Genomic DNA, 66,972 nt, shown 5'->3' on the forward strand with positions numbered 1-66,972 from the left:
CTTTGCAAGTACCTTCATGGGTTGTGTCTGAATGTTTATACATACGTATAATGTGCAAGTCTGCATGTACTTTCCTATATATCAAGGTTTATACATCAATACTTAGTATGAAGGGAGGGTAAAGGGGAGAGGGCATTGCATCAAAACAGAATCTACTTACGGAATATCATGCCTGTATTAAAGAAATCAGAAAAAGGGATGCTTATAGATTCACAGGGATAGCTTTGGACTATTCAAATTGCAGAGTCAAGAACAGATTCTCTGCCCATTTTTAAAATCAGGTGGCTGTTGGCAAATTCTTAGGATACTTAGTTGGATGTATGATCTGTAAATATCTTCTGAAAATAGGTTACCCTTTCCTTTCGATGTTTCACTTTGCAGGTTGGGTTTGAGAGTTTTTAGTGCGTTTTGTTTTTGGAGTCACACCTGGTGATGCTCAGGGGTTACCCCTGACTCTGCACTTAGGAAATATTCCAAGTGGTACTTAGGGGACCACATGGGATGCTGGAGATTGAACCCATGTCTACCACATGCAAGGCCCGACTTCACAAGTTTTAATGTAATCTTATTTTTATTTATGCTTATGTTGCTATTGTTTTTTTTTTTCTCATGCAATCTTTTTAATGAAAATCTTAGTATATCATAGCCAGCAAAGAAAAAAAAGCCTAGGTATATTTTCACAAAACAGATAAAAAGGGTGAATTTGAAAATGAGCAACCATGAATCAATAAGTGACTTTCACTATCTCGATTATCTTTTATTCCTTATTTATGCTATTACATTTTTTGGTATTTTCTTAACTTACAGTAAATAATTTTTCTCATATTCTGAGATTCTATACCACCTTGCTTTTCACCCAAATGGAAAATATTATCAATCACTGGGAAACACTGTTTATGTTGATGCACTTTCTTAGATGCTGCTCTCCTTTTCCTAATGAATAGGAAAAACTCACATGAGATCTTCCATGTCCCAGGGAGCATCAGATCGTTCTGTCCATTGTTTTTTTTTTTTTTAATGTAGGAATACTGCTATTTATTCAAGCATTGATTAAGCTGGATTGTACTATTGGGGTTTGATACACAAAAACATTGGTAACAATGTGAAGAACCTTATCAAATATTTTTTCTCCTACTTAGTGTCTCCATTGTGAGACGTGTTACTGTTTTTGGCATATCGAACATGCCACAGGTAGCTTGCCGGGCTCTCAGAGAGGGATGGAAGAATCGAACTCAGGTCGGCCGCGTGCAACGCAAATGCGGAAGAATCGAGCTTGGGTCAGCCACATGCAAGGCAAACACCCTACCCACTGAACAAATCAATGAACAATGGGACGACAGTGCTATGACAGTGCTGTTTTTTTTAAGCCTCTAAAACTGTTTTGATGGGGCCGGAGAGATAGTAAAACAGGTAGGGTGCTTGCCTTCCATACCACTGACTTGGTTTCAATCCCTGACATCCCAGTCTAATCCCAGGACCATATGTGGTCCCCTGAACACCTCCAGAAGTGATTCCTGACTTACCTCCAGGAGTTAGCCCTATGCATTGCCAGGGGTGGCCCCCAAACAAAACCATAAACCTATTTTGGATTTTTGTACATGAGATAAGATAGTGACCAATTTTCCCAGCACTACTTTAAAAGACTACCCTTTTTTTACATATTTTTGGTTTCTATGCTGTAAATGTTTGTATTAGCTCCCCACCCTGTCCCACAGATGTTTTTATTCCTATACCACAATATTTTCATCTCTTTCCCTCTCGTTGAGATGCTCAACTCAACAAGATGCACACTCTCCCTAATGATGCTTGCTGAGTGTCACACACAGTTGCAGTGCTTGCAGTGGATAATGTGAGGCAGTTCTGAGGACTGAATGTGTGGCCACATACAGTTACCCGACCACTAAGCTACAACCCCCAAGCCCCACTGTTCAGATTACTATAACTTTGTAGTATCATTTAAAGTCACTACTTTTTCTTTTCAGAATTGCTTTGGTTACTGAGGGTCTTTGGTGGAACCATGCAAATTTTCAAGATTGAAAATGATTATGAGGCACTGCAATAGCAAAAACATGCATGGAGTAGGGGGCACTATTTGGGTTATTCATCATGTACCTCCCAATGAAAGTCTAAATTAAACTCATTGTACTCTAACCTAACAGAAGAGGGACTTTGTGACATCCAGGGGGGCTGGAGAATCTTTAAATGTCTTTGTGAAGCTCCAGCTTCTAGCTCATGTAGTTGTCAAAGGATAAGTCTCAAAGGGAAACATCTAACTATTTTGGATCCTTAGTAATACACTTTTTGAAGTGATGATACTAGTATCAATAAAGAATTAGATGCTTACAAACTTTAGAAGAATAAGAATTTGCTTCACATGTGTTGAGCACTGAGCAGCCTAGAAGTTTGGGGTCTGGACCAACTACAACCAAGTGTGTGCGGTCACACTGAAGTGTTGACCCTGGTGAGTACTGCAGCTAAAATGGGAGGACCTGGAGAAAAGTACAGACTTAAAGCACCTGTTTGCATGCAAATGCTCACAAGTTCATACCCCAGTGTTAGCACCTGGGCTAAGTACAATACGGGCAGCTCTGCTTCTGTGATCCTCAGCACCGTAAGCCGTTTTCCAGCTGCACACCACCAGCTGTGTTAGCCCACAGGATTGTGACCCAAGTGGGCACAACTGAAAAGATGTCACAGTGAGGAAGCAGGAACCACAGTGAGCACAAAAAAGTGCAAGCAACAACCACCAACTATGAACCCCACAACTGGCTGTACAATCACCACAGCGAGATGTGTGAATGTGTGACTCCCACTTCCCCACACCCTGGCCAGGTCACTGCTGCAAAAACAGAGGGGAGGGCAAGGGACAGAAGAATGGAAGCAACACAGCCTGGTGTATATTCCTTGGTGAGCCCTGCAACCAACTTGTGTGCAAGCATTACAGCTAAGGAGTGTGATCTTGGGGAAGCATGTGTGCAAGCACTATTAACTTTTTTGTGCATTGGGGGCTTCACAAGAAGTGCATGGGCCTAAGGATGCAGTGCCAGAGATACCTGGGGACACCCTGGCAGTGCTTGGGAGATACCTGGCCATGTTCGTGGGACTCTAAGTGCCAGGAATTGCACTGGGGTCTGCCACATGCAAGGCATTAACCTCTGCATTCTCTCTCTGATCCCAAAAGAGAATTTATAAGCCAAAAAAGTTAGAAATAGCTTTAATGGGGACGTTAAGAACATTCAGTCCGTAGGATAAAGGGGAAAAGAGGATGCCAGAGTGGCTGAAAACTACAGTTGACAATAAGACTGCCCTAAAATCAAGCACCTTGTTCTGCGGGACTATCTGAGAACTGATTTAAGGGTTAACTTCTTAAACTTTGTATTTCTTCCAGCTCAGATTCCAATTCACAGTGAACTTTTTTCAAAGTATGGGTTGAAAAGGGTTCCCAAAATGAAGAACTTAAGGATGGGTTCCCAAAAGTACTCATTTCATTCTGGCATGATTTCTTCATGTTGCCTTGTTCACTGCTGAGATGTGGACTCACAGGGCTTTTTTCCCCTTTGACCCAGGGTCCCCGCCAGTCACTCTCAGCCAATGGACCAGAGTCAGTGCACGGGGTCTGAGATGCAATGCTCAGCTCTGCAGTGTTGGATCTGCGTTTGAAACCGTGGCATTTAAAGTAGTAATGATAATTACTATCATCAGTGGTACCAGGGAGCTTCGGGGGCTGCAGCATGCAATGCTGCAGGACTGTGTGGCGCTGGGAATCAAAGCTAGCGTGCCTAGCATGCAACATAACTGCTGTACTATTTCCTGGCTCCTTTGCTTAGGGGCCCCATCTGGTGGTACGTTCGGGAATATGCAGTGATGGGAATCAGACCCAGGCCTACTTACAAAGCATGCACTCAGTCTTTCGCACGTTCTCTCAGATCTCGCACCAGTCCTCATACAAGAGGATAGGATTCTTCTAAGGCTGGGCTTCGGCAGACAGCACCAAGTCACACCTATTTCACTCTAAACTGCGCAGGGGGTGCAAAGGAGGACCTTTTTCCAGTGCCAGGGACCATACATCCTAAGAAAAATCATTTTACTGGAAATTTTAAGTGATGCTTTGAAAGAGTGGTATTTAAATAATAGTACCTTGCTTACCAGTCTGCCTTGGACTGGAGCAATAGCACAGTGGGTAGGGTGTTTGCCTTGCACGCGGCTGACCTGGGTTCGATTCCTCCATTCCTCTCAGCCCAGCAAGCTACCGAGAGTATCCCGCCCACACGGCAGAGCCTGGCAAGCTACCCGTGGCGTGTTCGATATGCCAAAAACAGTAACAAGTCTCACAATGGAGATGTTACTGGTGCCCGCTCGAGCAAATCGATGAACAAATCGATGAACGAGACAACAGTGCAGTGCTAAACTGCTTACCAGTCTGCCATTGATAGGGTGTGTTCAAAGTCAAAAGTTAATCCCTCTACCATTTTTTGAGCTGAACACTATTTCCACATTAAAAACTGAAAGGATGTGAATCAATCGGACTTGTGTTTAGCATCCAAGTTCAGTGTTCATTTAATGCAGGTATTCACTAGTGTAGGTTGTTGGACAAGTCAGAATTACGCAAAACATTACACTAAGCTTTAAACCTCAACTATAAAATTACAGTGTTTAAATACTGAAAGATCTTTTGTTTAAGGCATTTTATTGGATGGGGAAGCAATCACTGAATGAGGTGGGTATGGAGGCAGATGGGAAACCGCCAATAATTCCAGAGGTAAAATTAGAGGCGTTAAGAATCCTGAGGGGGCTGGAGAGATAGCACAGCGGGTAGGGCGTTTGCCTTGCACGCGGCCGACCCGGGTTCAAATCCCAGCATCCCATATGGTCCCCTGAGCATGGCCAGGGGTAATTCCTGAGTGCAGAGCCAGGAGTAACCCCTGTGCATCGCCAGGTGTGACCCAAAAAGCAAAAAAAAAAAAAAAAAAAGAATCCTGAGGAAGTGTTGGAGCGATAGCACAGCGGGTAGGGCGTTTGCCTTGCACGCGGCCGAACCGGGTTCAAATCCCAGCAACCCATGTGGTACCCTGAGCACTGCCAGTAGTAATTCCTGAGTGAATAGCCAGGAGTAACCCCTGTGCATGACCCAAAAAGCAAAAAAAAAAAAAAAAAGAATCCTGAGGAAATTCGTACCAAATGTTTGGTCTTCTAGATTTTAATGATGAAATCCCTTTAAGAAAAAAGGTGGATAAAAAGTGATAATAATTTATCTTAAAGAATTGATTTCAACTTGAAAAAAGCAGAAAGCAAATTATTCTACATCTCTGTGTGAATACAAAAGAATTTTACCCATTATTTAAAACAAACAAAACAGGCATTATAGTCCAAGGAAAATAAAGTTTGCTTTATTTCGAAACAGTAACTTCCTTATTGGAGCACTGGCCACGATCCAATACTTATACAAATCAAAATTTCTTGGAATGTCAGGAGAATTTTTTCAATTTTTTTAAAGGCAAAATTTTAAACCATATAAAACAATTAGAAACAGTACACATCAACACGTGTAATATAAGCCACGGGTGAAATTTAAACTGAACAACCAGCTCATGTAAATTATTTCAATTATTATTTGCTAGTATTTAGAACATTGCACATATTTTCAATAACTTAAAAGTGACTATCTACTCTTCCTACATCTGAATCCCCTTAGAAGGTACAACTTATTAAATTAGACTTAAATAATAAATCCAAATATTTACTCATGGTAGGAGATTCCGGTATTAGCTATCTCTGAGAATAACAGAAATACAGAAAAATCATGAAGACTTACAAGCATTCTAAAATTATCACTTCCAGTCAACTCCTCAGAAGCTCTAGATGACAAGGGCCATTCTCCACTTTGTAGCAACACAGTAGGCTCATGTTGTGTAATGTAATGTAAAATATGTCATTCTGACCAATAGTTAAACTTAAGTCCATTATGCTGACATTCCCAGAAGTATTAACTTAGCAACAAGTCATCTTTATGATGTTATTTATAAAAAGAAAATGGTGGCACCTTCCGGATTTTTTACTTTAAAAGATACCTAATTCAATAATTTGATTCCTTACTATTTGAAAATTACAATTCCTTGCTCAGTACTGGATGGCACTTGGGGGAAAATGGCTTTCTTGGGTTTTGTCTTCCCTTTAAAGTATAATTCTATACATTATAGAATCTCAGCAGTGAACATTTTCTGGTTCCTATTCAAATTCCATCTCCAAGAAAAAGAATCTCAGATAAATGTTCTGTTCAAGGCAAGAAAGATTCCAATCTCAAATACTTCACTCTAACAACTTGTGTTGTATCAAAGTTGTTCCAACACTGACAAAAGGATCACTGAAAATGAATGACAATAATAGTACTCTTATTGCCGTCATCTCTAAAATTTTCAAGTTGTTTTATATCCAAATACATGAAACATTTGTACAGATAAATTAGTGTTAAAAATCCATATCTATAAATGTCCTTTCTTTGTTCTGAATTCTGTATAATTGTTTTCAAGACTGGAAAGCTAAACACCCAGCTGCGACATTAAAAAACATGTGGCATATCAGACATTATGGAAACTTCAGAACTGACCTTTTCATAAAAGCAAGAACAAATGCAGACCACTTTTGTTCTTGCTTAATCCTCTAGCTAGATTTAAAGAGAGTACTGAATACTAAAGTCAGGCATTTACTAATAGTGTTGATTTCTACATAGACCTAACAAATCAATAGCTGAACAAAGAAAGTCTTTCTCAGCTTATTGTTGTCCGTTAGGAATTTGAAGCATTTTCAATTAAGGCCTTCATTTTCCCCGTAGGCTTCAACATGTGTGGTCCAAACTAGAAAAGAAACAAAAGGTAAATTAAGATACTGGCTCGTGTACCAGTGGCCTGCCCCCTCCCTGTGAGGGATCCATGTGCTGAGTACATTCGAGTCCTCAGAAACTGAATGAGACTGGTGTTGGGGGAAAAGCTGAAGGTGGGAGCAGATTTCACTGATTACAGAGGTGGAATACAGATATGAGAATCCTGAAGAAACTCAAAGCAAGCAATTGCAATAATAAAACAAATTAATAATAAATGAAACAATAATAAAACAAATCAACAAAAGACAAAGAGGTAATCAAATTAGTTCCTAGTACTATAATCATCTTAGCAAAAACCATTTAGTCCAATTTTACTTATGAACAAAACACAAATCTACTATCCTCTCATACCATGATGCTTTGAAATGGAAATTACAACAGAAATGGGGGCAGGAGGGCCTGGAGCCATAGCACAGCAGGTAGGGTATTTGCCTTGCACACGGCCAACCTGGATTCAATTCCCAGCATCCCATATAGTGCCCTGAGCACTGCCAGGAGTAACCCCCTATGCAACCCAAAAAGCAATGGGGGGCAAGGAGTGGCAGCGGTGATGTTGGATCATGATGGGGACTCAAAAATTTGGACATTAAAAAATAAGGATTTTCTGAATTTAAAAAAAGCATAGGGCTGGAGCAATAGTACAGCAAGGAGGGCATTTGCCTTGCACGCGGCTGACCCCGGTTCAATCCCTGGCGTCCCATATAGTCCCCCGAACACCACCAGGAGTAACCCCTGAGCATTGCTGGATGTAACCAAAAAAAAGCAAAAAAAAAGAAATGCACAAATTTTCTAAAATCTGGCAAAAAGCTCCAGAGGTGCTAAAATTTCTATAAGAAGTTAGGCACTTTTCTATTGTGACAAATAAGAACTGAACTCTTAAGAGCTTCTCTGATATCTCTGCTTGCTCTCCACTGGTGACCTAGCACACATCCTATACATCCAAGTCAATGCTTACCCTCTTCAGAAAGCTGTCATGGGTGTCCTAAGATAAAAAGCTTTCTTTAAATATTTAATCCTGGGAATGCTAAGTAAAATTAGGCTTCATTTAGTAAGTTTCCAATTTTCAAATGAACTACTGTGAACCAGTAACATTTTTTACTTTATCATTTTTAGGACTTGGATATACCTTGGAAAGTGCTCCATTTCTCAGTGCTCCATTCTATGGCTATATTCCTGGCTCTGTGCTTAAGGGACCAAATGCCATGTCAGGGATTAAACCTGGATAGGCTGCAAGCAAACCAAGTGCCTTATACTGTGCTCTTTCTCCAGACCCTAGGAAAATCTTATAGGGACTTCATTGGACTCTTAGAGAGGATACAGGTGCATGTTTATTTGTGTAACCTCAGTGCTCATAAGTCTGACTTAATACTCACCAACACTGTTTCTGAGGTGGCCTCTGATTCAGACTTTGGAATTCCTTTTTCAGTTTCACTGTGGCTGTCACTTCGATACCGATAAGCAAACTTCTTTTTCAGAGCCTCTGCTATAAGAGCAGCAGGATCAGTAGCGTCAACTGGTTTGGGCTTCGTATCTTGTTCTGACCTTAGGGAAATAAACAGAAACCAAAGAGAGTTTAAATATGCCAACAGGCCCTTAGGGACAGTGTGTTTACATGCCTGCAGTACTTCGAGCGTCACAGATTTTCAGTTAGTGTACTGGTAAGTAGGGACAGCATGAGATGGAAACCCTAGAGTTAAGCAGGGCTCAATAAAAGAGCACCAAAGTGCCTGATGAATAGCCACTCTGCTGAAAAGCCCGATCATGCTCCCCTTCAGGGCAATTTAGGCTCCACTCTTCTCCATCAGCCTAGTACCTGCCATGGTAGGTACACTGCACAAGAAAGAATGAATGGACAGTAGCAATAAAAACTACATGAAAGGCCATCTGAATGCAATGTAGGGGCAGGGAATGACTAGAGAAAAACCTGGAGATGTTTAGTTATTATTTTAGTTTAGCTATGCAGAGTAACTATTCATGGTATCCATGTTATTAAACATAGTTCTCATGAAGCAGAGCATAGTAGTTTACAATATATAAAAAGACAGTACAAGGGGCTGGAGTGATAGCACAGCAGGTACGGCATTTGCCTTGCACACGGCCAGCCTGGGTTCGGTTCCCAGCATCCCATGTGGTCCCCTGAGCACCACCAGGGGTAATTTCTAGGTGCAGAGCCAGGAGTGACCCCTGTGCATCGCTGGATGTGACACAAAAAGCAAAAAAAAACAAGACAGTACATATTTATCCTTACCTTTTTACTGACCGAAGCTTTACACTATTCATATCTTTGAGAATCTCTAACATATTTGGCATGTCATGTTTCTTTGGAGAGTTCTTAACCGAAGTCTTTTCAACATTGGCTCTCTTCTCTTTTCTCTCTTTAATCAGGTCAACAGCAGACTTACTTTGGTGGAGTCCAGAGGGAGGGGGAGGAGGAAGAGGCGGGGGAGGGGGCGGAGGGGGTGGTGGGGGAACTGGCGGGGCAGTAACAGATGCAGCAGAATCTAAATCACCAACAGAAATAAGAAAAATACTTAATTCTGATGGTGATGGCCAAAGACAGTATTTCTCAAAGTACAACGTTAAGGACTTTCATACACCTTAGTAAAATACAACCCTTAAAAGAATCTCAGTTATATAAATAAAGTTTCAGTTACTTGCTTAGACGCTATATACCTGAATTTCAATCACTGTATCATTTAACTCTAAGCTCTACAGATGAAAAAGTTTCATTTATTAATGGGGGTGTTTTTGTGATATCACATGTTCAAGTCTGAATATGACAGTTTAAAAGCATTTTTTAAGTGAAATATAAAGTACTCTATACTGCATAAATACCTACAACATTAGCTTAACAATTTAGTATTATAACTATTTGAAAGAACTATTTAATGTATAGTTCATTTTAAGTATATTTACGTATAAAGCTGATGCTACACATCTGAATAGTGTGCAGTGACTGACTAGAAAGGAATAGCTTTAAATGTACTGTTTAAAAAATTTTCTGAAAAAAAAAGTTAAAATGAATATAAAATAAGAACACAGAAATATATCAACTTGCATAACTACAGGCACAGTTGTTCACCGGAGGGACTTTACTGCCAGAAGATGAAAAAGTTTTGCTTAAGGAATTTTGGTCAGCAACAGAGTATCTGACACGAAACCTCAGTTTATCTCGCTAGTGCAATTTTCCTTGTCTTCCAGAAGAGGGAGGTAAAGCTAGAGAAATGCAATTTATACAGGCAGGGGTTTTGTTTTTGTTTGTTTGGGGGCCGTACACGGTGGTGCTCAGGGCTTGCTTCTGGCTCTGCACTTAGGGACCACTCCTGGTGGGCTCAGGGGACCATATGGGGTGCTGGGGATTAAAGCTGGGTCAGCTGCTCGCCACGCAAATCATGTCGAGCATGTGATGCTGGATGCATTCACCCTCTCCTCCCTGCCACACACGGGCAGGATGAGGTTTCCATGTTGGCTGCATCACTATCCAGCACAGGCAGAGCAGCGCGGCCCCGGAGTAAGTGCCCTTCTTCTTTAGAGAGAGCTGATTAACAGTCTACCCAGGACTCCGGAACAACACCGGGAAAAACAACTATTATTTGCCAACAGGCTAGGGTAGGATTTCAAGGTTAACAGACCTCTTCCAAAGGCACAGTGCCACACTAAGCAACAGGATTCAACCAGGAGTCAGGGGACCTGACCTCATTTCTGCCCTGGGCATGTGGGAGAGAAAATGATTATGAAGTGGTTTTAATGTACTAGCGGCATTTTATTTAATTTCCATATCTGCTCCCATATTAACTCTTAACATGTACTATATTCACTTCTTATGGCAGAGGAAAGTGCATATCAGACTTTGACCCCCTGGATCCATAAAAAGCCTCAGCACCTTCAGAACACACCGTAAGTACACAGCACTACACCCCTCAGGCTTTTCTGAGATGACCTAAAGTCAGACTCGACAGGTATCACAGACACTCATTAGAGAGAAACATGTTCACATGAGAAGTAATTCAAGTGGGAAGATCTGCGTGTTTTCCCAAGGGTCCTCACTCTCGGAGATCACACACATAAAGACTGCTTAGAGCTGTGTGGGTCCTGCATGGCCTGTGCTGAGGGCTGACTACTGGTTTTCTAAAAACCCTCCTGCTGTTAGAAATATTTTTAAATTAGTGCATTGTCCTCTAATTTCCAGTTTGCTGGTTAAAACAAACATAGACTTCGCAAACCTGCTGTGAGATTCTTGTGCTCCTGCTGGGTCACGATTTTGGCAATCTGCGCTCTGAGAGCAGCAAGTTCATTTTCAAGGGCACTGATCTTCTGCAGTGCTTCCTCATTCGCTAGAGTTGAAGTCTTGGATTGAGGCTCCTCTGAAGACAGGTTTGGTAAGGAAATATACCTGCTGGGAGGCTTCTCAAAGACCGGAAGTTCATCCTGAAGGGAGGGCTGCCTTGACCTGACCTCTGTCCTACAAAGGAAGACAAAGTTGGGCATCAGAGCTGTGTAGGGAATGAGAAATACCACCACTGCCAGTTAGACAAAACAGTTTACACACTTGGGAACCACTTTTCAGGCTGGGCCTAAACAATCGCCCTCCTATAACTTTAAAAACAACAGTGGGCAAGTGAGAGGAGAGGGCTTAAGGTACTTGCCTTGCGTGCAATCCCTGATACCAACCGGAGTGCAGTAAGCAGTTAGGAATGAGCATTGCTCGGGGTTGAGGGGAAGACTGAAAAAAAGACCAACACACACATACCAAAAAATTACAAAGTTTAAAAAAAATACTACAAAGCACTCCTCAAGGTGGTAGAGAAATGTATCAGGCCTGAGGTATTTTGTTGCCATCATTCTTTTGAATTTTGATTTTTGTGTTGGCAGGGATTAAAACAGCCCTAAATATCCAAAGCATGCACTCTTGAACATCCAGTCTTTTATGATATATACATATCAAATAAATTTATATATGTATGTATATATTATACACAAGCTAACACTACTGAGAAGCATCATGCATTTTACTAATTCAAGTTTTGTGTTTCAGTAAGAATTGAAGAAACCTTATAACATTAAAAATAAGTAGAGGGGCTGGAGCAATAGCACAGCAGGTAGAGCGTTTGCCTTGCATGCGGCAGACCCGGGTTCGATTCCCAGCATCCCATATGGTCCCCTGAGCACCGCCAGGAGTAATTCCTGAGTGCGGAGCCAGGAGTAACCCCTGTGCATCACCAGGTGTGACCCAAAAAGCAAAAAAAATAAAATAAAAAATAATAATAAAATAAAATAAAAATAAGTAGACCTGGGCGGCTGGGGAGACTGGACAATAGGTAGGGCGCTTGCCTTACACATGGCCAACCCAGATGATCCCAGCATCCCATTATAGTCCCTCTAGCCCGCCAGAAGTGATCCTACACAGAGCCTGGAGTAAGCACAGAACTTTCAGGTGTGGTTCAAAAACAAAATGAAACAACAACAACAACAATAACAAATTTGGGGCCAAAGCGATAGTACAGGGGGTACAGCACTTGCCTTACACATGGCCCAATCATGTATGGTTCTCCATTCTCTACCAGGAGTGATCCTGAGCTCAGACCCAGAAGTTAAACCCTGCGCACTGCCAGTTATGCTCCCCACCACCCCCCAAAAAATTAAAAGACTAATATTTGACCACAAAAGTCAATAATCCATGAGCCAAGGAAGGGGCCTGTATTTGGATGCCTTTGTTTTCCATGTATGACAGATATATTGATTTATGAAATATTGAAACAATATGGACCAAATACAGCATTAGAAACAAAAGGAGAAAAGAACCATTATAATCAAACCCATGGCAGTAGCTAGATGAGCAACTTTTTAGTTAGATGTAAGTAAAAGATTTTTTAATATGCAAGACTCTACAGCTATAAATGGAAGCTTTTTTTTCTTTTTGCAAATAAAACTCAGCTTTCTTTTCAACTGTCTAGTTATGTACTTATTTCCTTATTTTTTACCATTAGGTTTCTGGCCTTAGGATTGCTTCTTCGAGCTTTAGTGAGATGCTATGTTTTGGCATATACTGTGATCATTTGATGTGAAAATTCATTCTGAAATCATCCCCTCAGTCAAGTCACCATTTCAGCCTCCCAGCCTCACTGGTCAGATGACTGAGTGTTGACTGAGCAGCTGCCAGCAAAATGTTGGTGAGCCACCCAGGAAGACATTAAAGGGAGATGACGCCATGAGAAAGTCCTTTCATCTGAGCCTCACCGCCTCCCACCTCCCCATGAAAGCCCGTGAGTGCACGGTGATACCTGGCTTCAGTGTCCGAGGCCAGAAGCTGACCCTGTACAGAAGCCACAGTGAAGGGCGGCAGAAGGCCTGGCCTCTCTCATCCCCACACAATCTATTCTGGTTTTGATTGGAGGGAAAAGCAAATCAACTATCTAATGAGAAGAATAATGATGACTTTTAACAGGATGGAAGCTCGTTTAGGCTTTTCTGGTACATATAGTTAAACTTAATACTAACTTACAACAGTCACTAACATTAAGTTCTATTTTAGTTTTTCTATAACTGCATATTTTCATCTGCAAGCCAGTGACAGTTCTTTATTCTACCTTGTGTTTTTTCAATTTATTTTGGAGAGTTTTGGGCATATTTGGTGGTGCTCTGGGGTTGCTTCAGCAATGCTAGGGATCTAACCAGGGTTAGCCACGTACAAGGCCAAGAGCCTTAATCCCTAAACTATACATTCTTTTTAGCCCTCTGCCTGGAATTCTTGGATTCATAGCTTTTGGTATTAAGCAGTAAATTCAAGTATTTTCTTCCTATCGAGTTTTTTTTTTTTAAATCCTGTTAAAGTATCCACACAGAGGAGATCACTTACAAATGTAAATTTTGTTTTGTTTGTTGCTTTTTTTGCGGTGCCCAGGATCAAACCCAGGGTGCCTTATATATACAAGGTCCATGAATATGAAGCTGAGCTATAAATCCTTGGCACAGCAATTTTACTCTGATCATTATTTAACAAATACATTTGGGGAAAAAGATGTGTTAGTTCAGGTTTACCTAGCCCTAGTTTACAGAGAAACCAATTACTAAATACAGTTAGTAATACTAACTGTATTTATTTAATTTGAAATTATTTGTGACAAAAAATGTTTGGCTTACAAGTATGGTTTAAAAACAAACCAAAATTGTAGATGAAAATTAAATGAAGGTAAACTTCTATAAGGAACAGTAATAGTACCCTGAGTAAATATAAAATATATATTGTTCTTGAAAGATTTTATATAAATTATGCATGAGCTATAATCAACCTGAAAAGAATATGGGGGGGGGGCGTGGAGAGTATTTGGGCCACACTTAGTAATGCTCAGGGGTTACCTTCTGGCTGCACATTCTAGAATTATTCTTGGTAGTGCTCGGGGGACCATATGGGATGCAGAGGATTGAACCTAGGCCAGCCATGTGCAATGCCAGCGCCCTTCCACTGTACTATATCCGTAGCCCCTAGGATAATTTTAATAAGACATTAAAATTTGGAAGAAAAAAATCACTGTGGCACTTTGTTTATGCAACATATATTCTGATTTAGTCTACCTTTTATATGGCTCCACACTGCTTTCTGGAAAAGTCTACATCTCTTTGTTTAATAGATATAAGTAAGCCCTGACCTGTTTTCACATACACCTATAGTTTACCCTTTTCTGTGGCTCCCTAAGTCTCACAATCATATGGAACTTACTGAACATACTTAATTTCCTACTTGGGACCTTTAAATGCATTCACCTTTCCAGGAATTCATCTTTCCTATTTTATTGGCTCCTAGTAATCCTTACCATACAACTCTAGCAGCCCCTCCTGAGACTACCTATCACACCTCTCATCCCAATTTGCCTTCAGTGTTTACTTCATACCTTAGAATACCAGTATGATTTACTGATTTCCTTAATGACGTCTAGCACATCAAATATTCCTGCAAAGGCAAGATCATGTCTTACTTTATCTCTATATCCTTGATGCCCAATAAGAATGGAAAGTATGCTGAGTATTCTGAACATATAAGGAGTCAATCATGTATTCCAGCTCTTTCAATTAAATGGACGTAATCGTCTACCCCATATATTGCTTCCTTTGAAGCTCAATTTATCCTGCTTTATAGTTTTTAGGAAGTATTCTCCAGTTACACAAATTCCCCAGTATGAATCACACATTGATTCCTTACAGTACAAAATTATAATCAGTAATTACTGTGATAATCTAAACAGAAATGTACCAAGTTTTCCTCTTTTCAAATTAGAGATCAAACTTCTAAAGGGGAGAAAATTCTGAAGTTGAAAAGGGTGAGGGACAGAGTCATCTGCCTCTACAAACTAAATACTACATGAGTATTTAAAATAAACAGAAAACAGCCAAGAATACAGCATAAGTGTTTTTTAAAAAAACACATTCCCAGCATGTGAGGATCCTACGTTTGCTCCTTCACAAACTTCATTCTCACTGCCATGTGTAGTCTTGCTGGCCCTAGAGCATCTCACTGTGCAGTACTGGTGGTCCTTGACATTTCCATGGCCCTAGCAACTCCTAAGCACTGATGTCTCACACGGGGGCAAGCACAACATTGCTGGGTACAAACCCCATGACATAACAGAAAAGACTGCTCAAGAATAATACCAACTGGGGCTGGAGCAATACCACAGTGGGTAGGGCATTTGCCTTGCACACAGCCGACCTGGGTTCGATTCCCAGCATCCCATATGGTCCCCTGAGCACCACCAGGGGTAATTCCTGAGTGCAGAGCCAGGAGTGACCCCTGTGCATCGCCAGGTGTGACCCAAAAAAAGCAAAAAAAAAAAGAAGAATACCAATTAACTACTAAAGGTCAACTTAGGTTACTTTCTGTTTGTTTTGTTTTGTTTTGTGGCACTTACCCATAACTGTTCAGGGCTTAATACTGGCTCTGTGCTCAGGAGAATACATGTGGTGCTGGGATCAAAGCAGGACTGTCTACACCCACTTATAATGAAAACTCTCACCAAAATGGGAATTGAAGGAACTTTCCTCACTATAGTCAAAGCCATCTACCACAGCCCACGGCAAGTATTATTATCCTCAATGGGGAAAAACTAAAAGCCTTCCCCCTAAGATCAGGGACAAGATAAGGATGCCCACTCCCACCACTTTTATTCAAGATAGTACTGGAAGTACTTGCCATAGCACTTAGGGAAGAAAAAGATATCAAGGACATCCAGGTAAGAAAGAAGTCAAGTTATCACTATTCGCAGATGATGTGATACTATACTTAAAGAACCCCAAAGGCTCTACAGAAAAGCTCCTAGAAACAATAGGTTTGTATAGTAGAACGACAGGTTACAAACTCAATACCCAAAAGTCCATGCCTTTCCTAAACACAATTAATGAAAAATAAAAAAAGATTAAAAAATTAATCCTGGGTTTGATTCCCAGCATCCCATATGGTCCCCTAAGCACCACCAGGAGTAATTCCTGAGTGCAGAGCCAGGAGTAACCCCTGTGCATCGCCGAGTGTGACCCAAAAAGAAAAAAAAAATTAATCCTGTTCACGATAGTGCCTCAGAAAAAGGATACTGGAACACTGGTAATAGAGAAGGGATGGGTACTCGATCATTGTACGACTAAAATGTAATCACAAAAGTGTCTAAGTCTGTAACTGCAGCTCATGGTGATTGATTAAAAAATTTTTTAAATAAATTAAAAATATATATAAAGAAACAGAAGCTGAGTGAAAGTGACTTTCCCAAGATCTTGTAATTAAAAACTGGCAGAGCATAAAGTTGAAAAAAAAAAAAAAGCAGGGCTGTCTGCATGCAAGAAAAGTGCTTTATTGGGGCTGGAGAGATAGCACAGCGGGTAGGGCGTTTGCCTTGCACACGGCCGACCCGGGTTCAAATCCCAGCATCCCATATGGTCCCCTGAGCATGGCCAGGGGTAATTCCTGAGTGCAGAGCCAGAAGAGTAACCCCTGTGCATTGCCAGGTGTGACCCAAAAAAAAAAAAAAAAAAGAAAAGTGCCTTATTCCCTGTTCTATCACTCTTGCCCCCAATTAAACTATTAAAAGGAAATCTGCTGGAATAGAGAAGGGGTCTTTAAGAAAATGATGGCTAGAGGAACCAGTTGGGATGGGAGATGCATGCTGAAAGTAGATAATGGAACAGACATGAAGACCTCTCAGTGTCTGTGTTGCAAGACATAATATCAAAAGTAGAGAGAGATTATGGGGAATATTGCCTGCCATGGAGGCAGGGGGAGGGTGGGAAAGGGGGGTATACCCCGGATATCCGTGGTAGGGAATGTGCACTGGCGGAGGGATGGATGTTTGATCATTGTGAGATTGTAACCCAAACATGAAAGCCTGTAACTATCTCATGGTAATAAAATTTTTTTAAAATCAAAAAAATTAAAAATTAAATAAAAGGAAATCCGCAAACATATCATCTTATAGCATCAAACAGAAACATCTGATGTCAGCATTGATAGCCTTTCATACTAACCTCTGTCTCATTGAACACTCTCCTTCTTCTCTGGCTACCCATCCAACATCAGCAAAAGATGCGACTGCCTCCTCTCCTGCATGGCTGGGGCTCCATTCTGCTGCAGGGCCGGTAAGCTAGGAGTGAGAAATAGAGTTAAGCTCTTCACTGGGACCAGAATATTAAGAATAAAAATTCGAGAGTAAACATTTCCACTGAAGTTTGCCATGAAAGGATTGTTAAATGGTACCATATCACCTAATATTATGTAATAATCTTTGAACTAATAATTTAATCTTTGAACTAATAATATAGGTAAAATAAAATTGATTTAAAAAAAAAACTATGTTCTTCCTAAAATGTGAGAAATTTTTTTAGAGGGGTCAAAAAAACCAGTATAAATAAATAATATAGTATATATGCCTTGCATGTAGTTGACCCTGTTTCAATCTCTGGTACCACATGGGAGTAACAAACCAAATACTACTGAGGGAGGACAAAAAAAGTGATTAGAATTAAGTATTAGAAATCACATGTTTCCTGAACAGATTTACTTTTAAAAAGTACGCGAGAGAGGGGTAAGACTCAGTGATGGGGCAAGTGTCTTACTTGTATGAGGTCCTGGGTTTGATCCCTGGCCCCACAAAACCCTCTATCCTAGCACCACCGTGGACGGATGTTCCAACAGTTTAAAGAAAAACAGAATGAACAAAGAAACAAGGAAATAATGAATTTGGGCTAGAGGTAGAACAGTTTCTAAATATGTGATTATGGTCTTGAAAATATGAGTTAAAATTGTAACTCTCAGGGTCGAAGAGATAGCACAGCAGGCAGGGAATTTGTCTTACATGAGGCCAACCCAGGTTCAACCCCCAGCACCACATAAGGTCCCCAAGCCCACCAGGAGAGATTCCTTAATACAGAGCCATGGATAACCTCTGGGCACCATTGAATGTGATCAAAACACAGTAAAATTGCAAATCTTGATTTTTAAATTACTATCGGGGCCAGAAAGAGTATAGTGGGTAGGGAGGGCACTTGTCCTGCACGCAGCCAACCTGAGATCAATCCATGGTATACCCACATGGTCCCTCAGCCTTCCAGGAGTGGTTCCTAAGCATAGAACCAGCTGTGGCCAAAATTCAAAAAAAAATTTTAAATAAGTATTAACTATATTAACACAAGTATAAATAGCAAAACAGAATTATTAGTAACCTTAATCTCACAGATAAAGGGGATGGAGAGATAGTACAGGGGCTAAAGTGCTTGCCTTGCATGCAACCAAACTGGTTGGGTCCCCAGTACCACATATGGGTTTTTCCAGGAATGATCTCTGAGTACAGAGCCAAGACCAAGACCTGAGCACTACCAGGAGTGGACAAAAAAAGCATAAAAATAAAAATCTATAATTAAAAAAAAAAACCTTCATAGATGGAAGAATAAATTATTTCAAATTAAATATAAGGAAAAAAAGTATGAGGCACACTCCATTCTAAAGTCACCCTCAGCTAAACTCTTCTCAGCTAAGGGTGTGTAATTTCTCCTCCTTTACTTTGCGAGACTTTCTCTTTTCATCTCTCTCCTTTCCTAAATAAAACTATACTGCTTTTGTTAAACTGTTTGTCTTCCCTGCAACTGACCCCGGTTCAATTCGAAGCACAAGACACCCCAAGTTGGCACCACATATGGTCCTCCAGGCACCACTAGGAGTGACCCTTTGGGCACAGAGCCAGGAGTACTCCTGGCACCTCTGAGTGTAGCCCCCAAATAAACACGAAATATTACTTTTTCCATAAATTTTTAAAAGCATAAGATTAAATTTAGTGACTTCACATCAAGTCTTTAAAAAGCTTATGGTTTTCAGAGGATGAAGTACAGACAAGGGAGAATCAGTTTAGTAACAGAAAAATTAAGAAGTGAATTCTGGGCAAAAAAAAGTATGTATATATACATATATATATCACATTTTAAAAAATCATGTGATGGAATTATGTTGCAAGGGCTTTCAAAACATCAAAATTTTTCACATAGTTAAATAACTTTGGTCAGAAGAGGAAGAAATACATAAGTGAAAGGTTCTTGCCTTACATGTAAGCCAACCAGGGTTTGATTAACACTACACAAATAACTCTGCCGAGCACTACCAGAGGTCTCTCCTGAGCCAGGAGCAGCCCCTAAGCACCACTGAATGTGGCCAAAAACTCATACACATACACACACATAATTAAAATTTTAATTTAAGTTTTTGGGCCACACTCATCAGTGCACAGAACTTATTCCTTATGTGCTCAGGGATCATTCCCAGCAAGCTTGGGGGACCATATGCGGTACCAGGGATGGAACCTGGGTCAGCCGCGTGCAAGACAAATACCCTACTCACTGTGCTATCTTTCCAACACAATATATATAAATGTATATTATTATATAAGCCTCAGCAATTACTTTATCAAGGGATACAATCAAAGAAAAAAATCACAAAATTTTGCCTTTTTTCATTGTGTTTCAAAAAAATGTAGCTGGAGCTAGAGTGATACTACAGTGGGTAGGGCATTTGCCTTGCACACAGCCAACTTGAACTGGGGTTACCTTAGTAAACACAGATTATATTCAGTAACTGAATACTATGTCTATTACATGAACTCAATGAAAATGTTAATAAAAATTTTAATAACAAAATGTTGATACTGCCAAGAACCTATTTCAGAATTTATTAAGATTTGAGCCATTTCTAATATGCATTCTGACCTATAAAATAATTTTGATATTAAAGCCATGTATCAAATGAAAACAGTGATTCATAGGACTCAAAATTAAGTCTGGAATAGTCCCTGGGGAAACCAAACTAATTCAAAATATAAAACTGAAAAAATAGTATTATTAATCTTTTTTTAAATAAGCCATTTCAGTTTAAATGTGGTTTAAATGCATATGGAGTAACATAAGCATGGAATGGGAAGACAATCACTTAAGTGTCAATTAAGGTAATGTCAGCATAAGCAAGAGGACTGACAGTATGGAATTACTGGAAAAACAATTTAGATTTAGATGCCACAACTGACATGCATGGATGAATGATGGGAAATTTGAAAAAGACCAACTTACTGAAGGTTCCAGCAAGGTCCTGTCTTACCATAGCTATTGTTAGTAGAAAAAAGAAGAAAACATAGTAAAAGAAATAGAATTTTTTTCAAATTCAATGGCATTATAAAATTTAAAAATTAGTGTATGTTGACTAATAAACACTTAAATTTTAGGAAGAATAAAAACTTTCATTCACAACAAAACTATTAGTAGTACTATATTTTTACTGATTGAGTTCAGTTTAATATCTGATTTAAATTATCCAAAATCCAATTATATTTTAAGTATTTCACTAGAAACATAAATCATGTAAATATTGCCGTAATGTAAAACTGTATCAAAGATTCATTTAATATAGTACATAAAAGAAAAATATGAATCCTGTACAAAAGTTGAAACTTTGAAATAAAATTTCAGAACTGTAAGAGCTAACTTTTCCTTGTGTAACTTTTCATAATATCAACAGACTAATACAAGGAACCTCCCAATTTCTTGCAAAAAGGGCAAAAGATAAAATAGACTCTGTATATATACGTATTAAACACACACATATGTATTTTACCATCATTTGTTTATAATCAAAATGCAAAACATGTATTCCTAAAGGTAAAACAGATCAAGTTCAAGCTTTTTCATTTATATTTACAAATTTAATCATTCCTCTTTTGCTACCAATTACTACCAGAGTAAGAAAAATAATTTTTGAAATGGTGACATAGTAAAATTAGTCAAATAAAAATACTATGCAAAGATGGAATACTCAATCATATATTCTACAGAGGCAGGCTGAGGCAGGGAAGTTGCGGGGGTGATGGAAGGGAAATTGGGTTCACTGGTGCTGGGAACATACCTCTCAGAGAGCCCAGCAAGCTACCGAGTATCCCGCCCACACGGGCAGAGCCTGGCAAGCTACCCATGGCGTATTCGACATGCCCAAAACAGTAACAACAGGTCTCATTCCCCTGACCCTGAAAAGAGCCTCCAATCATTGGGAAAGACGAGTAAGGAGAGGCTGCTAAAATCTCAGAGCTGGGAGGAATAGAGACGTTACTCGTGCTCGATCGAGTAAATCAACGAACAACAGGATGACAGTGATGACAGTAATGATAGAAAAATTATAGAGTGTAATTTAATTACACAAAACACAGTATAGGCTTACCTCACCTAGATTCTACTGCCTTAGGAACCACCTTCCAAATATGGTCCTTCAGTCACTAAAACATTAAATGGCTCAAGGCCATTCTTGTTTGGTTACAAACAAGAGTATTCCCTCCATCACCAATTCCAAGCAGCACTCAATCCAAGAAAACTGCTGTACGGAACTGGAGAGATAGAACCATGGGTAAGATCCTCGCCTTGCACATGGCAAACCTGGGTTCTGTTCCCAGTTTGATCCCCGGCATCCCATATGGTCCCTCAGTCCCCCAGGAATGACCAGAGTACGGAACCGGGACTAAGGGCAGGGTACTGCCACCTGTGGGCCCGAAACAAGACAAAATAAAACAAAGGAACAGCTGTCTTAAGGTTCCTACAGAGCAAAAATGGTAGTGACAGTTCAATTACCCAGAGGTCTTGCCATTACAGAACTGGGATTCAAACAACTACACCAAGCAGCCCAGCAGCCTAGATCCCACTCATAACGTTTTCTGGTATTTCTTAGGATCAATGGTTTGGGTCTGGGGGTGGGGGTCTGGGGGGTGGTTAGAGCTTTATTATTATTATCATCATCATCACTTTAGGAATTCATTTAAAATGTTTTAAAATACATTTTAACTGAGGTAACACTGGTTTAATTAACATGATATAAGCTTCAGATGTAACTAAAGTTTTTTTAGGTGTTACCTCAACAGACTATACTTAAATTGTTTTTAACTCATAAAATTTGAATTTTATTTTTAAAATACTCCCCAAACTGTGATTACTTTCATAATTGCCAACAGATACTTATTATTGCTTTAAGTCTGAGCAGCATTTTTCCTAAAGCTAGGCACTGAAGTACAATCCTGTCTGAAGTCTTCAATCTTAGAGGCATTAATAAAAACTCCTTTCAAGATTTTTAAATTTTATTTTATTTTTTGCTTTTTGGTTCACACCTGGCGATGCACAGGGGTTACTCCTGGCTTTGCACTCAGTAATTACTCCTGGCAGTGCTCAGGGGACCATATGGGATGCTGGGAATCGAACCCGGGTCAGCTGCATGCAAGACAAACGTTCTTTCAAGATTTTAAACACGTAATTTGGTTAGTTGGTTTGAATGGTATCTGTATCCCTTTAAAAACTCTACAGGGGCTGGAGCAATAGTACAGCAGATAGAGTGTTTGCCTTATATGAGGCTGACTCGGGTTCAATTATTGGCATTTCATATGGTCCCCTGAGCACTGCCAGGAGTAATTCCTGACTACAGAGCCAGGAGTAACCACTGAGCACCATCAAGTGTGTCCCCTGAACCAAAATAAAACCTCTACAAATGTTTCTGCAAAAAGAACAGATGCTAAGGACCAATGAAAACCTAAAATCTCTGTACCTCATTCCTTCTAATTCCTAGGGCTCACTGCTTCTGCAAGTTTCTTCATGATCTGAATTTTTTCTTTGCTTTCATAAGCTTAGAATGAAAATAAGGGGAAAAGGGGCAGCTAATTTTTCCACTTTTGTCTTAATCTGGTTTCTATCTCCAAGGGGGCCATATTACCCAAATACACAAAGTGCTTATGGCCAGAAGTATGTGGCTATGAGTCAAGATTGAACTGAACATATTTGAAAGGCATCTAAGGGTCAGTAAACTTCCCTCCCTACCCCATTTAGCCAGGGCCGCTGGTATTCAGAAGCCACCAGGGTTACATCAAGCAGTACTGAAGCCGGGACAAAGTGATGTCAAGGATCAAACTCAGGGTCTCTCACATGTGAGGTATGTACTCTTCCACTGAGCTATATCCTATACCCCAAAGTTACTTGACTTTAACGTGAAAGGTATAAGGATCCTCTTTTTATTGTATAGAAGCAAACTCATTCCTAGAGTTTCAAAGTACTGGAAAACTTTATAAATTTTACAGAAATTACAGGCTAGACTTTTTCATATAACATAGCCAAAAAAATCAACAAAAACCAAACTGATTTTTTATATTTATTACCTCATTTTAACCCCAGCCCATATTCATTCTGTCCATTAAGTGAAGAGGTAAATAAATGTATTTACCTGTTTTAATTTGTGACCCTACAAGTAAAGAGAAATCCAATCTGCAAAGTCTGGAAGTTGTATTAGAGAATGAAGTAAGTTAGCTGTGCACTACAATGTGACAATAATAATAAAGTCATCACCACAGGCAGACTTTTATTGTACCCTATGTACCAGTTGTACTCAGATTTCACATCATCTAGTCCTCTCAACACCCACATGACCTGTGAGCTCCTCAAATCTCGGGGGTTGCTCCCAGCAGAGTTCAAGGGGTCACACAGGGCCATGGTTTGAGTCCATATCTTTCACGTGCATCTTTATCTAGCACTCTGAGTCATCTCTCCACCTTTCCCTATCATTTAAAAAGGAGTCTCTCTGGTCCACAGATCCATCAGTCAGCTGATACAGTGAAAAGATGATGCTATCTAGAGGGATCTTGCAAGTGAGACCGGGGAGACAGTAAAGTGGGTAAGGAGATTGCTTGCTTTGCACTCGGGCTTCTTGAGGTTTGATTCCCTGTACCATATACGATCCCTCAAGCACCACTGGAGTAACCCAGAGAACAGAGCCAGGAATAAGCCCTGAGCACCACCAATGTGGCCCAAACCCCTCTATCTTCTCCCCACTCCCCCAAAAAATGATTCAATACTCCTGGATATAGAAAATCTCACTATGAACAGCTGTCTTCATTTCCTAGTACATTCAAGTAGGTCAACAATGTTCCTCTTATGTTAATTCATCAATTTACAAATGCAGCTCCTATACTAAATCTAATTTTATTCTGCTCACATTCTGCAGTGACCAACAACAATGAAGATCTTTCCAAGTAATTGTTCCTAGCTAGCTCAAACATTTGGCTCACAGACTGTTTAAGGCTACCAGAAAATGCTAGTTTATGTCTTTTTACCTACCTATAACAACTCAAACACAAAACTCATGAAGTGAGTTCTCCTGCTGCTAGGAAGTAAAGTGGGAAAAATTAAAAAATTTAATGGAAGCAGGAATGATAGTGTGGCAGGTAGGGTGCCTCCCTTGAATATGCCTGACCCAGGCTCAATCCCCGGCACCCCTCATGGTCCCCTGAGCATTGCCAGGAGTAATTCCTGAGTACAGAACCAAGAGTTACTAACCCCGAGCACCTTGGGTGTGACCCCAAAAACAAAAATAAAACCAAATATAGTTTATGGAAATGAGCCATAAGAAAAAAATTGAGCCTTAGTTAACAAAAACATATTTGAAGGATGTTGGCAAACAAAGCAATTAGCAATTTAAATGAAATGAATTCTCAGAAACTGTGGTGATTTGTCACCAGATTTTTTTCACTTTGATTTCTTTCAGCATACATGTAATTTGCTTTTTTTTTAAAGTTTTTTAATTAATGAATCACCATGGGGGTACAGATACAGGTTTACATATTCTCGTGCTTGTGTTTCAGTCATATACAGCTTTTCATACATATAATTTAATATAAATTACTTCTTGGAATCTGTTAATTACTATCTGTTAGTTCTAGATCAATGCAAAAAGTCAGTATGTAAGATTATGAATACAATAAACAACTAAACAAAGGCTCATTTCTACTCCATAATTAAAGCAGGAAGACTTCTTTTATCTCTACCAAGAGGAGTGACTTATATCCTACCCAAAATCTTGCACAGTCACTTTTAAACTGCTGAGTTGGGAGTTGATTTTCTTCCATATTTCACATGCTAATTTTTCTTTGGGTGGGGGGGGGGCACACTTAGCTATGCTCAGGGTTTATTCTGGAAATCACTGCTTGGGACGGGGTTCCAGGAATCAAACCCAGGGTGTCTGCACGCAAAGCAAACGCCCTGCCCACTGTTCTATCCCTAAATGTTGAACTGAAAGGTATTGGTTTATTATTGCTGTAGAGATGTACAAAAGAATAAAGCTATGTAACAGAATTCTAACACTATAATTTAGCAATCTATATCCAAAGAGAGAAGAGTAGTTCCTGAACTGGAGGTAAGAGGTAAAGATTTGTGAATTGAAAAGTGTTCCTAATTTGGGGCTAAGCCATGCTTCATTCAGAGAAGCACAATTACCTCTTTGTCTTGATACTTGTTGCCAAGGCAATGGTTCCTGTAATTAATGCTCAGTTTTAAACCAAGGACTGATAAAACAACTTTCATGGCATGCAGAGGTACCTAAAAATAAACTAGGGAAACTCAGTGGCTATTGAAAAAAAGAAGATATAAATTAAAATAAAGAAATAAAGAAGGCACCGAAGTCTCCTACTCTAAAGCCTATTAATATTAGAGGTCATCTGGGATTCACAACTGTTTGGCTTATTATGTGTTTCTAAATCTTAAAAGATGTATTCTTTTCTGGGGGCGGGAGTGGGGGTTGAGGGAGGTTTGGAGCCATACCAGCGGTGTTCAAGACTTACTCCTGGCTTTGCACTTAAGTATCACTCCTGGTTGAGCTTGGAGGACCATTCGGGGTGCCAGGAATGGAACCCAGGTCTGCCACATGTAAGGCAAGTGCCCTGCCCACTATATCATTACTCCAGTCCCTGTATTCTTAACAAGGATAAATGTCTTAAAGATCTAGAATAATTATTTCACAGGAGAACTTATTTTAGATTTCAGTATGCTTTTGTCCCTTTAACTTTACTGATAATACCAAAATGAGGGGAAAGGGTCAAAACTTGTTTTCAAAATTGTCTTGCCCACTATTAGAATTGTACAAGAAAAAACCTCCAACCCCATCAAATAATGGGGATAAGAAATGAACAGAAGCTTCCTCAAAAAAGAAATACAAATGGCCAGAAGGCACATGAAAAAAATGCTCTACATCGATAATCATCAGGGAGATGCAAATCAAAACAACAATGAGATATCATCTCACCACAGAGACTAGCACACATTCAAAAGAACAAAAGCAACCAGTGTTGGCATGGATGTGGGGAAAAAGGGATGCTCTTGCACTGTTGGTGGGAATGCCAACTGGTCCAGCCTTTTGGGAAAACAATATGGGCATTCCTTCAAAAACTAGAAATTGAGCTTCTATATGACCCCCCGCCATACCACTTCTGGGAATATATCCCGAGGGTGCAAAAAAATACAGTAGAAATGACATCTGCATCTGTATGTTCATTGCAACACTATTCACAGTAGCCAGAATCTGGAAACAATCTGAGCGCTTGAAAACAGATGACTGGTTAAAGAAACTTTGGTACAGCAATACAATGAAATATTATGCAACTGTTAGGAAAGATGAAGCTATGAAATTTACTTATAAGTGGATGGTCATGGAGAGTATCATGCTAAGCAAAATGAGTCAGAGAGAGAGGGACCAACATAAATGACTGCACTCATTTGTGGAATATAAATTAACATAATATGAGACTGACACCCAAGGACAGTAGACACAAGGGCCAGGAATACTGCTCCATAGTTGGAAGCCTGCCTCATGAGTTGGGGGAGAAAGCAGCTGGAATGAAGAAGGGATCACTAAGTCAATGATGGTTGGAGGAATCATTTGGGATGGGAGATGTGTGCTGAAAGTAGATAAAGGACCAAACGTCATAGTCTCACAGTATCTATATTGCAAACCATAATACCCAAAAGAGAGAGAGAGAGAGAGTATGGGGAAAATTGTCTGCCATAGAGGCAAGGGGAGGGTTGGAAAGGGGGGTGGTATACTGGGGACATTGGTGGTGGAGAATGTGTACTGGTGGAAAAATGGGTATTCGATCACTGTATGACTAAAACTCAAATATGAAAGCTTTGTAACTATATCTCACAGCGATTCAATTAAAAAAATCATCTTGCCAGTTTATATTTCTGATGCACATAATATAAAAATTTGAAATATATTAAGTACCTGAAATTGAACTCTCGGACACTGGATCAGAGATAAGTTAGAACCAATTTTCCTGACAATACTTCGAGATGAACCATATGGCTTCCCAGACCAAAGTACCTGAAGAAATAGAAAAAAACAAGTTTAATTACAAGACTTTCAGATTTGTTAATACATTTAACAATTAATTGCATGACATGCTCACACATTAGTTATGGAATCAGAATGACTTTAAGTGTCACTGAAAATAAGGTAATTCAAGTCAAAATTAGATATTGTTAATGCAATAACGATATGTAATGTAAGACATTGAAATATAGAATTAGTTTTTATAAAACAATAGTCTATTTGGAATACGGAAAATGTTCATACTTGTAAAAAGAAAATACTACTTTACTTAAGGTGGCTATATTTACAGTTTCATAAGTTTATATGCTCAAACGTTTTTACAAAACTGAAAATAGCCTGGGGGTCAGGCAGATGCCTTCTATGCATTAAGACCCCCCAGTTCTATCCCCTGTACTACATAGTGCCCTAAGCACTGCTGGGTGTAGCCCTAAGACCCCCAAGTACCACAAGGGGTGGTCATGGTGCTCCGAGCACTGTTGAGCCCAAGCAGCACCACAACAGTAGGTCTGAGCATATTTCGCCTAGTTAACCAAGTATCACCAAAAGTGGACACAGGATCCCTAAGAAATGGTTGCAAGGACCCTCAAAAAAAAAGGATTAATAAATAAACTATGGGGCCAGAGTGACTGAACAGCACCACCTGCTTCCACATGGCTGATCCAGGCTTAATTCCTGGCATCCCATATGGTCCCCTGAGCACTGCCAGGAGTGTCCCTGAGTACAGAGAAAGACTTAGCACTGCCGGGTGGTCAAAAACAAAAAGGCAAACAAGCTATAAACTACTCCCCTTATAGTGGACTTTGCAAAACAAATCCAAATCTCTACGAAGTTCAGAATCTGAATTTATACTATGTGCGGTGCATTAACATACTAAGAGCTAAAAGCTACTTCTTGTGAGATCCTGTCTTCAGGGATAAGGCACCTTTTCCAAAATTATACAATGGCACTAAATGGGCTGGTGGTGACTGCAAGGAGCAAATTTTTCAGATAAAATAACATAACAGGGTATTTTGCTATACTTAAGAAAAAAAAAACCTTAAAAAGGCAAACAAAAAACACACATTAAATTATTACAAATTGTACCTTGAAACTTCTCCCCAAGTAAATGGTCTTAGATCCTTAAAGAGAAAAACTATCCATCTGTTTTGAGCGCTACACTTGAAAGCCTGGACAGAAGAGGTAAAATGCTATTAAATGTAATTTTAAGAGAAAATGAGAATAAATTGACTATTATACTTAATTTATTAAACCTTAGCATTCAACTGTATCTAAAACTAGCACCAAACCAGGGGGCATATACTCTATGCAATGAACACAGTCCTCATTTTAAAATCACCTCTAGACAATTCAAATTTAAAAAGCAGAATTATCCAAAAATAGACAAGTGTGACCAAATGAAAAATGTCAGCAAATAGCAGTAGCTCCAACATGTAACTCAAACTAGACCTCTTCGGACCATTCTAAAAGCATGCACTCAAGGAGAGAAGTAATCAGATTTCTTAGATTTTAGCATACAAATACAATTTTGGGATAATAGTTTGTGTCAAGTGAGGGGCTCAGTTGCATAACATAACACTGCTGGCATCTACTTTGCTAAGTAATATGATTCTTATCAGCAGTACATTCAGAGTTTCACTAACACTTGCCATAGAAGTAGACTGGGTGGGAGGGAAACTTGGGGAAAGTGGTGGTGGGAAAGGTGTTGGAATATCTTATGGCAGAAACCCAATCAGGAACAACTATGTAATTGTGTATCTCATGGTGATTCAAAACAATTTTTTTTAGAGAGTTTCACTAACTCTTACTTGAGGGTTTAGAAAATACTATTTGTAAACTGTTTAATCAACAAAAAAACTCTAACTCTTGCTATATATATATATATGTATATATATATATATATATTTGCTTTATGGGTTACACCTGGCAATGCACAGGGGTTACTCCTGGCTCTGCACTCAGAAATACCCCTGGCGGTGCTCAGAGGACCATACAGGATGCTGGGAATCGAACCCGGCCGAGTACAAGGCAAACGCCCTACCCACTGTACTATTGCTCCAGCCCCTATAAATATATTTTTTAAATGATGGCACATGTGGGAAAGTTGATATGAAAATACCAATACTGAAATATTAAACAAGGACTTTAAAAGGAAGTTATTTTGAAGCTTAAAAGAATTACTGGAGTTCTATAGAAAATCATTCACACCAATGATCACAGAGAATTATCGCATAAATAATGGTAAAAAGACCTGAGGAAGGAAAAATAACTAAGAAGCAGTTTTTCAAGGATTGCCAAAGTGGGGGAATACCACCCCTGGGGGTAATGAAAGGATTTAAGGTGGTGGTAGTGGCCCCAGGTATGAGAGGGAGTGTGGGAAATAAGTGTTTATTCACTTTTTTAAAAAGTAGATTTTTAGAGGAGATGCTGTGTTGTTTTCTGAAAACAGATGAAGAAACAGGGTTAGAGCAAATAACTCCTGGAACCTCTGAACCAGAGGAAAATGAAATAGATCATATTCTGCAAAGTTAACACAGAGCACAAGAAAAAAAATTAGTACATTGTAATTCTAAAATAGATACTATCTGAGCAACCTCTTTACCTTAAACATTTTAATAGATCTTGACCTTTTAAAATTAAATCCATAGGGGAATAGTAACTATACCATTTAGTTACTTCTCTAGTCTTCAGTCACTTGTCAAAATTTTGTGATGTAGCAACAGAGGAAGGAACGCTACTGATGCATCACAATGTGTCAGTTACTAGTCTGAAATCCCCAACCCTTCAGTAGGAAAACATCTAGCATGAAATTGAAGAGAAAAAGCTCACAAAAGAAAGAATTTTTTAATTAGTTTTTGGGCCATTCCTGGTGGTATTCAGGGCTTACTACCAATTCTGTACTCAGAGATATCTCCCAGTGGTGAATCACATGCAGTGCTGGAAATCAAACATGGGTCAGCAGGAAGCAAGGCAAGTGACCTATACACGAGACTATTATCTCCAAACTCTGAATATATGTATGTATGTATCTATGAACTATTGTGATGCCCAGGATCCAACTCAGGGCCTCACAGATGTACAGCATGCACTCCACAGCTGAGCCATGTCTTCGGCCACAAAGGAAGATTTTTAGAGGATCTGCCATGGAACCAATGTTCCTGCCAGCTCATATTCCTCAGTGTACAATATACAGAGTCAGCTAGTTTCTAACTGTATCAGGATTTAAAACTGCAGGTGCTTTCTAATGAGAAGGTGAAAAAGATTCTGCCTTTCCTTATAAGTAATAAGTTGACTTACTTTCTTCTACAATGCTGAAGAAAAATATAAATGTCATTATATTTTCAAATATCATACTGGACTAATATCATGCTCTTCTTCAATTATTTGTGAACTGTAGAGCACTTAAATCAAGTAATAGAAAACTAAATTCATTAGAGCTAATGGCTAGATGAAGTGTGTGAACACTTTTAATGAACCAATACAAGTGAGGAGAAAGGGCAGTAAACTTCTAGAAAACTCTAAAACTGGATGTTAGTTTATTTTTCTGTTTAGTAGAGAGGGAGAAATTATAAATGGACATGAAGAAGCAGTGAACAGATGGTACAGGAAAGTCACCGTCTGCACTGAGAAGCTGTATGACCCAAGTGCATCTCCTGTTCTAACTGGTGGCTGAACTGTGTTTCAGTGTCCTTGTTTGGAGAAGGACATACCTCCTCAAAGATGAACTATCATCAGTATTTCTTTCAGACATAAGGGCAGGTGAAAAATTGACATTACTATAAAATTTTTAGGGGAACTATGTATAGAAACTACTGACACATAATTAAACTAATAGTGAAGTGCTGTGTGTGTACACATCTATGCTTAAGAACAGTCTTAACATTTAGCAATAACATTCGAAAGTGGTAATAGAAAGAGAAAGGTGACAGCAAGAAAGTTTTGAACACTGTCAATGTAGAAGTGCTGAAGTATAAGGCTAGAATCTTAAAGCTCTCATTTGTCTATCATGACCACATGAAAGTTTTTCCTTTGTTATAAAGTTGGCATGATATATATTATCATGCTGACGCGCTACCAAGAGTTAATTCCACATAAGTGTAGTTTCCCCTCCAAGTACTAACCAGACCTGACCATGCTTAGCTTCCGAGATCAGACGAGATCGGGCATGTTCAGGATGGTATGGCCGTAGGAAATGTAATTTCTTCAAGATAAACTACATACTATTATTGCAAGGGTTCTTAGTCTGGGATTCATATGTCCCTAAACTTACATGCAGAATTATTTATCTATACAATATTATTTTCTGGGAAAAGGGTCCAAACCATTACTCAAACTTTCAGGGAGTCTAGTATCCAACAAAATGTAAATTCTCTTTTCTCCTTTTTGATTTAAATAGTTTATTTTACTCAAAGTGTAAATTCTTGGGGGCGAAGCAATAGTATAGTGGGTAGGGTGTTTGCCTTGCAAGCAGCTAACCCATGTTTGATCCCTAGCAACCCATATGAGTCACCAGCAGTGATCCCTGAGAGCAAAGCCAGGAGTAAGCCCTAAGTACTGCCAGATATGGCCCAAAACACACACTCAAAAAAATAAAAAGGTAAATTTTTTTTTTTTTTTTTTTTTTGCTTTTTTGGGTCACACCCAGCGATGCACAGGGGTCACTCCTGGCTCATGCACTCAGGAATTACTCCTGGCGGTGCTCGGGGGACCATATGGGATGCTGGGATTTGAACCCGGGTCAGCCGCGTGCAAGGCAAACGCCCTACCCGCTGTGCTATCACTCCAGCCCCCCCCAAAAAAAAAAAGGTAAATTTTTAATTAAATTCAGAGTAAGAGGAAAATGAAAGTATGTATTGGAGGGGTGGGGGCTAGAGACAGAAAATAAAAGTAAATAATTTCAAAATCTTCAATTAAAACTAATCCTATCCTCATTTTTTTTAATTCAAAGCTTCTGTAACATTCACATTTCTCTTCTAAAGGACCAAAGAAAATAAGAGCATTAATTCTGGGGGCCACACCCAGCTATGCTCTGGGCTTACTCCTGGCTGTGCTCAGTGATCACTTCTCAGAGGGTAGAAAGTGATCACTGAGGGCATCCAAGGCAAGTAACTTCTGTGTTGAACTATCATCTATCTGGCTCTGTGTCACCAGGTTCTTTACTTTTTATTTCCAAAGAAAACTAGCTGCAACTTTGAAGGATTTGTGTAATTCATAAAATTCCCTCTAAACAAGGCCAGAGACAGAGCACAGGAGTTCAGGCCCTTTCTTTGCATGTAACCCTGGTTCAATCCCCAGAAATGCTTAATGATTCCCTGAGCACTAACAAGAACGACTTCTGAGCAGCATCAAGTGTAGCTCCAAAACAAAAAATACAACGAAAAATGTTTTTGTTTGTTTTGGGGCCACATCCAGCAATACTTAGGGGTTACTAATGGCTCTATATTTGGGAATTACTCCTGGCAGTGCTGGGGGACCATATGGGGTGCTGGGGAACAAACCCAGGTCCTCCACATGCAAGGCCAGCACACTACCCACTGAACCATTGCTCTGGCCCCAAAAGCAAAATTTTTTTCCCTCTAAACATATTAAAACCTACAGAATAAGAACAGAAAGTAAAATAAATCTATTACAAAGTATATCATTATTCAAGTTATGAATATATTAGGCATACTGGATATGGAAAATATATTTACACTTGACTGTATTTTTAATAAGCTTAAATTTCATGTAAGTAGCATGTCACAAATAACAAAACACCGAATGTGAAAATGAAGACTATCCAACAAAAAATGTATGGCAGAGCTACTGTAATAACTTTATATTGAATCTGAATTAAATTTATCACTAGATAATATTTGAAGATAGCAAGATCTTAACTAAAGTATCTGGCAAAGAAAAATCACTATTTTTCTTCGTATCTATAACTTAGGTTTTAGGAAATGACTTACCTTGTATTTCAACTGCTTGATAAACCACTGTAATAGCATTTAATAGTTCTACAACATTCAGAATTATCAAGCATTTAGTCAAGCATTTAATTCAATGAAGTCTTTGTGTACTTAATCCTTTACCTTACTAATAACAAAGGCACTGACTGCTTTTAGAAGTCACATGAAGATTTTCAGTGTAATTCAGTTATTCCCTTAGAATGGTCAATAAAGATTTCTGTCTCATAAGCAAATTAAATCATATTAAATTAATAAACATTGAACTAAAAATATTTATTTTTCTACCGAAAAAAATCCTTTAAGCTTGGAGTTTAAAAGTGAACTTTTGAGGGGCCAGAGCCATAGTACAGTGGATAGAACAGTTGTCTTGCACAGGGAAGATCTAGGTTTGATCCCCAACATACCGAGAGTCCCAGAGTAATTTCTGAGTGCAGAGCCAGGAGTAACCCCTGAGCACTGCCAGTTGTAGCCCACAAACAAACAAAAATTAATTTTGAGCAGCCAGAGAGAACGTACAGCAGGTAAGGCACACAGTACATAGAGTGCCCTAAGCGCTGCCAAGAGTGATCCCAGAGCATAGAGTAAGCCCTGAAAAGCACTGAGCTCGGCTAGGTGTGGTCAAAAAAAATTATCTTGACTGTAGGGGATATGGATCAATGGTAGGACACATGTCTCTCCTGTGTGAAGTCCTGGGTTCAATCCCCAACACTGCCAGCATGTGGTCCCTGAGCAGCACTTTGTACAGTTCCTGGTCCCCAGCAAAAAGGAAACTACAACAAAAAGGAAGAAAAAATCTTTAAGAACTCACCGATTGCATGTTTACTCCAGCTTGTTGAAATACCATCCTAACTTGGCGCTTAATCCAGTCAAGCATTTAGATGGCAAAGTCTCCAGTTTTGCATTTCAAGTACTTCATGCATACACAGCAGCACATGGTCCATTAAAGCACACTGAAAATTGAAGATACAAACACTAAAATTAAATTATTATTAAGATCTTTTGGGTCTGCAACATGACTAACAAAGCAAAGTCAATCATAAACATTTTTTTAAATAAACATTTTAACTTTTGTAATTTGTCTAAGAGAAAGCAAAAGACTGGACTAGAGTGATAGTAAAGGGGGAGGGGCCTTGCACAGGGCCAACCATGTTTTGATCCCTGAAATTCCATATGGTCCCCTGAGTAGTGCCAGAAGTTATCCCTGAATACTGCCAGGTGTGCACCATCCCCGCCCCGCCCCCTCAAAGAAAAGGGGAAAAAAGATCTGTGTTAAGCTTTGAATGCACATAGAGTACAATAATTTTATTTATATTTGTAGGCCAACAACAGTGCTCATGAACTAATCCAATCTCTGAGCTCATGGGTTTTTCCCAACAATGCTCGGAACCACAATGTAGTGGGGCTAAAACTCAGGCTTCTTGCAGGCAAAGCATGTGCTCGAGCCCTTCAGTCTATACAGCCTGCACATGATTTTTTTTCTTTTTGGGTCATACCCAACTATACTCAGGGGTTACTTCTGGCTCTGTATTCAGGAATTATTCCTGGCAGTGCTCGGGGACCATATGGGATGCTGGGGACTAAACCCATGTTTGCCACATGAAAGGCAAATGACCTACCCACTGCACTATCACTCCGGCCCCATGCACATGATTTTTAAGTATGCCCTCTCCCCAGGTCAGGGTTCTTAGTTGGAGGCAACAACAACAACAACAACAAAATCACTGTGGCTAATTTATATGGAAACAATAAATTATGGAAAGAATACTAGCAGAGTACCAGGCTTATGTACTACATAGCCAGGAAAGACATCCAAAAACCACAGCAGAATTAGTTCTTGGGAAGCTACACCAAATCTGGCCTGATAGCTCCTACTTTCCTGCCACTGTCTCCTGAGACTGTCATTACTGGGATAACCCAATATCTACCTGGTCATAATAACCAGCAGGTTCTGCCTCCCCCAAAAAAGTCATTAAGAGTTTCTAGAAATATGGGACCAGAAAGTCAAAAGATCCTAGAAAATTTTAAAAGATGATAAAGTTCCTTTTTAATACTCACTGAAACTAAAATCACTGCCACTCACTCAACCCCTCTATCAATTTCCCAAATAGAATAGAATTGATTTTGGGGGGGGAGCGATACAGGGGAAGTTTAGGGCCACACCCAGCAGTCCTCACAGCTCCTGGTAGTGCTCAGGGAACCATAAGAACTGCTAGGGATCACATCAGGGTCAGTAGCATACAGGGCAAGAGCCCTACTCATTGCAACTTTCCAGCCCCTAAAGTGTTAACTCATGTTATAAATCAGTTTGCTAAACATACTGGTGGACAATGAAACAAGACATTTGTATTGGACTATATAAGTCAATGCAAGTGAAGCAAAGAGGTCTTGTTTAAAATAGGGACATATTAGGGGTGGAGAGATAGTACAGCAGGTAGGGCACTTGTCTTGCATATGAACGACCAGAGTTTGAGCCCTAGCATCTCATGTGATCCTCCGAGCACTGCCTGAATGCAGAAACTCAGAAACCCCTGGGCACAGTCAAATGTGCCCACCCACCCCCCAAAAAAGTAAAGGGGCTATGGTTCAGTGTAGTGTATGCCTTTAATGTCCAAAGCCCAGGGTTCCACTCCCAGCACCAAGAGAAAAAAAAAACTGAAGAAAAGTGTATATTAGAGTACATGGTATACTTATCTTTGATGGATTTTATATGTATATACCTATGGTAACAACCACCAGATCAAAATATAATACCTTCCAGAACCCCAAAATCCATATCTAAATGATGCCTAATTAACTACTGTAACCTTGACAGGGATATATTATTTTTATCTGCCTTATTTGCTCTTTTGTGTCTAACTTCTTGCACTCAACAATATCTGTGACATTTAATCACAGGTTCTAATTTGTAAGTCACAGTTCTTTTTTCACTTATGTGTAGAATTTTATTTTATCACTGCAGTCTTATGTAAGGGCATTTTGATCAACACTGACAAATACGGTCAACATTGACAAATACATGACATATGTGACAGAAGTCCCAAATACCATGTAGAGTTTTTGTACTTATAGTCTAAAAAATTTACAATTCCCTGGTAATTTCCAGAATAACAGAACAGTTAAAATAACTTTGCACATATCACAGTAAGGTATATATAACAACTCATTTCTTTGGAGTATCTATATACATACTCAGGAGAAAAACAGCAACAGCATTAGATAGTAAGAGACAGTTCTACATGTAGGGCACTTGCCTTGTATCAGCCAACCTGGGTTCAATCCCCAGCCTCCCATATGGTCCCCCCCTGAGCACCACCAGAAATAATTCCTGAGTACAGAGCAGAAGTAACCCCTAAGCATCAGCCCAAAATCAAAAACAAAAATACCAAAACAAAACGAAGAGTTTTAATTGAAACCAATTCTATGGCCACATGGAAAAAAAAAAAAAAAAGTGAACTGCAACAGTTGACAATCTTTGTCAATACCTGGTATAATTGAATTTTTAATTTTAGGAATTCTAGTAGATTCTTAGCATGTTTTGGGGTATTCTGATTTTCTTGTGGGAAGTAACTTCTATTCCCGTTTTGTTCAGGGGCCCTACCCTGCATTGTTTAGGGAATGTAAGGAATCACTCCTCGCTGTGCTCAGAGACTATGCAGTGTCAGGGATCAAATCTGAGACCTCTGAAATTTTTGTCAAGAAATGTTTTATAAGTCTGGTCTATAAAGACTAGGGAGCACTATTTCAGAAACAACAACAAATAAAAAAACAATGAACCTCTGGCTGGAAAGATAGTACAGGGATTAACGTGCTTGCCCTGAATGCAGCTGACCTCAGTTTCATTCCAGATACTGCATATATTCCCCTCAGCAGAAAGCTAGGAATAAATCCAGAACATTTCAGGGTGTGGGCTATCCCCTTCACCCCCTAAGTCTGAGGAACAAATAGAAAAGGCAAAAATATTAGGGAAAAGAAGATAATGAATTAGGAGGAAAATGAATAATACTTTCAGGAAAAAAAAACAGAATTTCAGGAAAAGGGAATAATAGTTTCTGTTTACGAAAACGTAGTAGAGAGGTCAGAGTTGGTGGGTTCTTACTGCTACCTTTGCCTCCAACTCTCCAGGGTGCTCTCTGGGACCATGTTTGAAGGTATTGGTCCCCTTCCTGAACTGGACCAAACTTTCCTTCTAGAACGCCCTTCAAAGCCCTCTGAAAGGGCTCCAACTTGCTGATTTTCTCAGACTTCATATGATTCCAATAAAATACTTATTTCAAGGCTGAGGAGAAAAAAAAGGCATGCAGGGTGCCTCTCTTGCATGCAGCTGACGCATTTTCAATCCTTAGCATCTACTATGGACCCTGAGCCCCATCAGGAGTGTTACTCAGTGCAAAGCTAGGAGTAAGCCCTAAGCATCACCAAATCAAAAATATACTTCTCTGCTATCTTTGAAAACTACCTTTCTAAGCAAAGCTACAGAAACCAGAGCAGCAGTGGCAAGGGACTAACAAAGGGAAAGGTTTAACAAGAGAGAAGCACAAGGGAAGTTCTGGGAACATGGAACTACTCAATAACTTGCATGTGATGGTAGTCAGGTTCAGTATAACAAGTTTGCCAAGAGTAAATAAACTTTGCTATGATTATGCAGTTATTTCAAAACCAAAGCCCCCCCCCTCTCTGGGAGCACTGCTTTATGGCTTTACCACTATGCTTCAGGTACAGGCACTTAAGTCATTCCCTACCATTCAGCCAGTTAGGACTTTTAGCTGCGTCTTCTATACCTAAATGAATTTGTACTTTGGGCCTCAATAGCTCTAGTATATTGATAAATAAATACTCCTAGTTTCAATGTTGACTTTGATATTCTTCCCAAAGCTCGATGACTTGAACATTCACAGAGATGATGCAGGCAACAGAATACTCTATATGCATATCATAAAGATAAAAAATACATAAAACTAAATTAATCGGGGCTGGAGTGATAGCACAGCAGGTAGGGCGTTTGCCTTGCACTCGGCCGACTGGGTTTGAATCCCAGCATCCCATATGGTCCCCTGAGCACCACCAGGGGTGGTTCCTGAGTGCACGGCCAGGAGTAACCCCTGTGCATTGCCAGGTGCAACCCAAAAAGGAAAAAAAAAAACCCTAAATTAATCACTTTAGGATGTTTGGGGGGATTTTTTAGTCGTTTTCATCGTTGGAGATGGGTAATGACTGATAGGAGGCCTAAGAGGTATTTCTGAAGGTTCTGGCAATGTTCTGTTTCTTGACTTAAACAGATAATTGGGTGTGTTTATTCTGTGAATACTTATCAAGACACACACACTTTTCTTAATGTAAATTATAATCAAAATTGCTTTTAAAACACATACAGCCTTTGATCAAATTATGCAACTCTGGGGAATTTCTCTTGCAGCAATACATAATAGCATGTGGATAAAGATATTTTCTGTGTGCTTTTTATATTCATAAAACTGGAATAACTCTAAATATTCATCAATAAAACTGTCAATTATAGTAATATAATATATAGTATATATAATATAGTATATATACTGTCAATATACTCACAAAATCTGGCCTTTTGTTAAAAGTCAATTAGTTTGCATAACTGATTTAATTTAAATTAAAAAATTATTTTTGTAAATACATCATCTGTCACTGTCATCCTGTTGCTCATCGATTTGCTCGAGCGGGTACCAATAACATCATGGCAGAGCCTGGCAAGCTACCCGTGGTAAATTCGATATGCCAAAAACAGTAACAACAAAATACATCATATAGGAGAGCATTATGCTAAGTATGATTTCACTGTTTTAGAATTAAAAACAAAAATCCTCATCCTTTTTCTATGTAGAAAAATACACACCGAACTATTAAGACTAGACAAAGTTGGGATGGAAGTAATAGGTCAGGGGCAGGGCATTTGCCTTGCATGCTGCTGACCTGGGTTTGATCCTTGCCATCCCATATGGTCCCAGAGGACCACCAGGAGTAATTGCAGAATGCAGAGACAGGAGTAAGCCCTAGCATCAGCAGGTATGTCCCCAACTCAAAAAAAAAAAAAAAAAACCCCTAGGCACAACTGGCCCAGAGCAATAGTACAGGGGCTTACAGTATCTGCCTTCCAAGAGAACGGTGATGGGCTCAAGTCCTGTATGCATTAAGTATGATCGTGGTAGTTGTGCTGTTTGAGCCTGAAAGTCTGCAGGCACTGTAATCCCTAGACCTGCAGTTAATGCACAAGGCAACCACGTGCATGTATAACACCACAACCAAGAAGCACAACCTCCATCAAGTCCATATATGAGCACCACCAGCATAAACTGTGTGTCTCACTTAAGACTGTAGCCCTTAAAAAAAAAATAGACTGCAGCCCTGGGCACAGCGGGTAGGGCGTTTACCTTGCACTCGGCTGACCTCGGTTCGATTACCAGCATCCCATACGGTCCCCTGAGCACCACCAGGAGTAATTCCTGAGTGTATTAGCCAGCAGTAACCCCTGTGCTCCACCAGGTGTGACCCAAAAAGCAGAAAAAAAAAAAAAAAAGACTGCAGCCCTGGGGCCAGGGAGATAGTCTAGTGGTTAGGGTGCTTGCCTTGAACACAGCAAAGCCTGGGCACCCCATTTGGTACCCCATGTCCCACCAGGAGTGGTTCTTGAGCACAGAGCCAGGAATAAGTCCTGAGCACAGCCAGGTGTAGTCCCCTACCCCCAATAAAAAGAAAGCTTTAAAAAGTATAAATAACTTAAGTTGCAACAATGGTTAACTTTAGAAGGAGTGGGTAACAAAAGGAAACACGGTGATATTGGAAGTGATATTGGAAATTTTCTATTTCCTAATTTGGATGCTCACTATATAGATGTTAATTTATTGAAAAAAATTATTTTATGCATTTTTCTTTTAGAACTTTATATTGTACAGGGCAAAATGAAAATGGTTCTTAAAAATGTTGGCTACAAAACAAGTTTCCCATTTTGTTTTCTAGGATTCATGTAAGTGTAATTTAACTTCCAGTAATTTTACAATGAAGGAGTACATTTATAGCCTAGACTAGTATAAATTATAAAAGCTGATCAATTACTTTTGATGAGATGACGTGGCTGACTGAGGAGTAGAAAAGACAAATGCCTACTAGATAAACTAAAAACTGGCTACTTTCTATTCACAAAGACTATGAAAATATACAAAAGTATGTAGATGGGACAGGGTAAGTGTGGTTGGGTAATATTCAGTGATGCTAATGGGTTATTCTTAGTTTGGTGTTTGGAGGTTGCTCCCAGAACTGCTCCTGGGACCATATATATAGTGCCTAGAATCAAACCTGGATCTCTTGCATGCAAAGCATAAACTCAAACTATTGAGCTATCTCTCTTCAGCCTTTAAATCACATAAGTATTTTTCATTCCTTATCTAAACCCCCACAAAGAAGAATGAAAACTGTATCCTGAAGGCAAGAAAGATTGATCAAAGAGTTAAAGCACAAACTTTGCATGTGGGAGCTCTGGGTTTGATCCCAAACATGGCATGGTCCCCTGATTACTGCCAGGAGTGACTTTTTTTTTTAATTTTTTTATTAGTGGATCACTGTGAGATACAGTTACAAGCTTATGAACTTTCCTGTTTGCATTTCAGTCATACAGTGATTGTTTACCCATCCCTCCACCAGTGCCCATTTAGAGAAGAGAACACCAAGTAGAGGATGTTGGGGTTGAAAGATGCATGCCAAAAGTAGACTATAGACCAAACAGGAGTGACTCTTAAGAACCATTAAGGCATGACCTAATTTTTAAGGAAAAAAAATTTCTTAAAGGCAAAAAACACACCTAGTCATAGTTTACATATTAATGAATGCATATTGACCTGGTAGAACAGAAGCACATTATACTAACTCCACATATTTGTAAAATTTCTAATTTTCTCATAATTGATTTCAAGTTTCATATCATGATGTTTGGTAAAAATGTATAATATGATTCCAATTGTCCCCTGCCCCCCACCCCCTTGCTGTTGTGTGTTACTGTGGCAAAGACCGGAGGGGACCATGCCTTTTTGGTTACAGTTCTCACATGCTTGGCTGCAGTGCCAGCTGAGGGCCACAAATTTGGTTGACTGCTTGTATGCTTCAGTTACAATACACATGACACCTTACACTCTGTTATGGTTCAGGGGATATCAAATGCCGGTGTATCCAGGATTGCAACTGGCATGTGGGGCTGTGTTTGGAACTAAACTCACAGCATGACCTCATGCCTGCAAGACTCTACCACCAAACTAACACCTGGATCCCTCAATCTTAAATTATTAAGACCCATTGTTTCATTCTAACACATGATCTGCCCTGGAGAATTGTCCAACACACTGGAGAATGTGTATTTTGTTGCTTTTGAACAGAACGTCCTGTATACATCGGCCAAGTCCATCTGATCTAATGTGATGCTTAAGATTGACAGTTTCCTTTTCTTTTTTTCCTCTTGATGACCTATCCATTGATATAAGTGAAGTACTAAGTTTTCTTACTAGTATTATGATATAGTCTGTTTTATACTTTAGGTATGTTAATATATACTTTGTCATTTTAAATACCCTAGTGTTGAGTGCATACATTTTTACACTTAGCCAAAGGCTTGATGAACATCAAATTAGCAGCTATGATCACATATAACCAACAACTGCTTAAGTTACATTTATAAATGTAAATAAACTCAGGTTGGTCTGACACTGTTATGCAGTAATGCTTTCTCTCTTAGTCTTTTTGTCTCAAGTTCATTCTAGGTCCATATTCTAAGTCTGGTAGTTATTCTACTGTATACTGCAGATTTGGCACATTCATTTTTAAATGTGAGGTTCAGAACCAGAGTCAGCACTCTTCGTAAAGGATCAGTCAGATAGTAAATACTATCTACAGACGTGTGGGTCATAAAGTTGCTCAACTCAATCTCTGTCATACGTATAAGCATGCCTAGTTCCAAAATCCACCAGTTATACATACGAAAAACTTCATTAATACATTTTTTTTTTTTGGTTTTTGGGTCACACCTGGCGATGCACAGGGGTTACTCCTGGTTCTGCACTCAGGAATTACTTCTGGCGGTCTTCAGGGGACCATATGGAACGCTGGGAATCAAACCCGGGCCAGCCGCGTGCAAGGCAAACGCCCTACCCGCTGTGCTATTGCTCTAGCCCCCTCATTAATGAAAATTAATGTGACAATTAATTGTGACAATTTCACCGGTCACAAAATACTTTATAATTTTTTTTTCCTTAGGCCACGGAGCTATCATAAGGGGATGAAGCATGTGCTTTGCAAGTAGGAGGCTCAGGTGTGATCCCCAGCAACAGACACAAGTCTCCTGAGCACAGCTGGGGAGCAAACCACAAGCACCACAAGAGGAGTATTTTGGAGTAGTTTCTAGTACTTCCCGATGTTGCTCAAAAACAACACTATTTTCCAACGCCCGAAGATGTGGCTCAATGGTAAAGCACCTGCCTTGCTGGCATGAGGCCAGGAGTTAGATCTCTGAATCAGCCCAGCATGCTGGGTGGATCCTGGCACAACACCACAGTAGCAGGAACAAAGAGAAAGGAAAGGGGGAAAATTCTTCTCCACCCTTATAAAAACAGTAATAATAATAAAATCATAGTCAAACCTCTTAACTCCCAGTAGGTATGCAAACAGGCCAGTTTTTCAAACACTTTGTCAAGGACATTCAGTAACACATCAGTGTGGAGCTAGAAAGATGGTACAGCAGGTAGAGTAGTTGTCTTGCATGCAGCCTACCCAGGTTCGATTCCCCAGTATCTTATGATGTTGAGGGATCACTGCTGGTTCTGTGCTCAGGGAACCAAATGCAGTGCAGGAAATCAAACCAGGGTTGGCTGCATGCAAGGCAAGTGGATAGTAGCCATGGTACCATCTATCTCTCCTGCCCCAAGTGGTTATCTTTTGTTTGGGGGCCACATTCATCTGTGATCAGGTCTTATCCTCAGAGCTCAGAAATAACTCTTGCTGAACTCAATGGACCATGTGTGATACTGGGGATCAAAACCAGGTCAGCTGCACACAACCACCCTATCTACTGTAATACTTTCTTGGTCCCAAGGATTCTCTTTAAATAGTGGGGTCAAAGGGCCATTTCACTGTTGCTGATCTACACCAGTTTTCACCCCTTTTTGTTGCTTGTTGAGGGGCCAGACCTGGCTGTGCTCAGGGCGTACTCCTGGCTCCAGTCAGGGATCATTCCTGGCAGGCTCAGGAAACTATATGGGATGGTGAGGATGGAACCAGGGGCATAGGCTGCATGCAAGGGAAGTGCCCTACCTACTATACAATCAACTTCAGTTCCCCAAACTAATTTTTATTAATAGTACATAATGCGTAAGAGAAGTTGAATATGAGTTGTCAACATTTCAAAGAGCAATGATAGAATAATAATCATAACTCAGTAAAAACTCATCACAAATTCTGCCCGAGAGGGCTGGAGCAATAGTATAGCAGGTAGGGCATTTGCCTTGCGTGCGGCCGACCCGGGTTCGATTCCCAGCATCCCATATGGTCCCCTGAGCACCACTAGGGGTAATTCCTGGGTGCAGAGCCAGGAGTAACCCCTGTGCATCGTCGGGTGTGACCCAAAAAGCAAAAGAAAAAAAAAAAGATGGCTGGAGAAATAGCACAGAGGTTAAGGAGCTTCCAAAACATGCAGCCATGACCAGGGTCAAGTCCCTGGCACCACAAATCATCCCCAAGCACAGCTAGCAGTGGCCCCTGAGTTCCACTGGATGTGGTCACCACACCCCACCCCCTCAAAAAAAGACTGACAAGCAAACCTTAGGAAGCTGATGTTTATGGCATTTCAGAACCTACCATATTGCCCTGTTTCTCAGACTTTCATTTCTTCATCTCATTTCTTCATCTCATGCCATAAATTCATTAATTGTACACAACTAGTTTCTTTATACTCACCGAATCCATTCACTAAAGATTTCACATCTCAGGTAAAGTGAAATTTGACAATGCCACCACTCTCTTCCTATGGCTTAGATATATTATTTTGTTCAAGTCCAAACTCCTACAATTGATACTAGAGTTCCCTCACAGATGAGCCTAACCTCATTTCCAGACTTTTGAATTATTCCCCTACGTAGGAGGAACCCTGAACTCCAATTTAACAGGTCGATCTTCTTTACTGTCCTCTGAATCAACCCAACTGTCTCTAGTCTCTCACTCTAATACTACTTAGATGATGATTCAGTCTTAGAAATGGCATAAGACTGGAAAGATAAGAGATACGGATGCAACTAATCCGTAAAAATAGCCAAAATAGAATAAGTGCCAAAGGAGTAGCAGTAACTGATGTCTATTTCTTCCCCCTTTCCTTTCCTGTTTAACTAGTCACATACTACAGAATATAAATTAATTCATACTGCAAAGATGTGTCTCAGTGGTAGGCTGCCTGCTTTGCCTGGCAGCCAAGGAGTGAGATCCTCAGTGACACTGTCAGTGTGATTGCTGGTGTCACAACAGTTTAAGACACCTGGAAGAACATAACCAAGGAACCCCACTGAGCACAATGACACCAACACAATGGTAAGGGAGTAAATATTAACACTTTAGTTAACACACACACACACACACACACACATACACACACGTGCGCCCGCACACCGGGTCTGGTGGGGAGGCGGGGGAGGTGAGAAGGCTTTGAGCTACACCATAATGATCAGGGATTACTCCTCGCTCTCTGCACTCAGGAATTATTCCTGGCAGTGCTCAGGATGGAACCCTGGTCAGCTGCAAGACAAGTGCCCTACCGCTGTTCTATCTCTAGCCTCAGAACTACATTTATAAAGTTTACTCAAATCTTTAAATGATTGTATTAGTATTCGCTATTCAAAAGAAACAGAAGTATCTTACTGTCGTGCTCACAAATTTCTGGGGTGTATTTTTATTTTCCCATTACTAATTTGCTGTTCAACAGAAAGAACTCTCCAGAACAGTTAACATGTATTCCATAATTCTCTGGACATTCAATTGTGGTTAAAAAGTGTAAGAATTTTGCAAGGAGAACAGTTAGTAACCCAAATCCTTGTCTTCCTGCTTAAGTATAACTTTAATGTAAGCGGCTTAACATCTGTCTGTCTTTCCCCTCATCTATGAAATAGGTTAATACATCAAGGGCTGGTATAAAAAATCAAATGATGGGGCTGGACAATAGAACAGCGGGTAGGGCGTTTGTCTTGCACGCAGCCGACCCGGGTTCGATTCCCAGTATCCATATAGTCCCCCGAGCACCGCCAGGAGTAATTCCTGAGTGCAAAGCCAAGAGTAACCCCTATGCATCGCCTGGTGTGATCCAAAAAGAAAAAAAAAATCGAACGAAACAATGGAAACAATTTTACAGTGCTCCATACATACACATCACATCCTCCATAAAACCACAAATAGAAATCAGCAATACAACTGTTACTGCCCCAAAGTGGTTAAGGCTACTGTCAAGACCTGATTACTGGGGACCGATTTTTCCAGTGATTTTGAAAACCTGAACACCGCAGAGTCGATCTCTAAGAAGGGAGGCACTGGCGCGACCATATTCTCACGGCGCAAAACAAACTGCGCGCTGTTGTCAACATGACAGTGTGCCTACTTGACTCCAGCTTCGCCAGAAAACAAAACGCTTGGAAGAGACGGGTCCTTCCCGATCGTGCCCAAGCCACCACACAGAATCATGCAACTGAAGTGAAATTCTACGCCTGGGATCTTCTACTACAACAACCCGGGGAGGCGGAGCAAGTGTAATTGTTGAAACTGGGTGATGGGTCTAGCGAGTTCTCAACACCGCTCTCCAGCACCTCAGTCACAGTTTGAGCTTTTTCGTATGAACATGAACACACACACACACACACACACATAACACACACACACACACACACACACACTTTTTCCCTTATTGTTCACGTCGAGAGGCTGATCTTTGTGGCCGAAAGCCAACCCGACCGCGGTACACAGCCTGGGAAGCTGTGGAAGGGGCACCGGACGGCACGGGCCAGCGGGGGCGGGCTAGAGGTCCCGGGTCCGGGGGAGCGTGGCCGCGTCCCGAAACCCCCTGGGCCCGCGCGGGAGGCGCCCCGACCGGGTTCCGCCCACGAGTCCCGCCAAGGGGGCACACCCCGGGGAGCCGCAGCGCCCGGCCGCCTGCGCGCCCTCCCGGGCCCGGAGCGACAGAGCCGACGGCGGAGAGGCGGGGTCGGGGGTCGCGCGGGCCGGAGGGCCAGTCGGCCGCCGGGTTCCGCTCGGCCACGGCTCTGGCCACACACGGGCCTTCGACCGAGTCTCCGCCTCCCCTCGAGCCGCGGCGCAGACGCCTCCGAGCAGCCCCCGGAGTTCCCGGACTCCCTGCAGTCGGACATCCGGCCCCCTCAGCGCCCACCCCGCCCGGCGGCCGGCGGCCCGCTGCCGCCGCCTCCCCACGCCAACCGCTCTCCCGGCTCGCTCCGGTACTTACCGCGGCCGCGCGGCAGCCCAGCGCCTGCTTCAGCTCGCCGCGGCTTCTCGCTCGGCTCTCCCAGGGCGGAGCTGCCTGTCACCTAACTCCGCCCCCAATCCGGGACGGGACTGACCAATCCGCTACTTCTCCGGGCCCGGAGGCGGGCACTGGAAGCCGGGAAGGGAAAGCGAGACAACGAACCGCGGCGCCCGCCGCTGCCTGGCGGCGTCCGTGTGCGCAAGCGCGGGGCCCGCGCGGCGGGGCGTGCGCCTTCGTGGGGACCTCACTTTATTGTCTCCGCTGCCCTGCCCTGGGAAGTACTTTTGTTTGGAACCTCATGCGCGAGGTGTGTTAGGAAGAAGCACGTTTAAAGTGCGCTTTAACGTAAAGAAACTGAGTCTTTAAACGCTCTTGAGTTTGGACTCATTCCTCCCATACTCCAGACACTTAACATATGTTCTTTCATCCCACGCTGTAGAGACTGGTGTCCACTCCTTAGATCTTCTGCCTAGGCAGACCTCATATCCGGGGTGTGTTTGCGTGTAAGCAGTGTAAGGGAGCAGGGCTGTATATAGTGCCTGATAGATTAATGGTTTTACTTTACAGCCTGAGTTCCATGTCACATGAGTCTTGATTCACTTGGGGCAAGGCCTTTCTAAATATTGAATGAAATGGTCTAGAAAAGGCCCCTTTGAAAATACTAGACTTTGAAATCTCTGAATTTCCAATATTTTTTCCATGAAACTGTAATTCTTACATTTATAGCTAACACTGTATTTAGCCTGGAAGCCTGTGTGAAGGACTAATAAAAGATTTATATGTAGAGTGAGAAAATCAACGTAGGAATTTTTCTGTATGGCATCTCAAGAAATTGTTGCTGATTGGCTGTCTCTCTTACCCTCCCATTGTAATTAATTCCAAAGGTCATTGGGCTGGCACTGTAGCACTGATGTTCTTATTCCTGGTGCCCAAATTTCTCTCTGCTGACAGCTTCCTTCCTTCAGCCAGGGCGTGATTCACTTACTCCACCAGGAGACTGTTAAGGACCCTCTGACAGTAAGAAGGTTGGTTAGAGCTTTGAACCACACCCTCAGTGAGCCTCAGGCTGACTAGGAGATAAAAACAAAGTATGTAAACAAATGTTTGCTTTGTGTGGAGGGAGCCTGGGAGATCTGCCTGAGCTGGTGCTGGAGCATTTGGGGCGGAGCTCACTGGGAGGAGAATGTGCCCGGGTTGAGGCTTCAATGGGGAGGGAATGAGCCAAAGGGGTGGTAGCAAAGTGTGGTTGCCTTTCTGGCAAAGCTCATTTGTTTCTTCTGAAATTATTTCTCTGTTGGTGTTTGGGCTAGCACTAGGTGCTCAGGAGACCAGATGATGCCCCAAATTGAATTTAGACCTCCTGCATGCAAAAACCATGCTTGCATCTTCTGGCGCTTTCTCTGTGGCCCCTACTGAGATTTTTCCAAAGTGGATTTACTGTATAGCTGGTGTTTAGCCACCACCACTTGAATTATTTTCAAGATCTGCAGAAGAACCCTAGCATGGAATTCACAGTTATTATGCTGTTTATAACTCTTTGAAAGAAGGATGTTGTAAAGCATCCCTCAAAAAGATGTTAATTAAGCCCTATCTTTTTTTTAACCATTCCCACTTTATTTTTACAATTCTTTTCATTTTATTTTATTTTTATAAAGTTGTTCACAATAATTTATTACATTCAAAGTTCCGGCAGAGAGTCTCTTGCCCGCACGCCTAGCTGTCTTCCCCAGGGCCCCTCGGAGGGGATGGGCTCCAGCTTCCCTTCCCACCCCTAGCAGAGCTCCTGGCAGCCGAAGACCACCGGAACCTAGCTACAGCCACACTCAAGGCCCCTCTCCACACGTTCGAACAGGCCTCATGCATGAAGGTACAGGCAGAGGAACCCAGGTGTGTGTAATCCCATCAACGGCCAACATCCAGAAAGAGACTTAAAAGCAAGCTCCCAGAAGTGATATCTTGTAGCCTACTTCTCCCTCTGGGAGAAACTGGCAAGCTTCTGAGAGTTTCCTGCCCACATGGGACAGCCTTGCAAGCTTCCCATGGTGTATTCATATATAAAATCCAATAACAAGCTGGATCTCATTCCCCTGACCCTGAAGAGCCCCCAGTGCAACATCGTTAGGAGGGCCGAATCGAGATAGACTTCTTTTTTTTTCTTTTTTTTTTAATTTTTATTATATCACCATGTGGAAAGATACACAGTTTTCAGGTTTATGTCTCAGTTATACAATATTCAAACACCATCCCTTCACCAGTGCCCATATTCCACCACCAGAATCCCCAGTATACCCCCCGCCCCCCACCCCCCACTGTAAAACTGATGAATTTCACTTCATTTTCTCTTTACCTTGATTACGTTCCATATTGCAAAACAAAACTCACTATTGTTGTTGGAGTTTCCCCCCAAGAAATGCCTTACTAAGGAAGCATTTGATAATTGGTTTTCCATTAAAAGATTGTATGTTTTCAGTTTTTAGAAAAGGTCGCGCGGCCGCGCTAGCGGCCACGCGGCTCAGATGTGTTCCAGTCCCGCAACCCGGAGCCGTGTTAGTTGCTGCTCAGTGTCGCCAGGGCTCCATTTGGAGAAAGCGTCCCAGCTGTACCTCCTCCGTCTGGATCCCTGGTGTTGTTGGCCCGGATTCCGGTCCGGAGCATTTCTCCGGCCGCGTTGCTCACCAGACTGCCTGGCCTCTTCTCTGTTCAGTGTGGCAAGATCGAGATAGACTTCTAAGATCTCAGAAAAAGGACGAAATGAGAGGTTACTGAGCCCGCATGAGAAATCGGTGATTAATGGGATTTCGTGATTTTCGTGATTTGTGATTCAAAGTTCCAACACCATCCCACCACCATTTCACCTTCTTACCACCACTGCTTTTACATTTCCCTTCTTGCTAGGTGTGCTGGAACAGCCTTGGGAATTTAGGAGATGGAGAGAGTTCAGTTGAACTTGTGCCACTTTCTTTGTAAATTATTGCTAACTCTCCAGGTGTTGGAATGATTTCTAGGAATACTGCATGTTCTGACCATCTATGACTGCATTTTATGGTTTCTGACACTGGAAATATGTGGACAGAGGTGTTTAAAATGTGTTTAATCCATAGAATAGTAGAGCAGGTAAGGCAATTTGCCTTGCATGCAGCCAACAAAGGTTTGATCCCTGGCACTCCATACAGTCCTCTGAAGCCCGCCAGCATTGATTCCTGAGCACAGAGCCAGGAATAAGCCCTGAACACCACTGGATCCCAAAACAAAAATACATAAATAGAATGTGCTGAATTAGAAACTAATGCAGGGGAAAATCTTCAATTAATCACACTTTAGAATGATCAAAGTGCTTCAGGTTTCAGGTTTTGTATTAAGTAAACTTTTAGAATAATTTTAGACTGCAGAGGAAAGTTGCAAAGATAGCTCATAGTTCCTGTGTACCTTCACCAGTTTACCCTAACATCTTACATTACCAGAATACATTCATAAAACTAAAGAGTCAGAATTATTGCTCACTATGGACCAGAGCGATAATACTGAGGATAGGGCGTTTGCCTTGCACATGGCCTACCCAGGTCCAACCCTTGACATCCCATATGATCCCCTGAGCACGGCCAGGTGTAATTCCTGAGTGCAGAGCAAGGGGTAACCCCTGAGCATTGCTGGAGTGACTCAAAAAGCAAAAAGCAAAAGAATCATTATTTACTAAACTCCAGACTATGTATTTCTTTGCTTTGGGAGTCACACCTGGCAGTTCTCAGAGCTTATTCCTGGTACTGCACTTAAGGATCACTCCTGAGAGTGCTTGGGAGACCATATCGGGTTCCAGGATCAAAGCTGGGTGGTCTACATGCAGGGCAAGCACCCTATCATGTACTATCTCTCTGGACCTATAGATTATTTATCAATGCCCCCCATACCCTTTTTGTTTGTTTTGGAGTCACACCCAGCTGGGCTCAGGGATCACTCCTGACAGGGTTCAAAGGAACATATGTGATGTTAAGGATGGGCCCCAGGTCGGTCATGTGGAAGGCAAAATGTCCTACCCATTATACTGTATCTCTGGTCCCTCATATCCTTTTCATATGTCAGGATCCAGTCCAAGATGCTTTGCACATGGCAAACCTGGATTCAATTCCTGGCACTTCACTGTGTCCTTGAGCACTGCCAAGAATGATCCCTGAGTGCAAAGCCAGTAACAAGCCCCGAACAATGCCAGGTATGGTCCAAATCCCCACCCAGCAATTGTCCCTTGACTTAAATTTGGCCAGTGTTTTTCTCATACATAGGCTGGGGTTATAAGGTTAGTGGAAAAAAATACTACACTGTGAGATGTCTTTTTTTATCATATTTTATCACTGTATCACTGTCTCCCGTTGTTCGTCGATTTACTCGAGCGGGCACCAATAATGTCTCTATTATACTCAGCCCTGAGATTTTAGCAGCTTCTTACTCGTCTTTCCCAATGATTGGAGGCTCTTACGGGGTCAGGGGAATGAGACCTATTGTTACTGTTTTTGGCATATAGAATATACCACAGGTAGCTTGCCAGGCTCTGCCGTGCAGGCGGAATACTGTCGGTAGCTTGCCAGGCTCTCCAAGAGGTATGTATATATCTGTTACTGTATTTTGGATATGAGTATGCGCCGGGGAGCTTGCCAGGCTTTACCAAGTGGGCAATAGACTTTCGATAGCTTGTCAAGTTCTCTAAGACGGAGAACTAGGCTATTAGATGTCATATCTTATCAGGAGTTACATATTAGAGTAACTTGTTACTGCTGATGTTAATCTTGATCACCTGACCATGGGACCATTGCCTGGTTTCTCCACCATTAAGTTTCTTTCTCTCACTCCAGTCTCTTCTTTGGAAGCAAGTCATTAAAGCACCTTGCCAACACTGAAGGGAATTTGAAGGTTATGCTTCAACTTCTAGAGTATCCTCAAAGACTGTTTAGAATTCTTCTGTACAAATTTGTCCCTCTCCCCATTTATTTATAATCAGCATTATTTATAAAGACTGATACCTTTATTTTATGCCTGGTTTTCCTTTCTGTGGGGCAAGGTTGGGGCCACACCCAGCAGTGCTCAGGAGTGGCTTCTGACAGTGTACAAGGACTGAATGTGGTGTTAGGAATTGAACTAGAGTCACAGCATGGAAGACAAGCTCTTTGCATCCTGTACTACCTCTCCAACCATATTTTAAGTTTTTGTTTTGGGGGTCCACACCCAAAAGCTTGGGGCTTACCTTGTGGCAAGGCCCATGTGGCAGGAAACTGAAGGAGGCGTCTGGTCAGCTGTCAGCAAGCAGCTAAGGCCTTCTGTCCATCCATCCCTAAGGAACTAAATCCGGCCAATGGCCATGTGGGGGAATTAGGCAAAAGATTGTCCTTCATGCGGGAATTGTGAGGACTGCAGTCTGCTCCAGTCTTGAACGTGACCTTGCCAGAGACCCTGAGAAACCCAGCTAAGTCATATGATTCAGCCTGCACAGAAACTCCAAGGAAATTATCATTCTGTCAAGCTGCTACTCTCTTGGAATAATGCTAGGAAGCAATAGCAAATACAGTCTCTGTCTCTGCCACAATATCTTTAGTTTTAAAATTTCATTTTGGAGCTTATTTGAAAATCGACTCAGGAGGAGAGTGTGGTGTTGATACATTGCAGAAAACCCTCTCTTTAACAGTATTGTAAATCACTGTGCCTGAAATTTAAAAAGAAATAATAGAAATGAAATTTTAAAAGATGAAAAGAAATCTACTTGGGACTGAGGAGATAGCGCTGCAGACTGAAACATATTCCTGGCACCTTGTGACTCTGAGTCTGATCCCTGTATCACAGGGCCCCCTGAGCACCTGGAGTGTCTTGGGTGACTCCAGTCACTGGGTCACTGGGTCACTGGGTCCAGACAGCGCTGCATTGCCTTGGCCCTTAGCACCTCAAATTGTCGGGCCTGCTCAGCTGATCAAGTATCACAAGTATGACCTTCTGCTCTCTGAGCACCTGATGGAGAGCACCCCCTAAAAGAACCTAAAATTTTCATATGCTTAGTCCCTTTCACTGAATATTAGGTGATTATTTTGCATGAGAAAAAATGGAAACAAACAGGGGCTGGAGTGGGTAGCACAGTGGGTAGGGCGTTTGCCTTGCACGTGGTGGACCCGGGTTCAATTCCCAGAATACCATATGGTCCCCCAAGCACAGCCAGGAGTAATTCCTGAGTGCATGAGCCAGGAGTAACCCCTGTGCATAGCTGGGTGTGATCCAAAAAGGAAAAAAAATGGAAACAAACAGAAGTTTCTAAGAGACAGTCCATTTGGGAATAAGAAGAAACTGTTTTTATTTATTTATTTATTTTTTGGTGTCCCAGGGATTGAGCACAGTCTCACATGCAGAGAACATATGCTCTTAAGCCACATCCCTGACCCATTTTTCATTTCCCTTTAGTGTACCTGATCTGGAGCTCTTCATCCAAATTAATGGCTCAGCTTTCTTGGCAGAATATAGAATAACTGAAACTCCATCCGCCAGTTGGAGAATTCGCTGAATAGAAGAGAAAGAGTCAGAGCTCTCTGACTCACTGTGAGGTCTTGAAACAGTTCTTTAACCTTCCAGTGTCTCCAGATTCCTATCAGGAAATTGAAATACTATAATGCTATTATTTAGCTAAAGAGATACTTTATCCATTATTAAGTATAAATTAGGCAATAGACAGTTGGCTAAGGCTAGTTGCAGGCCAGCTTCCTTGTAGAAATTTGACAAAAGGTCAAATTGCCAGCCATTTGTTCATATTGGTAGATGTAAGTTTCTGTTCTTTTTTTTTTTTTTTGGAAGGTGGAGGGGCACACCTGACTGTGCTCAGGGGTTAATCATGGCTCTGCACTCAGGAATCACTCTTGGTGGGGCTCGAGGGAATCATGTGTGGGGATTAAATCCAGGTATACTGTGTGCAAGGCAAGCACCCTACTTGCTGTATTATTGCTCTGACCTCTCTAAGTCTCTATTCTGTGGTAGAAAAAAATGTGGACTTCCAAGTCAGATATTCAAAATGTTTCCTTGCCACTTAATAGTTGTGTGGCTTCCAGCAAGCCAGCCAACCCAATGAATCTCAATTTCCTGACCTTTGTTGTAGAAAAAAGCAGCTGCCATCAAGGGCAGCCTTGAGGACTCATGGAGTAACATTTATAAAATACGAAGGGCAAGTCTTGCCTTATCACAGAGATCCAATAATAGACATGAAAGACATACAGACCATTTGTGTGCTTGTGATCCAGTGGTTAGTGGAAGGCACGTACCTGTGTATGTGTTAGCCCTCTTCTCATTTGTGATAACTGCATTTGGTGAGAAAGTTCAAGTCTCTCTTTGGGGAGTGGGTTCCCCTACAGTGCTAAGGGTCACACCGGCCTCACCTGGCAATAGGAAGCCATGTAAGACAGTGGAATGCCATTTGAGGGATACTTTTTTTAAAATTTATTTTATTGAATCACCATGTGGAAAATTACAAAGTTCTCAGGCTTATGTCTCAGTTATACAATGCTCAAACACCCGTCCTTTCACCAGTGCCCATATTCCACCACCAAAAAAAAAAAACCCAGTATACATCCCACCGCTCACCCCCCCAAGACCCCCCTGCATAACTGATAAATTTCACTTCCTTTTCTCTTTACCTTGATTACATTCCATATTTCAACACAAAACTCACTATTGTTGTTGGAGTTTCAACACAGAACTCACTATTCTTGTTGGAATTTATCCCCCAAGAATACAGCCCTATTGACAAGGAAATATTTGATAATTAGTTTTCCACTGATGAGAATGAAAAGATAAAATTTTACAATTTTATTTTTACAATTTCTGTATTTTAGTAATTAAGTCCAGGGAGACTTAAGTTGGAAATTGAATCATTTCCCTTCCTGGAGCAGCATGGAGCAAAAGCTTAGTTCACAGTCTGGATACACGGTTGCAAGCACTCACTGGAACCCCAAATCATATAGCTGGCTCTGGTTCCTGCTCGTTCCCGCAGCCAAGCGGCTGTGCAAAGGCATGGCCACTCGGGTCGAATCTCGGCCGGAGCCCGAGCTCCGGCCCCGGCCCAAGACTGCCCAGGCATCCTGCTGTTTCAAGTTCAAAGCACTTTTTTTTTTCCGAGCCACCAAGTTCATACCTGCTCAAAGGTCTGAGGGATGCTTTAAGACAAGTGGAGGCAGACTGTGCCTGGGAGAGATTCGCCTGTGAAACAGACCTACTGTGTGCTCATTGGGGAGCCAACATTCTCTCAAAAGAGAGTTCAGGGGTGCAGATTATTGCCTGACATCTCAGTCTCTTTAGCCTTTAAAATTCCAATCACTAATGAAGGTATCTTTGGGCACAAACATTTAAATCTGGCTCAGTCATGAGAATCTCAGTACTGATAACATTTTAAAATTTTATTTATAATTTTTTGTTTTTGTGCCACAACCAGCAAGGCTCAGGGCTTTCTCCTGGCTCTGTGCTTGGGAATCACTCCTGGAGGTGCTCAAGGGACCTTATGTGATGCCAAGATAGAACCTGAATTAGCCACGTACCGGGCAAACATCCGACCTGTACTATCTCTCCAGCCTCTATTTGTTATTATTTTCTATTTGTTTTGGGACACACCTGGCAGACTACTGACTCTGTCGGGGGTCATTCCTGGTGTGGCTCATAAGACTATATGGGGTGCCAAGGATGGAACTTGGGTCAGTTGCATGTAAAGCAAGCACCCTACTCACTGTACTATCTCTCTAGTCCCAGATGATATTTAAAAAAAAATTTTTATTCATTTTGTTTTGTTTTGGTGTCACACCTGGTGGTGCTCAGGGGCAGTTCCTCTCAGCATATTAGACTACTTATGGAGGAATGCCATGGGCTCCTCTTGGAAACATATGTTTCCAACCTCTTTGATTTGTTTGGAATCTTGGATTTATAGTGAGGTTCTGGCTATGCCTGATGGTCTTTGGGGGCCACTTATGTACTCAGGGGCTGCTCTTGGCAGTGCTTGGTGAACCTTATGCAGCCAGGAATCAAATCAGGGCTAGCCTCAGGCACCCTAATCCTTATAAATCTCCCAGCTCCCTTGATCCTTTGAAGTTATTCACTGGCATATTATATATAAATATTTTTCAGTATATTACTAAAAAATAAAGATTGTGTTTTGAAAATAACTATAATACCATTTTCAGGTCTGAAACATGGTGGTGTTTGGAGGTCACTTTTGGTGGTGGTGTTGGGGTCCCTTCTGGCAGTGCTCAGGGGACCATGCAATACCAGATATGCAAGCTGAGCCTCCCTCATGGAAAGGTTGCATTCAGCCATCGTTTTAGTCTTCATACCCCCTCCTCACATATCCCTTATTTTTGTTCTGGTGAAGAAACAGCTTTTTTGTCCTGAATATAAGAAATTTCTCACCATCAGAATTTTGCTAACTGTGTAGCTGGAGTTCTTTGCCTCTTTTATTTTCTATAAATGAGGAGTTAGGTATAAATACTTACTCTGGTTCAGGTTCATTCTTCTGGCAAGAATACATCAAGAGTGGTGCTGTGCGTTTCCACGATATCTCTTCTTTGTACAACAATAGTTACTGATGATAATTTGCTAGGAATCAAAACCTTACTGGCCAAATGCAAGCCCTACCTGCTCTACTGTCACTCCTGTACTTAACCTCATGTCTTCCTTGATATAAGTATTTTGGAACCCGAACTTCATACCTGTTTAGGCCATATATGTAGGTAATACTTTCTAAAAGCCTTAATTTTCCATGCTCGAGCAGTAAGTATATATAAAAATCAGTATATATCTAAAAATATACAATTTGCTCTTGGTTTTAAAAATATCATGTCATGAGCTCTGAGGAATAGTGCAGAGATTTAGAGAGCCTGCCCTGTAATCATATGATTGAAATTTCAAAACCCTAGTGTCCCACATGCACAGAGCACTATCCTGGCAACTGCTGCCTGTAAGCCTCAGTGCCATAAATGGACGCAGCTACGCCCCAGCCAGGTGCGTAAGCACCATAAAGAGGAGATCCAGGTCTCTGAAGGTACAGAGAGTCTAGGGGCTAAGGCACCTGGCACCATACATGCCACCACTGACCTGAGCTTGATCCCCAGCACCACAGGGTTCCCCAAATACAGCCAGGGCTCACTCCTGAGCCCCAAATTCAAACTGTTTCCCCCAAAGCAGAGTTTACCTGGAAGCACCAGAGCTAAGAAGGGCAACCTCTGGCTGTATGTAGGAGCATGAAACGACTCCCAGTGAGCACCCCAAACATAACTGAAGAGTCCCAGCTAAAAGTATGAGCCCCGAAGAGCACCTGTACAGGCCCCATGACTAAAGGAGGCTGACTAGGTGAGCACAGCCACTGAGGGCGCCATCCCTACGGGTCATCACGACTATAGCATCAACAATGAAGGGGAGGAGAGGGAACTACAAAGTGTGATTTCAGAAGTCATAAAGCATAAACTTACTTTAATCACAAGACTGACAGTTTTTTCATGTCTCTTATGGCCATGTTTTGTTTTTTTTTCTGGGTGTTGGACTCACCCAACAGTTCTCAAAAATCACTCCTGCTAGTGTTTGGGTGTCCGTATATGGTGCTGGAGATCAAACTGGGTTGGCTACATGAAAAGCAAGTGTCTTAGTCCCTGTACTACCTCTCCAACCCCTGTTCTTTATTTTTCCTAATGGATTTCAATTTATTTTTCATAATAATCCATAGTCTCTAAATATAAATTACTGAAACATTCTACTATTGATATGTATGTGTGGGTACATATGTGTGTATGTATGTATATATGTATATTCCTTTGGTGTACAGCTTTATCATAATTTTTCTAATATAGTATTATAATAAACATCTTCATTCTGATGTGGCAGTGTTTATTTTTCTATGCATTTTATTTTTTATCTAAGAGTTTTATTTATTAAATATGAGAGGAAGGAAAGAGGTAAAACTACAGGAAGAGAAATTATACACTCCAAATTGGAATGCAGACAACTTCAGGATGGAGTGCTGGGTTATATTATTGAGAATGGGATTTATCAGTCAAAAAAGTAAATGCCCGTATCCATCCAGTGTTTGGGAGTCACACACAGCTGTGCTTAGGAATCACTCCCAGTGGTGCTTGGGATACAATATATAGTGTCAGAGATCAAATCAGGGTCAGCACATGCAAGGCAATCACTTTACCTCCCTGTACTATGTCCCTGGCTCAGTAAAAATTATATTAATTTTCAGGAGCTCAGTAGATAGTACTGTGTTAGGGCATGCTGACCCAGTTCAATTATTGGTACCACATGTCCCCTGAGCACCAAAGAATGTGGTCCTGGATCCCTGAGCACTTCCAGCATGTTCCTGGTGATGCCCTATACCATATTCTCAGGCCCTCTCATGAAGTACTGGCCATGTTGACAGAGAATCACTGGGAGTGGTCTCCAGAACTACGATTGGAACGCCTTTCAATCACTGTCACCGTATCACTGTCATCCCATTGCTCATCGATTTGCTCGAGCGGGCACCAGTAATACACCACAGGTAGCTTGCCAGGCTCTGCCGTGCGGGCGAGATACTCTCGGTAGCTTGCTGGGCTCTCCGAGAGGGGCAGAGGAATGAACCCAGGTTGGCCATGTGCAAGGCAAATGTCCGAGCCGCTAGGCTATCAATAAAATATTAATTTTCATAATACTTTGTTGGATTGCTTATCATTTACTATTATTTTGGTGTCACACATGGTGGTGCTCAAGGGCTACTCCCAACTCCGTGCTTCGGGTTACCTCTGGTGGTACTCAGGAATACTTAAGCATGTGGTGCTAGGGATAAATCTGGGACTCTTGCAACCAAAGCATGTGTTTCAGCCTGTTGAGCTACCTTCCCTGTCCTGCATTGCTTTAGAAGAGGCTGCAATAATTTTCATAGAAATATTTAAAAGCTCTACCCATTTTTAAAAATTAAAGCCCACACACAGCAGTGTTCATCTCTAGGGTGCCCGGCCTAGCTATGTGGTATGGCGCTTTGGGTCCACCAGGTTCCAGCATGTGTGCCTCAGGCTGGGAGGGACACACTAAGCCACAGCTGACAGTGCTAGAAGTACTATGTGGTGTAAGAGATAGAATTAGGGGTCTGAGCGGGGCCTGGGATGGAACTCAGGGCCTATGCTCTACCATTTGAGCTATCTCCAGCCCTCCCGCCACCATTTCTCATTCATCCCTAGCAGAAACTTAGTTTCATTTAGATTTTTTATCAATCTGATCAGCATCAATGATTGTTCTCAGGATTAATTTAATTTCAATTCCTATTAACAACAAGTCTCACAATGGAGATGTTACTGGTGCGCACTCAAGCAAATCAATGAACAACGGGACGACAGTGCTACAGTGCTATTATAAAAGAGTGTAAATATCATTTCTTAATTATTGGCCACATGATTTGAGGAATAATAAATTAATATTTATGTTAATATATAAAGCCTGCGCCTGGCTGCCTTCACCAGGCCCCTCGGAGGGGGAATGGGTTGAGTTTCCCTCCCCGCTCCAAGCAGAGCCCCGACAGCCAAAGACCTCTAGAACCCAGCCACAACCATGCTCAAGGCCACTCTCCACACGCTCAGACGAGCCTCATGCATGAAGGAACCCAGGTATGAGGGAACTGGGGCTGAGATCTCCAAAACTGCTCTGATCGGGACCCAGCCTCCTCCACCCAGATCCTCCATTTTCCAGCAGCTAGGCAGTCACACCTACAAACTGCCCCTACATCCATGTAATCCCATCAACGTCCAAGATCCAAAAACTATAAAACAAAGATCCCAGAAGTTCTTATTGTATAGATCTCTTATTGTCTAGTTCTCCCTCTCGGAGAACTCAGCAAGCTATCGAGAGTATCCTGCCCGCATGGTAGACCCTGGCAAGTTCCCCATGGCATATTAGATATGCCAAAAATGGTAACAATGATGGGTCTCATTCCCCTGACCCTGAAAGAGCCTCCAATGTAGCACTGTTGGGAAGGATGAGTAAAGAGAGGCTGCTAAAATCTAAGGGCTAGGATGAATGGAGATGTTACTGGTGTCTGCTCGAGCATATCGATGAACAATGGGATGACAGTGGTACAGTGACAGTGATTTGAGAAAAGGGTTGGTCAAAAATTCTGTATTCTTTGCCCAATTTCTTTAACGTAGTTTCTTTCCTCCTTTGCCTATACGTGTATATACATACATATGTAATCTCAATTTATATACTTAATATAAATATTAATCACCTGGAACAACCTGCACAATCACCAAGTCACCATAGAGTCTTGATTCCTGTTTGCCAACACTAAGATAGATTTTTGCAGCCTCCCTGGATTTCCTCTGCTCTTACCTTCTTTGTTTTCTCCTTTTCATCAGGCCAAGTCTTGCAAGTCCTATTTGGGTTCATATTTATTCATGTATTCCAAGGAATCATATCATGTAAAAGCCAGTCTTACTACTGAACCAAAATGCGTTCTGAAGTCAAACATAAAGCTCACATTTGGCAAAGTTGTTTTCATTTAATTTACATCTTAGCAACTGTGGCCTTCCCAGGGTGAAGACCATCCATGACCATTTTGCTCAGAAGTGATGGTGGATATTTTGGTCTGTCTAGATACTGAGTCATTGACGACTGTGTTGTACCCTCAGACAGGGAGAAAAGGATGCTCATTAACTGTTGGGGGCTTAAGAGACTACACGGGTCCTCTCAATATATATTTTGGGGAGGTTGTTTTTGTGCCATACCCAGTAGTGCTCAGGGCATACTTCCCTCTCTGTGTTCAGTAGTGGTTCCTTGTGGAGTTTAAGGGACCGTATGGTGCTGAGGATCAAACCCGAATCTCCTGCATGTAAAGTATGTTCTCAGCTTGTAAGATGTATGTCCCTATTGATATTTTCATTTTTTTCTCTTTTTCATATATTTTTGAGACATACCCAGAAGTGCTCAGCGTTTACTCTTGGCTCTGAACTCAGGGATCACTCCTGTTGTGTTAGGGGATCATATGGGATGCTGAGGATCGAACCTGGGTCAGTCACGTGCAAAGCACATGCCGTACCCACTATCTATAGCTTCAATTCCCTCACTGATATTTTCATATTATCTTCTATTTATTTGCCCATTGAGTTGCAAATTTACTCCTAAATGTATTGTCTATCAATACTCTTGTATATCTTTTAATGTGCAAAAAATCCAATTAAAGTGAAATATATCAATTTCCTTTTCATTCTTTTTTTCTATTTTTGGTTTTGAGGTGATACCCAGTATGCTCAGGAATCACTCCTGCATTACTCTAGTCCCTACCAATTTCTTTTTTAATTTCTGATATCCAGCCTGTTTCTATACTGTATATGTGATATCCCAACTTTTGGGGACAAGAGCTCCCAACAGTTCTGGGGGTCCTCCAGTGATTCAGTGTGCAGTGGCTGCTTGGGCCCTGGGGTGCTGGGGATTAGTCAGCCCAGCCTGGTGGTGCTTAAGAACCTCTAGAACTATATCCACCAAGGCTTGGGGACATGTGGTAGAGGGGATAGAACCAGGGTCCACAGCATGCAAAGCAAGTGTGTTAATTCTGTACTATCTCTCTGGACCCTTCAAGATTTAAAAAAAAATTGGGGGGAAGGGAGGGATGTCACACCAGGTTGTGCTTAGGGCTTACTCCTGGGTCTGTGCTCAAGGATCAAAACCTGGTCGGCTGCATGTAAGTAACAAGAACCTTGCTCACTGTATTGTCTCTCCAGCCCTTCTCTAAGATTTTCTTAATGGATTTTTTTGTTTGTTATACTTGAGTTTTTAATTCACCTTGAATTTGATTTTTCCTTCTTTTTTTTTGGGGGGGGGTTTATGGAACACTCCTGGATCTGCCCTTAGAAATTACTCCTATTGGTGCTCAAAGAACCCTACGCAATGTCAGGGATGGAATCCAGGTCAGTTGCATGCAAGGCAAGTATCCTACCTGCTGTACTCTCTCAAGCCCCTGGAATTTGACTTTATGTCAAAAGATATATGGATATAGATAATTATATTTTTATCCAGATAAAAATGGAAGCCAGTGCTCCAGTTATAATCATTTTTCTTCCTTAAAAATATTTTTATTTGTGGGTCAGGCAAAGGCTCAGTAGCTGAATTACCCCCCATCCAAGAGTGAGGATGCCAGTTCAATTCTGGTTTCACTAAATGCTCTAAGCCTGATCCTGACCCTCTGCTGTCTGAGATCCCAGGCATTGGTAGTGATTTCCAACCACAAGCAGCAGTCAGATGCTTGTAGACAGCCAGAGTAGTTGAGCACCTCAAATAAAGGTGCTCCCCAGTAAGCAAAGATGTGAGCATCACAGCAACTTGCTGGTGAATGAGTGTGAGCACCACTGAAGAATGATTCCCTCTGAGCATGTGCGCCAACACACTCATCTGACTCCCCAAGAACACAGAGGCTGAGGGGGTTTTGTTTAGTGTATACGCTCTCCAGTCATCTTTATAACAGCAGCAACAGAGGAAAGTGAAGGGGAATTTTTACAAAATACTTTTGGATAGTTTCCAAGCCTGCTCGGATCAGGACTGGGCCTCTTCCACCCAGATCTCCCATTTTCCAGTAGCTAGGTGGTCACATCCAGAAACTGCCCCCCCCCCCCGAGTCATGTAATCCCATCAATGGCCAACAGTCAGAGACTATAAAACCAAGATCCCAAGATCCCGGAAGAGAGCGACGCAGAGTCTCTTGCCCCAGCGCTTGGCTGTCTTCACTGGGGCCCCTTGGAGGGACGGGTTGCCTTTTCCTCCCTGTCCCAAGCAGAGCCTTTACAGTCAAAGACCTCTGGAACCTAGCCACAGCCATGCTCAAGGCCTCTCTCCACATGTTCGGATGAGCCTCACACATGAAGGAACCAGCAGAGGAACCCAGGTGTGTGGGACCTGAGGCTGAGATCCCAAGCCTATTCAGATCGGGACTGGGCTTCTTCCACCCAGATCCCCCATTTTTCAGTAGCTAGGCAGTCACACCCAGATACTGCCCCTGGTGCCCTGTAATCCCATCAATGGCCAAGATCCGTATCACTGTGTCACTGTCATCCTGTTGTTCTGTCGATTTACTCGAGCAGACACCAGTAATGTCACTATTGCACTCAGCCCTGAGATTTTAGCAGCCTCTCCTTACTTGCCTTTCTCAACGATTGGAGGCTCTTTCAGGGTGAGGGGAATGAGACCTATCGCTACTGTTTTTGGCATATTAAATAAGCAAAGGGTAGTTTGCCAGGCTCTGCCATGAGGGCGGAATACTCTCCGTAGCTTGTTGGGCTCTCCAAGAGGTATGTATACATCTTTTACTGTATTTGAGATATGAATACATCATGGGGAGCTTGCAAGGCTCTCCCTTGCGGGCAATAGACTCTTGGAAGCTGTCAGGCTCTCCAAGAGGGAATACAAGGCTATTCAGATGTCTCGTGGCCGCAAAGCTTCCGGGAGGTTGGCCTTATAGTCTCTGGATGTTGGCCGTTGGTGGGATTACATGGCACAGGGGGCAGTTTTTGGGTGTGGCTGCCAAGCTACTGGAAAATGGAGGGTCTGGGTGGAGAAGGTCCAGTCCCAATCTGAGCAGACTTGGAGATCTCAGCCCCGGGTCCCGCACACCTGGGTTCCTCTGTCGGTACCTTCAAGCATGAGGCTCGTCCGAACGTAATCCAAGATCCAGAGACTATAAAACCAAGCTCCCGGAAGCACCTAGTTCTCCCTCGCAGAGAACTTGGTAGGCTACTGAGTTTCCTGCCCGCGTGGGAGAGCCTGGCAAACTCTCCATGGCATAACATTGTCTAGATCTCTTATTGTCTAGTTCTCCTTCTTGGAGAACCCAGCAAGCTACCGAGAGTATTCTGTCGGCACGGCAGAGCCTGTCAAGTTCCCCGTGGCATATTAGATATGCCAAAAATGGTAACAATGCTGGGTCTCTTTACCCTGACCCTGAAAGAGCCTCCAATGCAGCACCATTGGGAAGGATGAGTAAAAAGAGGCTTCTAAAATCTCAGGGCTAGGACGAATGGAGATGTTACTAAGATTGCTCAAGAAAATCAACGCTCAACGGGATGAAGATGATGATGATGATGATTTTTAGATAGGGAGAGAGAGGGAGCTCCCATCTGCAATTCTCTGCCAACCAGGCTGACATTTCAATGCAAAGGCCCAAAATGCAATGCTGCTTGGATCTGTGGTTCTGGGCATTGTCCAGGCCCCCTATCCCTGCCCACCGTGGCAGTGCTTGGGGGTCTCTAGGGCTGCATTTGGTGGTGCTGAGTAGATAGATGTCCATGTGGTACCAGGAACTGACCTGGGCTGGGAACACGCTAGGCCCATATCTTAAGCCCTGCACTATACTAGCCCCTATTTCAACAAGGTATTTGGTGGGGGGGGGGGTAGGAGGGCACACTTAGCAATGTTTGGGGTGACTATTGGTTTGCACTCAGAAAATACTCCTGGCAGTGCTTGGGGGACCATATAAGATGCCGGAGATTGAACCCAGACCAGCCACAAGTTGCCAAATGCCCTACCTGCTGTACTAGCCCTCTATTATAAATTATTAATAAAACCTCTATTATAAGTTTTCAAGTATACATCTTTGATCACACATACAGAATTATGAATATTTATACATTTGACAGGGCTGTTGCTCAATTCGACTTTCATGTGGTGAGAAGAGTTGGGTAATACTCAAGGATCACTCCTGAAGGTGGGATCAGGGATTTGAATGGGGTGGGTTTGGGGCAGCCACAAAGCCACATGCAAAACGAGCATGTGATCTCCTGTACTATCTAGCCTTCTATTTGATTTTAAACCTTTAATAGTTACTAGAACAAAGTCTCTGAGAATCAGATTTCTGAAGGCACTGATGATGTTTTTCCTTATCTTGCAATATATTGAAAACATTCTATGGTACATATGCTCAAAATTAGTTGTTAACTGAATGAATGAAACTGCCATGATCTGATTCATGTGTCTTAAGCAACACAGCTACTGAGAAACTTGATATTCCAGCTATGTCCTATAGCAAAATATCTGAAGCTGAGAACAATCAATGAGTCACAATGGCAGGCAATACAACTTTACTATAGTTAAATACATGCATTTTAAATTTGGGACTGTAAAGCCTTAGAATTAGAAAAGACTTCCTTGCGGCTTCTAGTCCAGAGGTGTTTTTTGAAACTGGTAATTATTTTTTGTGAATACATGCCCTGCTTTTTAATGCCAGTCCTCTCTCTGTAATGGCAGCTTGCTAGGAAGATTTAGTCATCTTAATCCTTTATTATCAGAAGCATGACTGTATTTGACTTTAAATGGTGAACTTCTAAAAGACAAAGGGCTCTATTAAACATATTTTCAACAGTGCCAGAAAAAAATAATTGTCATCAATTACTAGTTGAGAAAATACCTAATGTTATTTTTCTTTTTTCTGATATAGAAATTAACCTTAATAAAAATAGCAAGTTTACTTTCTGGGGTTGTTATATAGTTGATTTTAATAACAATACTGAATGAAATTTGATTTACTCAGTTTAGTGGGTTATGTTTAACCTGACTGTACCCTTTGGACTTCTCATATTTACCTTTTTTTTTTGGTTTTTGGATCACATTCCAGCTGTGCTCAGGGGCTACTACTATTCAGAGCAGTGGGGGAAGGGGAGGTGTAGCTTTCTGGGTTGGTGAGGCACCAAATGGGGCTAATGGCACTCAAAGTATGGCGCTCTAGTTATTTACCTGGCCCTCTTACATTTACGTGATTTCCCCTTCCCCCCAATTCCAGCAGTTCATCTGACTGAATGTTAGGAACTAGGTGCTTCTATCACTGGACATCATGCATACTTTTCCGCCCTCGATTTCAATTAGGCTCACTATTCATTTACCATCACTCTCTGGAAAAAAAGAAACTAGACATATTTTTACTTTAAGGTTAAATGATGTGAAAAAGCATCTTTTCCTACCCCTAATTTGTTTCTATTTTAGTTTATTTTTATTAGCCAGTGAACTATGACCAAGAATAAGGACAGGCAGAAGGGTATTATTTGGCTCTGAAATAAAATTACCTTAGAGTCAAATTGGAGATATTATCATAAATTAGTATTAATTTTATTCTTACGCTCTTACCCCATTAGATATCTTTGATTTTAAGAAATGAGCTACATGGTAGAATCAAATTGTAAAAGCAAATTCAGAGTCTGTTCGGTGAGGCAGTTTAGTGCAATACATGGTTTTATTCACAGACTGGCCGGCGGGATTAGGATTACATTTACATTCATAAAAATACTAAACAGGAGCTGGGGTGACAGCACAGCGGGTAAGGCGTTTGCCTTGCACGTGGCCGACCAGGATTCGGTTCCCAGCATCCCATACAGTCACCCGAGTACTGCCAGGAGTAACCCTTGAGCATCGCCCGGTGCGACCCAAAAAGAAAAAAACAAAAAAACAAAAAAAAACCCCAAAACACTAAACAAAGGGGACGGAGTGATGGTTCAGCGGGTTGCACACGGCCGACCTGGTTCGGGTATCCGAGCACGCCAAAAGTAATTCCTGAGAGCCGAGCCAGGACTAACCCCTGAGCATCGCGGTGTGACACAAAAATAATAAAAACAAACAACTCCTCCCCCCCCAATATTAAACAAACTAAAAACGTAAGAATCATCAACAACGCAAATAAATTCTTGTTTCGATTAACTAAATAGAAGGCAAAACTTTAAAAACACTTCGTGTAATTAGAGAAAATTTTCTTTGATTAGAAGTCCTACCGAAAAAAAAGTTTCCCAAAACTAGACTTTAAAAATAATTACCCGCTCCCCGTACTTTCGAGCTGCTAGTACGACAGGGTACACTAACAAGAAATTAACGAAATCCAAGAAACTGCGAATATTCTTCGTAAAAACCTCATTTTTTCCAAAGACTCACAGAGGCGAATAAAATA

General features: G+C 41.4%; 1 protein-coding gene across 1 annotated transcript; it reads right to left on the minus strand.

Annotated features, from left to right (window-relative positions):
* Positions 1 to 5,365: 5,365 nt before the first annotated feature.
* Positions 5,366 to 47,121, minus strand: MTFR1 (mitochondrial fission regulator 1). Its single transcript, XM_004602422.2, has 8 exons — positions 47,016 to 47,121; positions 34,323 to 34,464; positions 27,462 to 27,560; positions 17,381 to 17,496; positions 11,101 to 11,339; positions 9,126 to 9,378; positions 8,251 to 8,419; positions 5,366 to 6,851 (listed from the first exon to the last, which is right to left on the minus strand). Exons 2-8 carry the CDS (start codon positions 34,386 to 34,388, stop codon positions 6,783 to 6,785), a joined length of 1,011 nt encoding a protein of 336 aa, XP_004602479.1. The 5' UTR covers positions 34,389 to 34,464; positions 47,016 to 47,121; the 3' UTR covers positions 5,366 to 6,782.
* Positions 47,122 to 66,972: the final 19,851 nt, after the last annotated feature.

The sequence above is a fragment of the Sorex araneus genome, chromosome 2, assembly GCF_027595985.1.
Source record: "Sorex araneus isolate mSorAra2 chromosome 2, mSorAra2.pri, whole genome shotgun sequence".
Taxonomy (NCBI): domain Eukaryota; kingdom Metazoa; phylum Chordata; class Mammalia; order Eulipotyphla; family Soricidae; genus Sorex; species Sorex araneus.

What these genes read in the sequence shown, in the direction of transcription:
- MTFR1 (XM_004602422.2), bottom strand. Translation starts at nt 34,388, where the DNA reads ATGCTTGACTGGATTAAGCGCCAAGTTAGGATGGTATTTCAACAAGCT. An exon ending in GAGTGTTCAATGAGACAGAG is followed by an intron (nt 11,340 to 17,380) that starts GTTAGTATGAAA and finishes CTTCCTTTGTAG; the next exon opens with GACAGAGGTCAGGTCAAGGC. An exon ending in GCACAAGAATCTCACAGCAG is followed by an intron (nt 9,379 to 11,100) that starts GTTTGCGAAGTC and finishes TTGGTGATTTAG; the next exon opens with ATTCTGCTGCATCTGTTACT.